Here is a 72,089-nt window from a genome sequence, read left to right as displayed (position 1 = left end):
ACAGTGGAATGGCTAGAACAAAGGCCACTGCAAGGAAGGTGGGCGAGGGACCAGGGTTAGCAGCTAAGGCAAGTAGCAGATCTGCAACCCCAAAGAAGAGACCTGGAAAACCAAATAAAATTTTGAAAGGTCCAAGGGTGAATAAGTTACAGAGCTGCATGGGACTTTTCAGAGAAATCACGAAGGCACAGAAATGTGTTGATTTGTGCATACCAAAGCTGCCCTTTCAGAGGATGGTGAGGTCCATTTGTGAAGAAGCTACCTGGGGCACTAAAAGGTGGAAAGTGGTTGCATTGATGGCTCTACAGGAAGCAGCAGAGGACTTCCTGCTTGAGTACTTCAGTGACTTGACCATTGTAGCAGCCCATGCCCACAGGGTGACTGTAATGGACAAAGACAGTGAGACACTAAAAAGGGTAAGGTGGAGGTATGACAAACTTCTGGTCCCCAATGTCTGCAGGGATAAGAAAATGAGTGCTATACCCCCCTGAGCTATTGCCACAAGTCACAGTTGTGGATGTCACACATGATGTGAATACAAGGGCAAGGGTAGAGACGATTGCTCACCAAACAGAAGACATAAGGGAAGCAGAGCTTAAGGAGAAAACAAAAGTAGCAGTGGAGTCCCAGAGGCAACGAGAATGCAATGTGACCCTATCCATAGATGCAAGCAACAAAGATACTCTACTTTCAATGAAGGATGGTTTGCTTGCAGAGATACCATTTATAGATGGAGCCAAAAATCTGGCTCTGGAAAAAGTGGACATCAATATATTGCTGGATCCAAATGCTCAGATCTCAGATACAATTATCTATGCTTGTTTTAAGTAAGTTTTAATTTTTTGCTAACTTTGAAAACTCAAATGATAGGTGTACTAACTCAGGTACACTCCCTGCAGTTTGATCAAAAGTCAACTTCCACCGCACATCCACACGGAGGTGTTTCTTCTTGATCCACAAATGTCAGTGATTATTAGATAGAAGAACAGTCCGTCTGGCACATTCGAGAGTTGGTTTCTCCACTGTGCTATGCTGGAAGTAACTGTCATCATCTTTCCATATGAGAACAACCATCACTGGAGTCTCATATGCCTTGATGTTGAGCAGCTAGCAGTGTGGGTGTTCAATTCAATAAAAGGAACCCGCCCTGAAATTAGGCTATAAGTGTTATGTATCAGAAAGTGTTTCTTATAGATATCCATGTAAATTTGAAAGCCTCAAGCTAACATCCTGATACTTCTTTGTGCAGTTGTATAAAGAGATTATTGCTTGCTTATGGAAAGCTATGTGGAAGGTATGAACTATACAAGGCCCCAATCAAAGATGTGCCTGTACCAAATCAAACCGATGCAAATTCTTGCGGCTAGAGATGTCTTCTCCATGAAAAATATGTCCTGCAAAGCTACTTTGCATTAAAACCTTTCATGACTAAGGTAACCATTTGGCAATGCATTCAGTCAGTTTTGGTTTTCTTTATACAAGACTTCTCACCATGTGGTCTTTCAATTTTGCAGAGTGTTGTGCAAAACTACACATATGATTATTTGCAAATATATCAGGCAAGTCTAATACAACACCTGCTCACTATGTCGAACCCCAGAGAAGCTGAAGATAGCGGCTTGGACGACCGCACAATTGATATGACAATACATGACGAGCCACCACGACAAGCCCCTGCATCAGATACAATGGAATCACAACGGGCCAAGGGGGTCATACCAGCCGAAGATGAAAGAGCCGAGGATGAAGAAAGGTCAAATGAGGCTATGCAAGGTGCTAGTGTACAAGCAGAGGGGCTTATGGAGGAGACAATGAAAGAGCCAAGTAGGCCAGTGGAGGAGCCAAAAGAGCCCATGGATGAAACCCTGGATGAGGCAAGGATGGATGAGGAAAGCAGGCCTACGGATGAGCAAAAGGATATGGATGATGCAAGCCGGCCAACGGAGGCAGAGGAAAAGACCTTGGAGGAAACCCTGAATGAGGCAGAAAGAGCCATGGGGGATACCCTTGATGAAGATGAGAACGATGACTACGACGATGAAGCTAAAGCAGAGGATAGCAACAACGACAACAACACTATAGAGACCCAGTATGGACCCTTGCTACCTGTAGATACGGTTGTTCCGGTAATGTCTATTCAAGTATGGCAAAATATGTTCAGCTTCTTACTACTTACATGTACTTGTCAACTTTTACAAAGGTTGATTATCTTGGACATCAATGGATTGCTGTTGATGCGCGTGCCTTTGGGTATACCAGACCCCTTCGAGGATTTGCAAACATTTCGGATGGGTACTTGTCGAGTCGTGGTTCGTCCAGGAACCAAAGAATTTATTCAATTTCTTCTTTTGTGCTTCAGAGTTGCCATATGGTCTTCAATGCAAAGGCAAAACTTGTCGCCACTAGTTACAATAGTTTTCGGTGTATGCGGTGCTCATACGTCAGATTTTGCCTTTTTGTATGATCAAAGAAAATGCATTACCGTCGAGGGCCACTACCACCCTAAAAAACCACGCTTACCTCTTTTGTACAAACCGTTTAGCCAAATCGATGTACCCTTTGATGCAAATAATACACTACTGATTGATGATACTCCTGAAAAGGGAGAACTAAATTCACCAGGAACAACTATCTTACCACCCTCTTTTGAGGGGCATACCTTTGATATTTACCTTGAAGACATTTTAATTCCATACTTACAGAAATTGTATCTCAGTCCATTGTTCACAAACGAGTTTGTACTTTCTAATGAATTAAGATGACTCTTCTATCATGTCTTTATCTTGCCTAACATTGAGAGAGAGAGAGAGAGAGAGAGAGAGAGAGAGAGAGAGAGAGAGAGATGTGGCAATGGCTAAAGAAATGTATTTCAAGAACACTTATATTCACAGACCACAATTGAAAAATGAGCTCAAAAAAACTTCATGTATTGAAAGTCATTCGTATACACTTGGGTTCACAAGAATCTCTGTTACATTGACACTATTTCAACCCGACCATTCAACTCTTTGCACAAAATATATTTTTCCCTACGCCGCATCAGCTTACGGCCCGCTAGGAAAAAGGAAAAATCTGAAAGGTCCCTGTCCATTGACTCTTCAATTATGTCGTGCCGCAACTGCAGAAGACTGCATAGCTCCCTTATTGTAACCACCAACATTAGGCCATGCTCTTTATCAAACACTTCCACATCCACAAAAGGATTTTCTTCCAAACCTGCAGAAACCTGGTCCATAGGAATGTACTTACCTCTTAGCATTCGTGATCGCATATACCAAAAAGAGACTAACAGTGATTGGCTTGCAATCATGTACTTGACAACTAGAGTGTCAAGCGCGACCTCGCACCGTATGCCAATCTCTTCCTTTACATACCATCCTCTGTCAAGAAGTTTTTCACAGGATGACTGTTGAAATGACTTGCACATGAACATAGTTTTCGTAACACGTATATTGTAGTTATGAAACAACTCTATGAACAGTGCAGCAGGACAAAAGTTTGCAATTCTAACCAGTTTGGTGGGAATAGAGCTACGTAGAGACCTCTGTATATCCTTGTAGATCTTACTTCGCATTGCCTCCACCATTGTTTCCTCAGGAACTGGCTAGTCCACAGTGTTCCAATCGGTTGGTAGAGGCACTTTCACCAACATGCCATTCTTATTCCCTGGGCAGAGTTGGTAGAAGTGGTCATAGAAAAATATTCCGTCATCAGCCAAGCTTTTGCTGGTTCTCCCTTAATGCTGTAGAGAACCAATGTGGGCATGAACGACAAGGAAGAGGCCTATTATGCACTCCACAGGCTCCCATTGCTCATAAGAAGAGGGATAAACATCTGCAAAATATATAACAAGAGTTAAACTAAAAGTATCAATAAGTAAAAATGACAAATCTAATGTAGTTGAGATGTGAAGAATGGAGCCATTGCTCATAAGAAGAGGGATAAACGTTGCAAAATATATAAGAAAAGTTAAAATGAGAGTATCAATAAGTGAAATGATAAATCAAATGCAGTTGAGATGTGAAGAATACTTACAATTGCAACGTGGTTGATGTATATCTGACACATTTCCACCGTTTGCTATCACGTCTGGATAGGTAAACACATGCTGAACAAGAACTTCCTTTACAGATCTTTTGCCGATTTCAACTTTGAAATCCAACACTCTGGCCTTCCATGCTGAGCGGTAAACATTGATAGCACTAGAACTCTTGGCTCTTCTTGGTTGCATGAGGACCCATGAACCTTTGTTTATCCTTTGTCCAACCCATTGGTTCTCTGCACTTATTGAAGTTGATATTGTAATTGAGGATATGCTACTACTTGGCCTTCTAGGCAAAGTGCAGGTGTTGCTAGTTGGTGTGAGAGACCATAAATACCTAGAGCTTCTTGGGCAGGAAGACATGGAAGCCATAGCTCTGAGAGAAAAGCTTTAGTGGAGGGAGATTCACTTTGAAAGCATCCTAATGGACGGAAAGTGAATTCCAATATCTTGTGCGGGCTTAATGGTCACCCTCTAGTACGTTAATGACCATAAGAGAATATAAGCAGTGGGACCACACATGCACCTAACAGCTCGGTAAAAGCAAAGAAGTTACGATGCCACAATCCTAGATTCGTGAAAGCTTTTAAAATATTTTCCTATTTCTTGAGTCTTTCCACGTATTTTCCTACGTAACGTAGCCCTCCTGCTCATCGGACACGCTCTATTTTCTCTCTCTTTCATATGGCCTCCAAATGACCTCCGAAATTTTCTAATGTATACCGTGTGACGTATATCCATGGAACATCACAACTAATTTCACAAAGGAGGGTGTGCCTCAGGTCAGTGTCATTGATTGAGGATTAGCAATGCAAGTGGGCATTCAGAAGCGAGCTACCAACACCGCAGACTCGGTGGAGCACACCTACACCCATGGAGGGCCCCTCAGCTTTGTAATCCCAAATCTGCATGCCCATACACTAAACTAATTGACACCTATGCAGTTGCGTTCTGCATCGAGAACCTATGTGAATGGTGTAAAGGATTTTCAAAGCATCATAACGCGCCTTGGCAAAAGCGAAAGCAAGTAGAGGGTGGCATGATCGTCAATATATAAATCACAAAAACTATTTTAAGCAACCACCCAAGCAAAGAAAGACTTTGAAGAATATGAGTGAGCATTTGGATATGTTATCTAGCTCAACTCAGAAGCGTATTTGCAGCCGCTTAGTGAGATGATGCCTAGATTCTAGTTTATTCTGTTCACTTTTGTTATTTGTAAAGACGTATACCCTATGAGATTTGTAGACGTTGTCTTGTATGTTTTGCAAATTGCAATTATCTAATCGGATTTGTAGACATCGGACTTGTAAATGAAATTTTTTGTATAGTGATGGTCCATGGATTCTATTTGTATCTTTCTCAGTTGTACACTCTTACCCATTACTTATGGACCGTGTTGCAAAGTGATTCGATAATTTATATGGTGTGTTTTGAAAATTTAAATTGATTTCTAGACACCGGATTCGCAAATGGAATTTTTGTATAGTGATGGATTCTATTTGCATCTCTCTCACTCTTCAACTCTCTCAGTACTCATGGACCATTTGGTATGGTGCGCACGTGATTTAAATTAGTGTGTGCAGTGATAAATTGAATCAAGTGATGTTTTCAAAGTCATAATTGGTCATCATTACTACTTGTGTTGTATATCCAACATGGTGGTCTTAACAGTAGTGTCATTCTTTTCCTATGATGCTTAATTACTACGCAATGGTGTGGCGTGTGCTGCACAAAACGTTTTGTTGTTGAAACTCAAGTGTAATGAATGTTTCTCGTGAAGATATTGTAAATGTGTTTCTGTTAGGCATGGATAAGCGCGAGAAATCGAAAAAAGTGTACAACTGCTTACGCTTACTTGTAGATGCAACTCGCCCAGACGACCAAGCGAGAGTTGTTGCATGGACCAATGAGTGGACACCGGCCAATGCAAAGCAATGGAAAGACATCAACAGAGGTGTCACCACAGAGATGGTTAAGGAAGCATGGCCGAATGTGTCTGAATTTTCCATCCATAAAGGGATATTGAAATTGGACAAAATTGTGCCAGATATTCACATGCACACCGAATGTACGCCAAGGCCATATACCTTGCTTGCATAGGGAGTACACTAAACCACACGGATTGTCCCATGTGGCTTGCAAAGGGTGTACACAAGGAGTACACTAAGCCACATGGATTGGCCCCCGTGGTTTGCAAAGATGCCATACATGCAATATGTTCTAAATTAGTCAGTGGACTTCAGCAGTAGGGTCACATCAAGTGCAACATCCTTGCCTCGATAAAAAAAGAGGATTTTTCTCCTGGGAAACTTCATAGTGGCAGTCATGCAATCAAACCATGGTTCCCCTAGGATAACATCTTCATGCTTGAGTGGAGAGATGATGAAGTCTTCCTTGTTGACATAGCTTTGCACATAGAGCCTTAGCTACTCAATCAGCGGAGTGATTGAGACATCTTGCCCTTTGAAAACCCCATCTGCTTGTATCACATCTCCCATCTCAAAGTCATGAATTCCTAGCTTGGTAGCTAGCTCAACAGAAATAAAAGTGTGGGTAGAGCCAGGGTCAAACAATATGAAAGTGTCATGCTCTTTTGCTTTTCCCCAAGCATAAGAGAGTGGTACTCCTTTTAAATGGCCTTCCTCTTTTAGAGCTTCCACCATGGTGGCTCTAGGAGGGTCATTACGTTCACTTCTCTTGGGACCTGCACAGGAAATATGACCTCTTCAAGAGAAAGCTTATTTTTACCGTTGTAGCCCTTTTATTTTTCCTTTCTTTTGTTGTTGTTGTTGTTGTTGTTGTTAGCCTTGGGAGAATTATGTGTCGCATTGTTCTTCCCCTTTGGCTTAGTTGATTCTTTGGCTTCAGTTGGCTTTGAGCCCTTCTTGGTCCCTTGTTAGAATTGGAATCCTCGAAGCGACCATAGTATGATGTATGACCTCTGTAATTGTTTTAAGTCTTTGTGAGTTGACATGCTTACTCATCTCCTCAAATAGGCCAGCACAAGATTGTTGTTTTTGTTCCACAAAGTCTATCCTTTTGTAGACAGAGGCTTTGAGATGTAACTATCCACATGACAGTCTCATATGGGGCCACCTTCAAGCTTCACCATTCCGTGAGGACTTTGTCTTTGGCATCACTTGGAAGGAATTGCTTCGTAATAGTAATCCTCACAGCTTTCCAAGTCTTTGAAGCTTCACCTTGGCTACGTAGAGTTACCTACCATTGACAGGTTGACTTTTGGAAATGTATAGAAACATTTTGGAGCTTTGAAGATTCTAAAAAATCTTTCTCTCCAAAAGCCGCGTCAAATTGTTGGATAAAGGCCAGTACTTTGTCACTTGCTCTGAATTTTCCATCATAGGTAAGAAAGCTAATGGTCTCTCCTTTCTTCAACTTACATGACCTCTTCCACGCCGCATAGCTCCTTCGTTTACCCTTACCATATTTTGCTTGGTTAGGACACCTCGCCAAAATTTCCATTTTATCTCTCTCAGTACCACACATGAACCACCTCATTGAGCCCTGGGGGATGTCACGGCACCGTGACAACCCCTTTGGGTTTACTTCCTCCTCAATAAAAAGGATTGCATGTATGAGCGCGGGAGCATCGCCTTCCAATTGTGCTACATCATCACTTGCACTCGCCTGTCGTTGTTGGCTACTGATAGACAGCAACACCACCCGTCGTCGCCTCTGTCCACAAAACCCACCACTGATCACGGCCATGCAGCACCAGGAGTGTGGATGGGAAGTCATTGTCCTCCGAGTCAGAAGATGGTCATGATGATGATGAATAAGAGGAGGAAGAAGGCAAAGATGGTGATCGCTTCCTATTTCTTGGATTTCTTTCTCCCTTATTTGAATTTGCATGGGAGGAGGTGCTTGATGGCTTCCTGTTCTTTTTGGGAGAAGTAGGTGACCGTGGTGCCTGCCGTCTTCTTGAGGCAGCATCACTTTTAGAGGTAGGTGGAGTGTCACTTTCATACCTCTCCCTGGAAAGTTTAGGGTGCACTTCTTCTTCTCGAACAACTTTTCTTGGAGGTCCTTCCAGTATCTCCTCTTCATTACCCAAAGAAATTCCTCTTTTGGAGTTCTCACTGGGCGCCTCTCAGGAATCCTCTCTTCTTGGGCACTTGGGGAAACTTGGGCTTGAAGAGCTTGTATTTGGCTTAGAACCACCCCTTGCAAAATAGGGTTTCCCATTACTTCTTGTAACTTGTCAACAAGGTAGGTGACAACTCTTTAACCATCATCAAAGGTTATACCATGAGCCAAATCTAAGTTGTCAATGTTAGTTACATTCTCTTGATTATGTTGGGTCATGATTAAATTTTCTTTTATATGTATGCTTTCCTTGGCACTTCCAAAGCTTTGGCTATCAGTCCTCTTATCCCTTGAAAATCAACATCGAGTAACTACACCCGTGGTTTAGAATATTGTTAATTGCACCGGTGTTGACGCTCACCAAAGCTCGTCCAAATTGGAGAAAGTGAGCAGGCGAGTGTTGTTGACACTGACGACTATGTCCGGAAGGAGGCAACATGCTCTGATACCATTTGTTGAAAATAGGGTAGAAAAACACACACAGCTTGGAGAAGATGAAGAAGCTCAAGGCACACAACAAAGAGTGTATTGCTTAGTGCACAATGAAAGATAAGTTAGCCCTAGAATGATGGGTGTATATACAATGCACGGGGAAAAAACCTTCTAGTGAGGAAAAAATGCCCCGGTGGTCCTAAGTGTGTTCACACACATCACTACCACATATGTATGGTAACAATTAGCACCACTTTGTATCGGGTTTAGGTTGTTTCCCCAAAAGGAGTCCTTATTTAGTATATGATATTTTATATAAATCTCATGCTTCTTCTTGGAACCATGCCTTTGTAAAAAACATAATTTTTTTATTTTGAGAGGATTCTTCCTTTGTTTCATCTTGTTGTATAAGGCCACTTGAGTTCAAATCTTATATAGTCGCGGGTATAATAGTTTTTTCAATTGAAAACTGTATAAACATATTAAAACAAGGAGATCATATTTACATTATACAATTCGTAAATAGGGGTTTTTCTAGATGATCTACTCACACGTGGCATTCCCTTTTTTGTATAGAGTGAATCCCGTGGATCCTAAACCCTCTAAGATTGTGAATAGAAATTATCCTTACTAATTCTTATCCCTTTCAATTGCTTCTAGAGAGACTTGGAAGGAGAAGGATATTCACCCAAAAAATACTTCATGGAGATTATAACCTCGTTAGAATTAAAGAAGAAGGTGATGAAAAGTTTGCCCTTTGCAATTTGAGCATATCGTCATTGCTTTTTTTATTCATATGATTCATTAGCATCTAAGGATGATATAGAGGAGGTAAGGGAAAGACTTTTGTTTGCACATTTCGAGTTTATAGTCATGCCCCTTTGATTCACAAATGCTCCGTTAGCATCTAATGGTGACTAATATCTTTTGTGGGAATGTAGAAGATTTCCTTGTAATTATCTAGCTACTTTTGTTAATTTTCTCAATAATTCAAGATAATTATGAGCATGACCTATCGTGTACTTGCCTCTCTTAGAAGCTAGAGTATGATCAAGCTAGACCATTTTCAGCACTATCTCTATCTCCACGAGGTCTTGAATGAAACCTTTGGCAATGGGATCTATGAAGGAGCTACTAGGAAACAGACGTCGAGGTGATCATGGCCATACATGTTGGATAAAGAATAATCTCAAGACCCTAAAAGTAAACTTTATTTTCCCATATATTCACCCACCTTGATATGTGTGCTTTCAACTCCCATTGCCCCAAGGTCTTAAAGACTCCATGAAACTTAGTGTCCAAGTTCGACCATTAAAGATAATGGGGGCGTGAAGTTGATTACTATATCAACTTGAGTCACCACAATCCACAAGATTGACCTACCAGTCATGTTTCACTCATGAAACCTTTCCACACATCATCTAGAGGTACCACAATCCATGAGATCGACCTAGCTTTCATGTTTCACTCATGGAAACATGCACCACATCAGCCTTGCATCCACCACCCCCCAACAAAATCTAAGGTCGCCCAAAATGAATTTCTCAAGGAAGACTCAAATGTTCTATGCAATTCATGTAAGAGAAAAGACGTGGAAACCTAAAGCTCATGGATTTCATCGTAAACATTTATCAAAGCATTTAGCACCTCACAGAGCTCATCACTAAAGGAGATAATGTGATGGAATGCCAAATTCTAGGAAGACCCGATGTACTCTAGGAGGAAAAGATTGAGAAGATTCCTAAATTTCTAGAACAAACAAAAGATCACCGTGTAATACTTTTTCAAGAAAAAATAATATGTACCATGTTGACCATTGTAAAGAAGATATAAGTGGATGTAAGTGGATGTGCCTACACTCCCACAAGTCTTCAGTCATAACTCGCAAGTGGCGATATTTATAACCAGTAAGTAGTCCCACTACAGAATGACACACAAAAATTTATATGATAAACTTTCGTTAAACCAGATAAATCTTAACCCATGACGCAACTATCTTCTCTCTTTTGGAGAAATGGAGACTTCAAAGTCACATTCTCATTGGATAGTAGTGGTGAGTTTATGGACTTCCAAGGGTCTAGTCTCTTACATGTCACTGAAGAGAAGGTTGATGTGTGACCATGATTAAGTAATATTTTGTTAGCATCACCAGCATTCTTAACACAAGGGATTTTTTGGAGAGAGGGAGAGAAGGTTTTTTTTTGGGGGGGGGGGGGGGGGGGGGGGGGGGCAAGTTGACTATGGGTCTGGAAGAGAATTCTTCCTACATCAACCAAAATCTCTTTTTTTGCCCCTAAACTCACAATAGTGAGTGTATATATAAATTAGGAAACCAAAAAAGTTACATTGTAAGCCATGCTCCTTCCGAGCCATAGCATCAACCAACAACCAAGACACCAGGACTAAAGAAACTGTTACATCAGCTGACAAAGTTGCCACCCTAAAATAGTACAATACCAAGGAAACTTAGATTGGCCAATCCTAACAAGGCTTTCATACAACAAGTTTGTGAACTCACCAAAATTGTTTGATGTCACATTCTCACATAACCCAAAGAAAGGTTTTGAAAAAATGGAAGCTACTATTTGAAGACTAAGGAAACACCTCAACATTGCCAAACCATACAAACTTTTGCATACTTTGTAAAACTCGTCCGTTTCTCCTTTAGTCTCTCATGCTTACTTTACTCAAGAGTGTGGATATTGAAACCTACCGTCTCGAGACGCTCTAGGTTTCCTTTTGCACAATCTGAACCAAGCCTAATGGTGAGAACCCCCTTAATTCTTGCTAAGATAATCTGCATAGTAAGAAAATCCACAAAATTCAATCACACCAAGAAGAAGAAACACATGAATGGCCAAACGAAGCTTTAATTTTTCTAGAAGGCAATTCAAAGCCTCTAGATAATAAGTTTACCCTCCAATAGAGCAAGAACAAGGATTAAAAGAAAAATTATCCTTTTTAAAACTGTGTTGTGGTGCAGACATTATAAAGTGAATAAACTCAATGAATCTTCCTTGACAGTCACAAAATTCATAAGGCTCTTCCACCTTGCTGCCGAAAAACACGGTATTATTAAATGGCTGCCCCAACAAAAAACCTCAAACTCTCATTGGAGAGCAGCTTCTTTGTGCTTGAGAGTTGCCACAAGAAGTTTTGGACAAATTCTCATAATAATTCCCACATTATGACTTACCTCAACATCAAGAGCTTCTGTGAGGGAGGCACCACATACATAGCTAGGTACGATTGGGGGCAAGGGACCGCCGGCCCGGTGGGGGGGCCGGCGGTCCCCTGCCCCCAATCGTACCTAGCTAGGTATGGGGTGCCTCTCGAGCAGAAGCTCATGATGTTATGCATTGTATGAAAATCACTGAAAAAGACTCCGTTTTCCTACATGAGAAAAATTCTAAATCTTCTTGTGTACATATTCCATGAAGGCTGTTCCAACTCAGTGATGGCCCCCAACATCTCTTCCCAGCTCCCTTGGGTATCAGGTCTTGAGTTCAAAACTCATCCAATAAGATCTTTGAGGGCTACTGGGATTGTTCCTACAACGTTAAAATCTCTCGTCTCTTATTCTTCTTCTTCACCAAAATATTTTGTACTCTCATTGAAAAGCACTCCTATTTACAAAACAATTTCACTGCATCATCTTCAGATCTGAACAAGCCCACTCCATCGAAAATGAGTAAAGCTCGATCGATACCCTTTTATTCAATTTACTGCCTGGAAACATCGCAGCATTCCCACAAACACCATTTCCATGTCAAGTCTAGAGTAAGATTCTGCCTTTGAGCTACTTCCACGTTGGAATTCATTTAGAAACAACTATTCCGGCCTTTAAGCTGACTTCACATTCGAATGTGTAACAAACTTCCAACCAACTCCCACTCCCCGATTGCCTGAAATTAGTAAGGATGTAGAACTAATCATGTAGGAAATCCCAACAATAATCGATTACCAATTTGGTTGCATTCTTAGAAGGTTAAAAGAAAATGCATCAACCCAGCACTCTTGACTGCTTAAAAGATCCTAAGCCCATTGATTTGCAGCTTGCCTTCACAGTCGACATTGCTTTGACAATAGAGGTTCCAGACCTACAAAATAAAGCTATCACCAAATGCATCAACTTATCCATACATGAAACAACCCATTCATTATCCTCTTTCTCAGTACAGTAAAAGCAAAATGATAAAAAGACTCCCCGAGCATGAAAGAACATAAAAATTTCCAATACATTTACGTAGGCAATGAGTTTTATGCATATACACCAATCAAGCATGCCCAAAGCAAACTCAAGATTGGAAAAGTCTGACCGTAAGAACTAAAAAATGGGGCTACAACACTTGCACAAAACGCATTTAAGGCACACAAAAAAAGACAATAATGAAGGAAAAAACTAATTGTAATTCCATCTTATTTGTTCAAGAACAAGTAGATAAAAACAAAATCTCAGTTACTTAAAAATGCCTAGACCAAAGAATGGGCGAAATAGAAACAGAAATAAAGCTTACTTGAATAAACACTTCAGCAAGGAATGAACTTTGAAGATATTCAACAAGGTTAAAGACTTCATGCCTACATACCAGACTCGTACAAAAACACATAGATGAGACATAAAAGCAAATCTTCAAATCCTAATACAAGCTCAAGATTGAACTCGGATCCTACATTGAACCAATCTAGAATGAAGCATATACAACTCAGTTAGAACTATGCGACCTGCAAAGTGATGTACTGAGCTGGGTTTAGGACTCACCCGCTCCTTGTTCCTACACCTTGTAAACACCATCACTCCCAGCTCCCGACCTTTCTTCATCAGCATCCCCTCGTTTGTCGCGCACATCTAACACTATGTGCATGTGGACAAGTTAACTCCTATTTCTAGGGTTTAGGACAACCTAGGAAGTGTTCAGGCACCTTTGTGAGCCTGTACACAGGACATGCATGTCCAAACACTAAAGATTAGTTGCACACCCTCTGATTGCCCATGAGCACAACAGCCAGTGTCCGCTAGATGTAGGCACTAGGGAGTGTTCCCATAGTGTAGCACTAGTACCCAGCCTAGGTAGTCCACTGCATAGGAAGCACCTCTTGTTAAAGGCTCTTTAACTTAGTAATAAGTGACTTGCATCATTTGATAAATTCACGGGGCCGACATCTGGAACTGCTCGACCCAGCCCTCAAGTGATATATTCTTAAGAGCCCCCAGGGTTCAGGCACAGAAGCATAAGTCAGTACCCCAGCACCTCACATGGGCAGTGCCTGCAGTACCCCAGCCACCTGGCATTTTTCACCTCCATCCAGCCTTAGCGTTTTTCAGCCCCCCCCCCCCCCCCCCCCCCCCCCCCCCCCCCCCAACAAATCGCCAGCAAACTACCAGATCAGCCCCAAAGCACACTAGCGTTAGCACGAACAAACTCGTCCACATCCTTTTTGAGCCTTGGCCAATAGAAATAAGTCTCCACACCTTTCAAGGTGGTGTCAATGCCATGATGCCCCGCAAAAGGTGGGACAATGGCACTCTCTCAAAACCTTGTTCCTCAACCCTGAGTAACACACAACATTGTTTTCCGCATTGAATAACCTTCCGTTAGATCATAGCCTCTGTCTGTCTCCTCACTCTGTAACCGGTCAAAGATGTCTGCAAAATTTGGGTCCCATGGCATATTGATCACCCATATCCTCGAAAATCTGATGGTGAATCATCGAAATAGCCGATACATGTGGCTTGCGAGACAACACGTCTGCCACCAAGTTCTTCTTTCCATTAACATGGATGATTTGAAAATGAAACTGCGACAAAATGTTTGCCCATCTCATTTATTTGTCTGATAGTTGTTTCTAAGACAAGAAGTATCTCAAACTTTGGTGATCGGTGAACACTTTAAAATCTGCTCCAAGTAGAAAATGACGCCGTGAGTAAGAGCATGGATGATTGTCAATAGCTCCTGTTCGTAAATCTATGCAACCCGCTCTGGTGCACGGTCATCTTGCATTAAGACCGCCCACAAACTACGTCCACAAGCATCACAATAAAACTCAAATGGTTTCTGCAAATCCGCTAGAATCGACACTGGACAGTCGTCAACTTTTCCTTCAGAGTCTTGAATGCTGCAATCTCTACTGGTCCCCAAGAAAAAGGAATCCCTTTCTAAGTTAAGTTGTGTAACGGAGAAGCAATCTCCACAAACTTTCAAATGAACCACCTGAGTACGAACATAAGCCCAAAAAGCTGACTTCATGTACATTCTTCGAATCTGGCCAATCTTGAATTGTTCAACCTTAGCCAAGTCCATCTTTACACCCTTCGAAGAGACAATGTGTCCCAAAAAGTGTACTCTGGTAAGAAAAAGTGTATCTCACTCTTTTTCCCATTAACCACCAGTCTATGTTTCCGTAGTGCCTAGAAAACATGTAATAGATGGTGTTTGGCTCTGCCTCACTCTTGGAGAATATGATGATGTCGTCAAAAAGGTGCCCACAAAAGACCGGCACTCTCTAAAAATCCTATCCATCATCCTATTAAACGTTGCAAGAGCAGTCGTGAGACCATCACCAAATACTCGTACAATCCAAAGGATGTCCTGAATGCGGTCTTGCATACATCTCGAGGAGCGATCCTCATCTAATGATAGTCACTTTTCAAGTCAATTTTGCTAAAGCATGTAGAACCCTGTATTATTTCATCGATCCTAGGTATTGGAAACCTGTTCTTGATGGTGATTTTGTTGAAAGCTCTGTAGTCGATGCACATTCTCCAAGATCCATCTTTCTTCAATACAAACAACATTGGCGAACAATAAGGTGATGTACTGGGCTGAATTAGACCCTTTTCTAGAAGCTCTTTCAATTGATTCATTATATTACTCAACGCACTACGCGGTTGACAGTCTAGGACCCGATGGTTTCTTTCTCTGTTGCTTCCCCTCCTTCTTACCATTAGACAACTCTTTTCCTGTTCCGACTGCCACAAGCCGATCTGTAGGGTAGGTGAGTGTGCTAGCATGCATACCAAAACCCTGTTTGGCATGCCCCATAAGACGCTCCATGGACTCAAACTTCTTTTACAGACAATAACTCCGTATCTCTTTGGGAAGTCCACAACAAAACCACTCAACTTGTTGCTCGAAGGTTATCTTTTTAAAGGGAAAAACAAGTAGAAAAGTATCCCAAAATCTTTAACAATAGGTATCCAATGTGTCATCCTTGGTCATCCTTAGATGATTTCAAGCGGTCATCACATCCTCTTCGTATTCCCCTGTGAGCCAAGAAGTAAAAACTTGTTTAAATTGCAATCACTTGGTTGGGGCTTTCTTGCATGACAGTAGAGTAGACCACCATGTCTGGGCATTCCCTTTCAGATATGACACCGCTCTTCATTCCTTGGAGTGCTCTGAGTAACACCCTCCCCAAAAGGCGATGTCAAACTGCTGGATAAAAGCTAGGGCTTTGTGGGTATCCCTGAAGCCTGAGAACGTATCAAGCTTTAGAGCTTGTCCACCTTCCTTAAAATCCTTGGCCTTCTTACCCTTATATTCAAGATGGTCGTACTAATTTCTTGGTACAAATATTTTCTCTCGTCTTGTACATTCACTCATCTGAATTTGAACTCTCAGAGGACGAGGAGTCCTCATCCAAACTGTCTGAATGCTTTTGAGAGTTCTTGCCGGATCTGCTCTTTTTTGCCTTCTTGCCTTGATTGATTTTTTGAGTCTTTCTCTGCTTCCTGTCTTTTTTGCTTCCGTCATTGGTGTCAGAGGAAGAGGAACTCTCTGAACTGTCAAAAGAGGATGATGATAAACTAAGTTCATCCTCAAAGTGAACATCTTCTTCGGTTTATTGGCTGCCTCAAAGGTAGATTGCGACCCAAGTTGTCGTGCACTCTTTTTCTGCGACTGCTTCTTGGTCTTCATTAGTCTGCTAACTCGTCGCTCCACAGCTTTGTCAATTTTATCCTCTGAGTACACCCTTTGTCTAGATGCCGCCGGTGTAGGTTTCTTCTCCAGAGCCGACTTGGGAGGCAAATGGATCGTGGCACGCCATCGAGAGTGCACCTCGTCAAGTCGATGCTTCACCAAAAACTTTGCACACTGGGCATCCTTGGAGTATCGTATCGTCTGTCGAGCACACTTGTCAACCTATTGTTGATGTTGTATCTCCAGTCTTACAAAGGGTGAGGGTGGGAGTAGACCGTACTCTTCTCCTGATTCCTCGGAGAGTGGTCAGCTCTCGTTGGAATCCCCGTTGGTTTCTTCTTCACTCGAGTGATCGGGTGCAGCACTTTTCTCTTGACGGGAATCATTGACAGAATACATGTGTGCTGCAAGTAAAGGGATCGGATCCTTCATAGGAGAAGAATCGTCTTAGCTCTAATACCATTGTAATAGACTTGGATACCCCAAGCCAAAGATCGAGAGCAACACACATGAGATAAACTGAAAAACAATTGAATTGAACTCAAAGAGAGAGAGAGAGAGAGAGAGAGAGAGAGAGAGAGAGAGAGAGAGAGAGAGAGAGAGAGAGAGAGACAACACGGCACGATTGAGTTCCGCGCCCAAATGCACTGGCCCCAAAGACTGGCACCCCTTCTCGGTATTTCGTTATTATTAAACTTTAATAAGTACAATGTTTGAGGGTCCTCTCTATGGCAAGCTCCCAAGCTAATCTACCAAAAGTGAGGCCTTGACAACTTATTTAGAGACCCTTGGCCATCCAAAAGCAATATACATAAAAAGTACTCATGCCCAAAAGCTCTAGGACCAAAAGTATGCACCCTCTGGGCATTCCATAAAACGCGGGCCTCTGTACATTGCCATGTCAACAGTTTCGCAAATCGCGCCGCAAAACGCGAGCGTCCATTCAGCCTGCCACATCAACACTTTTTTAACGCAAATTGGTGCCTGGTTTTATTTTCTAAGGGCTTAAGCTCCTCGACCGGGATCCATAAGTTGGGAAAGCTAGGTTTTTAAGCCTAACCACTTGGATGAGTTCTATAAGTTGGTAAAAACTTCTTTTGCCTCTTTCGCTAGGGTTTAGGCCGCCTCTTGTCCGGCCTTTGTCCATAAAGTCATGCCACGACATCACTTTGTGACAATAAGCAAGGAAAGCAATGCTTTCTAAAGTTCAATGATTGAGGGCAGCCAGCATTCAGTCCTTGTATCTCACATCGGGTGTGCAAATCAGCCCCAAATCAACCCCTCGATGGCCATCCACAACCTACATCAAGCCAAATCAAAATGGTGCATCAAATCAGCCCAGAGGTGCTTCATCTCAAAGAGTTACCATGGTGACATCAACCATTCAAATTTTATTGAAGTGCTAAAAGTCTGTTCAGTCTGCTCTTTTCTATTGGCACATGGTGCCCGCCTTGTGACAGTTTGACAACATTCTGGTGTCGTATTCTTCTCTCTCTATCTCTCAGTCTCAGCAGCTTCATTCACAGTGTTTGCCACTTTGTTTGTGATCATTTGCACTCTCTCAATAAAGGAACGGAAGGCTCTCCCTTCCGTAAGTAAAAGGAACCTTGAGCACAGTTCGGAGCACTCATCTTGAGCAAAGTTCAACATTCACATCCCCTGCACCTTACACTTCCTAAGCACAAAAGATAAGATTTTTGAAGCCGACCAATACACGAGGAGCTTGGACACTGCTTTTGCCAAGGTCGTCCGGGAGGCTTTAGCGAAATCTCAGGAGAGACACAAGAAGGCAATAGATCGACACATCACGATTTGAAATTAAAGGAAGACGATTGGGTGCCCTTACGTTTTGAGAAGGCACGCCTAAGAAAGAGAAAGGGAAAGGAGCGGCTTTTTCCAAAGCTTAGCACGAGATACTATGGACCTTTCCAGACAAAAGAAAAGATAAATGATGTCTCCTTTAGACTGAAGCTGCCCGATACTTAGAAAATTTACAATGCTTTTCATGTGAGTCTCTTGAAGCCTTTTAAAGACGATGTGCCCGATGATGGGGAGTCGGATGAGCAACCCGAAGTGGAGGAAAGCGAGAAGATACTCGTTCCAGAACAGATATTGGCACACAAGGATAGAAAGATTAAAGGTAAAGCAATTAGGCGGTTCTTGGTTAAATTCAAGAACTATCCTGCATTGGATGCGAAGTGGATGGAGGAGGAGGACTTAGCAGATACTCCTCAGATTTTGGAACTTTACCTTGAAGCTTTCGGTTTCGCATAGTCTACTCTGATAGAACCCCGATTTCAGCATGGATGAATCTAGTGAATGGGCTTGCACAAGAGGGGAGTCACTCCGCCCCTTTGTCAACGGCTTACCCCAATTTTGGAATATAGTCACTTATGTCCCTTCAGGTTTCAAGGATACTGCTGGGCTGACAGTATTCTGTTGTATGACTTTATGAACTGGAATTCCCGAAAATGATACTGATTGATTTGTACTTGATTGTTTGAGTACATGAACTGAAAGACGAAATGACTGCAGCATTTCGGTCTCATAAATCTCTGTAGACATAATTGCAATATGGATTGGTTAATCCGGCATCTGTGAGGTCTCGATTGGATCTAGATGCGATTACTAAATACGTTGCCTGTCACAAGACGGGCACCACGTGCCAATAAAAAAGAATCAACTGAACAGACTTTTAACACTCCAATAACAACTGAACTGAGAGAGAGGGAGACAGATAGACGACACGTGACACGGAGTGGCAGAATTCCACCCCAGAGAGCATTGGCCCCAAACCTTGACGCCCCTTTCGGTATTTCTTTAAATTGCATCAACACAGTACAAGCCGGTACTCCAGACTCTGCACCTTCTCCAGGAAGCATGCCAAAGAATGAGCCCATGGCCTCATATTTAAATGCCCTAGGCCCTAAGAGCAGTTTACAGTGAAAAGCCTTCAAACGCAAAAGCAGCTAGTCCAAAAGCAATACTCAAAAGCTACCAACATAAATCACGGAATTCCGTACAATTGCCACGCCAACAGTCAACGCAAAACGCGGAAATCCGTACTGCCTACCACGTAAGCACTGTCAGTGTAATTTTTTAAAATTTGCCACGTCATCACTTTGCGCAAGTCTTTTGTGTGTGTGTGGGAGTCCAGCTTTATTTGAATCCTTTATGTCACTTAGTGCCTCATCGGACGGGGTCCCCATAAGTTGGTAGGACTTCTTCTTCTGTTACTTGTTCTTCTCACGATTTAGGCCCCTCGGCCGGCATCTGTAAGTTGGCCCCATTCTTCAGGGCTTTGACACGTTAGCAAGTTGTGACATTGCCGATCAATCATCGTCTGAGATTTGGAATGTATTTGAATGTGATTTGTCATGTGATGTCAAGTGATGTCTGGTGATGTGACTGTCGATTTGTACAAGTGCTAGATGTGTGTTGTCTAGTGCGTCGGTACTAACAGTCAGTGAAACCTGCCCGTAGGGCGGTAGACGTTAGCTTTCACCCGATTCTTTAACACTTGACTATACGACACAAAACAGTGACTTAAAAGGAACATGTAATTGAGATTGGAATTACACTTCAAACAAAAGCACAGCCAGGAAGCTAGAATGCTCCCAAGCAGACAGTGACACCTGTAGGCCCCAAAGGTTGGCGCCCCTTTCGGTATTTCTTTATTATCTTTCAGGAATGAGGACTAGACTACAAAAACCAGAGTCCTTGAGACCTTTACGTGTATCCAGCAAGATGGCACCTGTACAGGCAAAATTCTGGCAACGTAACGGCCCCCAAACTTGCTTTGGACGGTCTTCCAAGCTACAACTAGATATCACTTGTGCAGGCAAAATTTCGACAGCACAACAACCCCAAAACTTGCCCTAGACAGTTTCCCAAGCTCTGACTCGTTTCCAACAGCATAGACCCCCTATTTCCTGCGCAAAAACAGTAATTACAGCACGCTTTATTTACTGGTTTTCTCGCTGTTTTCAGCCCTAAACAGCCCCCGAACTGTCGTCTAACAGTGGGGCACTGTTCCCAATGCTCCCGGCATCTAACACCTACAAAACAGTCCAAATTCAGCGTGTACGCAGCGCTGAAATCGCACCTGTTTGGTGAGGTTGTCACCCTCACCGGTGCCTGCTTTGGTGTAGCAATCAGCTACACCCGTTCCTGTTCAGAGAGGCTCTTGCCTCGGCATAGAAGCATATACCCACACAGCTGTACATCGATCAAATGAGAAGCCCACTTGAGGGGCATAACATAACTGCTCGTAGGAGAGAGAGAGAGAGAGAGAGAGAGAGAGAGAGAGCACTGCGTAGCGTGCAAGGCATCACTCCTGGCACCGCACTGTGCATAAGAGGGAAAGAAAGCACTCCATAGCTCTTGCACCTGTTGCAATCCACCTAGCTGCTGAAAAACGCGCCCCCTTTCTCTTGTAGGCTCGCCCCAGCTCTCCCAAAGTGGCAGAAATGCTCACAGAGTGACACCTCGCCCAGTTTCCGACTTTGGCCAACTTGGCTAAAAATATTTCAATTGGTGCATCAGTTGACTTGGCAACAGAGCAATAAAATGTTCCCCTGGTCATTCCAGAGCTAATGACGCGAACACATTTTCAGGTTCAAAATAGCAATTCCCTAAATTTTAGGAGATGCTTCCACGGTACTCACACCGGTTATCTGACCATCAATCACCACTGGAACCACATAGAAAAATGCAATGACGGCCAGCTATCAAGTGATTTCCACTTGTAGCCCCACCATGGCTAACCTTAATCCATTTGTCCAACTTTAGTGCTCACTAGCTGTCCGGCCTAGGCTCTCATTGTCCGCCTCACACCATGCAACTCGAGCATTGGCATTTCCAGAGGGGTGCTTTGAACAACAAATAAATTTCCCCCAAAAAGAAATCAACAAGTAAAGTTGCCACAGACTCGTGACATACCCCCTCTTGAAATCGCAAACGTCCTCGTTTGCATGAATATCATTCCATTAGTGTGTACAGCACATCATGGACACCATATCACGGCTGTCAATCTTCTCGTGTGTACACACCTGGTGACATGGTACGAGACATACATGCTCATCGTTAACACTCTTGTGTATTCAGCACTTGTTAACTCATGTATGGTCTACCTGTGAGACTATTCCATTGACATAGTGGATAGCTTTCATATTGTGGCACTGGCTTTAATAGAGTCCATAACTTTTAGTAGACTTCGAATCCTTTCAAGCATAATAAACCAACAGTTTAAAAATGCGTCAACATGTACTTATTAGAAGCAATTATTGTACTCTTGACAACTGACAAGACATACTTACTTCTATAGCACTGTACAAACTTTTGGACAAAACTTTTATTCCCCAAGGACAATTGCCAAGCAGGGTACACTGCTATTGCACTAAATCCATAGATACATGAGAAGTGCTAGCTCCTGGATCACCCCCCTCTAGCGCAGGTCTCTTTCCTTTTGACCTTTGCTCTTCTTGAGTTGGAGAGTACGTAGGTGGTAAACCAAAAGCTTCAAGGTAGAGCTGCAATACATTTGGTGACTCTAACAGTTCACTCTCTTCCATCCACTTTGCATCCATAGGTGGATAGTTCTTGAACCTCACCAAATATCGCCTTGTAACCTTTCCTTTGACTTTTCTTTCCTTGTGTGCCATGATCTGTTCTGGGACCAAAATTTCATCAAGCTCTTCAACTTCTGGCTTCTCTTCAACTGGCATATCCTCTGGCACATCACCAATAAAGGGTCTAAGAAGACTCACGTGAAAAGCATTGTGAATCTTCCAGTTCTCAGGCAATTTCAGCCTATAACTAACGTCATGATCTTCTCTGTTACTTGAAAAGGCCCATAGTAACGCATACTAAGCTTTGTAAAGAGACTTTCTTTACCTTTTCGCTTCTTTAAGCGTGCCTTTTCAAACCGCAACAGTACCCAATCACCAAGTGAAAATAACAATTCATAACGGTGGAGATCAGCAGCTTTCTTTTGCTTTGCCTGAGTCCTTTCAAGGGCATGCTTTATCTTCTAGTACATTTCATCCATATTCTGTACATATTGATCTGCCTGAAAGATCTTTTTCCTTGGTATGCAAAATGGGAGAAACTTTCACATGACCTTCGACAATTTCAAAAGGTGCTTTGCATGTTAAAGAATGCATTGTATTATTGTACGCATACTCAACCAACGGCAAATACTGCTCCCACTTCGCCTTGTGCTCTGACACATAGCACTTAAGCAGATCCAAGACATTAGAATTTGCCTCTTCTGACTGCCCATCTGTCTGTGGATAGAACGACGATGGGATCAAGCGTAGTGCCCATATTCTCAAATATGCCTCTCCAGAATAGACTTGTCATATGTGGGTCACGGTCACTGACAATCGACTATGGCATACCATGGTACTTAAAGACATTGCACATAAAAAGACGTACCATCTGATCTAGTTTTATCTTCTTCCTAAGAGGAATGAAATGAGCTTGCTTGTTGAATCTGCAAATAATGGTCCAGATTTCATTTGCTTTATCCTCGAAGCCACTAAACGTGCTGAACTTCACAGTTGCACCTCCTTTGTATGGTTTTGGCTTCTCTATTGGCCCCAAATTGTCATAGGGAAGCGTCTACAGCATGGGCACTGTAGCAGGGACCATCTGTGCCCCTTGGTCATTGAGATTCTACATCAAAGGTGCCATATCTGGCTGCTGTCCGGAAAAACTAGCCATGCCAAAATTGACCTGTGGCACCGCAAACTGCCCTGATTGCTTTGAAAGCCTTGCTTCATGCCAATATTACCATACATGGGTTCGAGAGCCAAGATCGGGTCTTCGTGATTGATCGTCTCTGCAATGAGGTTAGCTTCACTAGAGAAAGTATCAACTAACACATCATCCTTCTTGTGAACAATCACATCTTCTTCATGCAACTCATCATGCTTGTGAGAAATCACATTTTGATCATGCAAATCATCATGCTTGTCATTGTCATCCAAATCATCATGCTCATCATTATCATTCAAATCATCATACTGAGCATTGTCAGTCAAATCATCATGCAAATCATGTGTGTGTTGCTTGGGAGAAGAAGGGAGTAAGAGAGGCTCCTTTTCCTGATTCTGTGCAAAGTACGCCTGCACTTGAGAAAAAAGTCGCTACAACTCTTTCATGTGTTGGTCGCTCTTTTCTTTTATGGCTTTGTACTCGCGATAAATTCTGCTTGACTTTCTTTGTTTTCGCGATCCAATTTGGCTTGTCTTTCTTTGGCTTCCAAGTCGTACTTGCGCTCTATGGCTGCCATGCTTTCTTCGTATTCACGATCTATGTCTGCCGTCTCTTCTTCGTAGGCCTTTCTGTCTACTTCTCTTTCTGCTTTTCGTGCTTCGCGGTCTAACTGTCGTTCCATAAACAATTGCGTCAGCTCCTTCATAGGAGCTAGTGCAATCCTTGGCGTAGATGGGGAAGGGGGAGGGTCGGAAAAACCTCTTGGTGGGGAAAATTCTTCTTCGCCTCTCATGCTCATCACCTCCAAGCGAAGAAGCCATTCTGCTTCGAGTGATGACCATTCTGAAGTCGAGGGTTCTTGTGGGTTCTTGTGGTCTTGGGTTCTTAAGTTCACGAGTAGCTTGGGTTCTTGGGGTCTTGAGGGTCTTGAGGTCTTGAGGTTCTTGAGGGTCTTCTTTTGCTTGCAATCTGTGTTTGAGAAGGATCTTCTCTTCACCCAAGTTCTACTCTTTTTCGTGGGCGCACCCCTTGGCGGCCTTGCGCTCACACCGAGGTTGCTTTTTCCCACCTCACGTCGATTGGCCGGCCGCTAAGTGCACGGTCCGCTCTTAATGAGTGAAAAGAGGGACAAGGGGAGGCTGGACAAGTCCTTTCCTGAGATTCCTGTCACTCTTCAAAAACACGATTAGGAATCGACACGCCCAAGCGAACTTGGGTTCGTGTGACCGCAACAAGCAAAAAAATTATTGTGGTTCTTTCCTTGAGTGATACAGAACACTGCCAAAGCTCTGATACCAATGTAAAGTGCAGCAGAATGAATGTTTGAACTTTGCTCAAGATGAGTGCTCCGAACTGTGCTCAAGGTTCCTTTTCTTATGGAAGGGAGAGCCTTCCGTTCCTTTAGTGAGAGAGTGCAATGGACACAAACAAAGTGAATGGACACAGTGAATGGAAGGGCATGAGACGGAGAGATAGAGAAGAGAATACGACACCAGAGACATTGTAAAACCCTCCTCCGAAGGCCCCACTCTCTATGGCGAGAGCGGTCTACTTATGATTGCACAACTCTCTACAATGCTTGGACTTGCCGACGATGTCGACGACGATGAGGACGACGACGAGACGGGCTGAAATCTGCAAATCTTTATCTGCTGAATTTTGACTCTATGTCGGTGACGATGTCGATGGCGACGACGCGCTGAAAACACAGATGCTGAAATCTGCGTTTTCCGGGCTGAAACTATAAACCTTGCGGAAACTGACAGTGCTGCGAGAAATTGCTGCAGGAAGGTGAAATCTGCGAGGTTCATGACTTCTTCTGCGATGTCTAAAAGCTGAAAACTGAAAATGCTGATGCTTCTAGGTGTTCCGTCGCGGTGAATCTGCAAAACGCCGAGGCTGATCTGCAAACCAAAAACGCTAGGGCTGAAAACTGTTCTGCTGTCACCAGATGTCCTGCAAATGCAAAACACTAGGCTGATCTACTGTGTCGCGATGACGCCGAGCTGATCTGCTGTGCACAAATCACCAAGGCTAGTCTTGAAGATGAAAAACGCTAGGGTTGTCCTGCTGATGCAGAAAACACTAGGCCTCTTGGGTTCTGCAGAGAAGTTGCCTGTTGAGAGAGTGCTCCTGCTTCCTCTTCTGCCAAATAGTGGTAGCCTTGGTTTGCTTATATACAAACTTAATCAATTTGCCCTATCTACTTTCCAACAAAAGTCACTTAAAAATAATAAGTGAAAAATGTCAAAAATAGGGAAAATAGGCTAAATGCACTGGAAAATTTCCCTGAAGGATTCCGATGGATTCTGATGGGAATTCTTATGATCATGCTGTGTGCAACCAGAGGATATGCATCTATACTAAGTGATTGGTCATGCACGGTCTGCGAATAGACTCACAAAAGTGTCAGATCACTTCTAAATCTAGACTGACTGGACTGGCTGAACCCTTGTCGTGTTGTAGCTTGTCCACGAATACATAGGGTTGGATGTGTCACGTGACATCCCCTCCTTTTCAAAGTGAGGTACTAGTACCAAACTGTATGGCGTCGAGGGAGATCGCCAATAGCATCCGGAATCCTGGAAGGGACTCTTCGCCGTCCCACTCTAAAATGTGGGTCGTGCGGTACTTGAACTTCATAAAGGTCTGCAATGCTTGCTTCTTTGGGCCGTGCCGAAAGCGATACAAAGTCTTCTGTGGCTCCTTCAATGCTTCAACTTCGTTGAGAGTCATGCTTCTTTCTTCTTCAAGAATCTCCATGGCTGAAAATTCTTGAAACCACTTCCAACACAAAACCATAAACATACCTATTCCATGTAAAGTGAGTGGAAAAAATCTTGTCTTCCTCAAAGACTGTGCATACAATGTAGATGAACAAATAGACGGAGTGCCAAACCGTTCACCACATACATGCAAACAATGAGATCGAATCTTGTCTTTCTGATCTAAATCAATCAATTGTGGCAATTCACAACGGAAATCCCCATGCGTGGTGCTCATACTTGCTTGTGCTCTTTCTATGACTGTGTCGTGCCAAGGAAGAGACATGCAATGTGACTTCCTTGAATGCATACTTTTCAGCTTTTTGAATAATCCGCATACATCCGTGCTCATTCATGAGTGAAACGTGCTCAACGTACAATATGTCATGCCTAAGAAAAGGGATCACATAAAGACGCTGACTAAAATACAGGAAACGATCACGAATGAAACACTCGTACAATGCGTGCGTATGAATCATGCGAACACATAATCCTCTTTTGAGGGTTCTTTGGACCGAGGCTCGAGAGCCAAGATCGGTTCTTCCTGAGGGGGTTCTTTGGACCTAAGCTCGAGAGCCAAGATCGGGTCTTCGTGATTGATCGTCTCTGCAATGAGGTTAGCTTCACTAGAGATAGTATCAACTAACACATCATCCTTCTTGTGAACAATCACATCTTCTTCATGCAACTCATCATGATTGTGAGAAATCACATCTTGATCATGCAAATCATCATGCTTGTCATTGTCATCCAAATCATCATGCTCATCATTATCATTCAAATCATCATGCTGAGCATTTCATTCAAATCATCATGCAAATCATGTGTCTTGCTTGGGAGAAGAAGGGAGTAAGAGAGGCTCCTTTTCCTGATTCTATGCAAAGTACGCCTGCACTTGAGAAAAAAGTCGCCACAACTCTATCATGTGTTTCGCTCTTTAATTTTATGGCTTTGTACTCGCAATCAAATTCTGCTTGACTTTCTTTGTTTTCGCGATCCAATTTGGCTTGTCTTTCTTTGGCTTCCAAGTTGTACTCACGCTCTATGGCTGCCATGCTTTCTTCGTATTCACGATCTATGTCTGCCATCACTTCTTCGTAGGTCTTTCTGTCTGCTTCTCTTTCTGCTTTTCGTGCTTCGCGGTCTAACTGTCGTTCCATAAACAACTGTGTCAACTCCTTCATAGGAGTTAGTGTAATCCTTGGCGTAGATGGGGAAGGGGAGGGTCCGAAAAACCTCCTGGTGGGGAAAATTCTTCTTCGCCTCTCTCATGCTCATCACCTCCAAGCGAAGTAGCCATTCCGCTTCGAGTGATAACCATTTTGAAGTCAAGGGTTCTTGTGGGTTCTTGTGGTCTTGGTTCTTAAGTTCACGAGTAACTTGGATTCTTAGGTTCTTGAGGGTCTTGAGGTCTTCAGGTTCTTGAGGGTCTTGAGGGTCTTCTTTTGCTTGCAATCTGTGTTTGAGAAGGATCTTCTCTTCACCCGAGTTCTACTCTTTTTCGTGGGCACACCCCTTGGCGGCCTTGCGCTCACACCAAGGTTGCTTTTTCCCACCTCACATCGATTGGCCGGCTGCTAAGTGCACGGTCCGCTCTCAATGAGTGAAAAGAGGCACAAGGGGAGGTTGGACAAGCCCTTCTTTCTTGAGTTCCCTGTCCCTCTTCCAAACACGATTAGGAATCGACACGTCCAAGTGAACTTGGGTTCGTGCGACCTCAGCAAGCAAAAAAAATTATGTGGTTCTTGTGGTTCTTTCCTTGAGTGATACAGAACACTGCCAAAGCTCTGATACCAATGTAAGGTGCAGCGGAAGTGAATGTTGAACTTTGCTCAAGATGAGTGCTCCGAACTGTGCTCAAGGTTCCTTTTTCTTATGGAAGGGAGAGCCTTCCGTTCCTTTAGTGAGATAGTGCAATGGACACAAACAAAGTGAATGGACATTGTAAATGGAAATGCATGAGACTGAGAGACAGAGAAGAGAATACGACACCAGAGACGTTAAACCCTCCTCCAAGGACCCCACTCTCTATGGCGAGAGCGGTCTACTTATAATTGCACAAATCTCTACAATGCTTGGACTTGCCGACGATGTCGACGACGAGTCGGGCTGAAAACTGAAATCGCTAAGGGGTGAAATCTGCAAATCTTTATCTGCTGAATTTTGACTCTGTGTAAGTGACGATGTCAATGGCGATGAGGCGACGACGACGTGCTGAAAATGCAGATGCTGAAACCTCGGGCTGAATCTGTAAACCTTGCGGAATCTAACCGTGCGGCAAGGATCTGCTACGGGAAGGTGAGATTTGCGAGGTTCAGGGGTTCTACTGCGCTTACAGAATGCTGAAAACTGTACCGGCTGCATTACGCGACAGTGAGGCCGCCTATGGTTGTAGAGAGAAAGTCCTTGCGCCTTCACGGCAAGTAATGGTAGTAGGGTAGTAAACCACTAAGTAAAAACCTACTTGCAGGTACTAGATACGGGCCTAGTCCCATGGTCAGGAGGTGAAGTTAAAAAATAAAAGCCAGAAACTATATTTAAGTACCACAATGTGTGTGTGTGTGTGTGCGCGCGCGCGCGGGCAATAAAAGTGGGGCTTGATCCTTTGCATTACATAAAATCGACCATCGGTCCGTATACAAGAAATATGGGGAAAACCTGATGGGTGCACAATGAAATCATGGGGAAACAACCCATAACAAACCGTAGGAGACATCTAAGGATGAAGGAACCCTTTTTATCTCATCTAAAAGGAACCCTTCTTGACGCAAAGTTGCATTCACTAACGCAAGGAAAGAACAAAGAATTGTGGAAAGTGTGAATTCTCAATTCGCTGCATCTGACACGATAGGGCAGCATTGCAAATGCTCTTTGTGAGAAACCCCACATGGGTAGAAAGTCAACAAGCTGCTTTTTGGAAAGATGTTTTTTTAAGGAACTGCTTTTAACAACGTGACTTATAGGTGAAGGGCCATCTGAGAGTGGGCTCTTCGAGCAGATTGTACACTTTGCTAAGGATAAAATACCACCTGGGGGGCCTATTTGAGGCCAATCATCTTTGAGGGAAAATTTGCCTCTCATTGCAGCCGTTCGCTTGTACAGTGTTGCACAAGTTCCGATTATGTTCCAAGTTTGTATTGATTATTCCCCACCTGTCACGTTGTGTCGTCCAATTACAGGGAAAAAACTAATGACCACTTATTTGAATGGCTCAAAAATGTTGGGTAAACTTGCATTTGTGAGTGTACCTATTTAGGTGGGTATACCCATTCTCTTAGAACCAATATAATTTAAGTAACCAGCCAAGTTGCTTACCTTATTTTTGTTCATGAGGTTCGAGAGTTCAAACTGCAAACATCTCAAGGGTCTGATCCAACAAGAACTTGCAAGAATATGTCCGTGCTTTTAATTTCTACAGCTGCCAATCAATAGGAAGCAAACCTTCATCTACTAATAATTGATTTGCTTTTGAGAAATGTCTGCAAAATAATCAATAATCTCAAGCATGAGGACCAACTCAACAAACAAGTCATTGAAATAAAAAACTATCACCAGCATTACAAGAAAACAAACCTGCACATGAAAAACCCTCTGTGGGCTGAAATTCCTGAAGGGTGAAAAGCCTTTAGAATGTGATGGCTTGTTTTGTTAATAAGCCTGGCCATCAAAAAGGGGCAATTGTGATGCTGATACAGAACAAGTGCAGAAAATAGATAGGGTCATGACATCAGAGGGGCACCTTAGCTTCTCTTGGGCTTGATTACCCCAAAGAAGGAAAACAACACCGGATCTTTGTTGTACCACTGTACGAATTGCAGCATCTGTGAAAAGCTCCCATCCCTTCTTTGCATGGGAATTGGCATGACGATCTCGCACTGTTGATCAAAAACATAGGAGATCATAAAAAATGGACCATAGTCACGAGACTTTGAAAGTGGAAAAGTGTGACAAGAAGCCACGAGGGGGAAGGTCAAAAAAATTACCTGTGAGTACTGTGTTCAGCAGAAGGACCCCCTGCAACACATCATATTGTAGGCAATGAGAGAAAGATTGTGTTAGGAAGAATCAAAATGAGCAGATTCAAGAGAGGACTTCTTGAATCCAACCTGATGGGCCCATTTCTCAAGATTCCCATGTGAGGGAAAGTCAAAGTCTAGGTCACTTTGAATCTCCAAAAATATATTTGTTAGACTAGATGGGAGTTTAACGCCTTTTTCAACTGAAAAGCACAGACCCATAGCTTGAGCAGGACCGTGATAAGGGTCCTGCACATTCCACAAGCAGACAAGGTTCTTACTCAAATGGTATTTGCTCATGTTCAATATGGGGAGGGAAAAAGACACAACACTCAAAATAGATCGCGATATCTACCTGACCAATTATCACAACCTTCACTTTGTCAAGGGGACAGGAATTGAAAGCATTGAACAGCTTAGCTGGAGGTGGGTAGATGGGGATCCGCCCAGCCGCTTCCTGAGTAACAAACTGCTGAAGGCGTTCCATATACGGCTTCTGAAATTCTGAGCTTAAAGATTCCGCCCATGATTTTTCAACAAGCAAGCTTGCAAATTTTGGGAAGGGCAAACCTCTTGCTGTTGAAACCAAACATCAAACAAATGACAACCAATCGCTGGAGGGTGTGCTTTAACCTAATCAATTTGAAGTGGTAAGCACTTTGCTTCTGCTTGAAGCTCAGGAAACTACATGAATGGAACAGAATAATGAAGGAGAAGCTAAGTTACAAACCTTCAGCCTCTGCAACAGCATCTTCACAACTACGCATATGGCGTCTAGCAAGTGCAGCTGCCTTATTTAGCTCCATTCTTATCTTCTGCTCCTCACTTAAATCACCACTTCTGTCAGAGTTTGAGCTGTCCTCATTGGATTTCAGCTCTTTGTTCTGAGATTGGAAAATCTGATTCTGCTCAGCTTCTTCATCCAAGGTATCTCTATGTTGAAACTTATTCAAACTGCAGGCCCTAACAGTTTTTCTCCTTGTGAGCTTTCGTGCAGAGCCCTCGTCTTGTGAAACTGCTGCCATTTCACCATTTTCAGTAATCACACGTGTGACCTTGGGTCCATCAATGCCACTTACATTCGCAGTTCGCAATGATTGAGATACCTTTCCGGGCATCTGTAATTCTTCGTCATTGAATGATACATTTTTTGGTGATAGAGTGTCCGCTTTGCTTCCATTCGAATGGATTATGGAGTAACCCCCATCACTGCTCCATGGCACGACCCCTGACGCATCCAGATACTTGTTTTCATTAATGGGAGTCTTGAAGGCATTATCGTCCAGTGAAGCCGTATAGACAGGTGCAACATCTCCTTCAAAATCAACAACGCCAGCATCCCCTTCATAGTAAGCATTGTCCTCATTCTCATATCTGAGACAGTAACCTTCAATTGCTTCAAAATGCAGCTCCTCTGCGCTTTTCATCTTTCTAGAAGCTATTTTCTTCACTTGCAACATTGACTCATCACCGTCTTCAATCTGCTCAAGCTCTGCACTAAAAGGCACCCGTTGGCCATGTCCAGTAAAAGCAGAAACTCTAAACCTGGGGTCAAAAACGTGGTAACATCCTAAAACTGAAACCCTGCATCTGCAATTCGATGCTTCAACTGCCTTGCAAGGCCTCTTATTTGAGTCCGCCATGTCCGGAAAGCAGCAGACCGAAGGTGTCATGGAATACGGCGAAGCAAGAGAAGTACCAGGAAAGCGAACATGGCATGCACCTGAAGAACTAGGCAAAGCTTGGGCGGCGCTACATCGAGCTTCTGCGTTGAGAAATTGCCGGGTTGAAGCTGCAGAAATGTCAGAGGATACGTGAGCATCCACAACATCCGAAGACCATGGTGACGAAGCGGCGCCGGAGAGTGAGGGGGGTTGAGAAGGCGGAGGTATCATGACAAAAATGGCGGGATATCGGGTGCTTTGTCGCAAAAGTTGATGGCACGACAGATAGGTGGCTGGGTTCAGACTGCCGGGCCAAGCAGAAGAGGAGCCTAACGATTTAGCAAAAAGTGGAATTAGTTGGGATCTTTTGGGATGCCCTGGGATTCAAAGGAAAAGGCAACACTGTAGGAAGGAGGCAAGGAGTAACCCGATGTGCCAGGCATACGACAGAGAGGGGGGGGGGGGATGCACGCAGTGTTTTTTAAATTTTATCAATGGCCAAGTTGCAAGATCGTGTGAAAATAGCCGAGTGGCTTAGACCAGCATTGATATCTCGATCTCGTGGGCCTTGAGGGTTTGATTCTCAATGGAGAGCGTTGAGGATTCGTAGGGCTTAGGCTAGCATTGCTGTCTCGATCTCGTGGCCCTTGAGGGTTCAATTCTCGGTGGAGAGCGTTGCATTTTTGCTTTGTTAGGTGTATGCACTTGCGTGAGGATTCGTAGGGCACAAATCTGGTAAGAGCTACAAGTAGAAAGTGGTTAGAGGACCCAAACAAAAATGGCTTTCGGGCCTACCATGGAATGGACAGCCTCATACCCTTGGATGAACGCAAAGTCCATCACCTTCTCATCATAAGTAGCGGGTAGAATAGACACCACCCAAAAGAAGATGCTACCTCTAGCCACAAGGTCCAATCTCATTCGGTGTTATGTCAAGGTCAAAAATAAACTTTGAGCCCAATCATTTCTAGTGCCAAAACTTAATAAAAACAGGGAAGGTGTGAGACTACTTGGACTCGACTACAGTCTCAATCGGTCCTAAATGTTCACCGAGTGAGTATGTACCTATGATTTTGGAAATTGTTTTATTAGTGGGTATCTACCCGAGATGCCCTATGGAGATTAAAACCAGAAGTCGAATAGGAGAAGGAACCTTGAATGGTTGGGCAGCATGCCAGAAGGAGGGATGGGGCTATGGCACATGTTAAGTTGCTGGCAGTCGAGTAGGGGTCATTGGCCATCGTAAACACATGGAAAGAGGAGCACATTTTAGAAAACACCGATTAGACAGAATCTTTTGAAGATGCCATCTTTGATCAATTAGTGAAGGCGAGCATATGCAACAAGCAGAGAGAGGACCATGGTGGAAGAGTAGCTCAAGCGGAGGCAATTGTCCAGAGTGGAACGCAGGGGCAGCATAGTGTTGTGTACAGCTGGAGACTTTCTTTAAAAGCTGACCTGCACATTGTGAGCACAAAATGCTAGAGTGCAAGTTGGCTAGAAAGGCAAGGAATGTAAGGAATATACATAGATCTATGGGTAATAAAAGTTATAACCTGCAAGTAATCTTGCAAGTGGGACTCCTTACTTCTTTTTTATTGCCATTGTCATAAGGGAGGGCCTATGGGGAGGTATTTTATGCCCATGGCCATAATGGTTGGTCCAATTAAAGATGAGTGTCTTGTTAGGATTAATGAGTAATTAAGTAGTGATTAGAGTGATGTATTTAATGGAGAAAAATAAAAAATACACAACAGAGAGAGAGAGAGAGTATACACAAGATATGTGTGGTTCACCCAAGTGTGGGCTACGTCCACACTTGTAGCCACTCAATGGCTTTACACTTCAAATTTCAAGTAATTTACAAAGAGCTTAGAAGCCCTTAATGGAAGTCTTGCCCTAATTCTTTCTATAGCTTGCACTTCTTTTTGCTTCTTTTGCTTCACATTCTCATGTGTAGAAGAGGCCTCCTTTTATAGATGACAAAGAGCGTCTATGGATTGCCCTCTCACATGAGAGGTAGCCGCCCATGTGTAGATGTGCCATTCCATAACTGATCACCGCCCATCGACCACCAGCTATTGATTACCGACCACCCACCACCGGTCGTGTATATGTCGGTCATCGTCTGACCACAAGACCTTGTATTGATTTTTTGTTTTCCGATGATAGATTTTTTCTCATGCACAATGGCTTCTCCTCATAATAGGGGCCTTACAAATGTGCTTTTCTATAATAAAATCACAAGGGTAAATCAAGCTCCATACCTAACATGTCCAAGGTCGTCGTGCTCTTGTGGAGTGCATCCATGTATTTACTATTTTTGGTGTCTATTGGGTGGATTCTAGGCATGTAAATAGTGTGCGAGTAGCTGCAATTCATCTCTCGCTCTCTATCTTTTGCCAACGGCTAGGTGTGCAGGCTATCTTTCTCTCTTTGAATCTCTCGCAAATGTACTAGCGCCTTTGATCTCGAGGTGGAGGACTACGGTCACTAGTCTGTGTTGCACGCTTGTGTGTGTGTGTGTGTGTGTGTGTGTGTGTGTGTGTGTGTGTGAGAGAGAGAGAGAGAGAGAGAGAGAGAGAGAGAGTTTGAAAATCCCTTCATAGAAGAACCTTACAAGTATCATTTCATTTAAAAAATACATTTGGAAAAAACTATGTTGACTTAAGCTGGTACAAGGATTTTGATATGCACATGACATACAGTATACAAGTAAAGGTTTATATTACATCACTTCCATTTCTGGATATCCATCGTTACAAATGTCATCGTAGATACATCCCATTATCTAGTTGTCATTTGAGTGAGGTTCCTACTGATTCTACAGTAAGCGAGAGAGTCGAGTTGTTACCTGCCACCATCCACACAAGTAAGAAGTCAGTACTTAGCTTACTTGGATATGGGAACACAGGTGTCAAAGCAAATCCCTACTCATTTGCATTGAATTTGTGAGCTTATTAGGAGACAAAGGAGTAGAATGTCGGGGAATCATCTCCACCACCATTGAAGTAAGTTCACAAATCATCACAGCCCATTTCCATGTGATCACAGCAAAGGATATGCCAGACGACATCATAATGGGAATGCTAATGGCCCAGAAGATGTTAGAGATACAGAATGTAAATAGGATGCAGTCATCACAGACAACAAAGAATGAAGACCAAGACTGGTCAATAGCGGACAACACAAAGTCCTCAAGCATAGTTAAAATGGAGACTTATATCAAAGCAGATCTTATTGAAGATGATTCATCTCCATCAATCAGAACTTTAGAAGAGCTTAAAGAAAATCAAGCAATAGCAAGTGCAGATCAAACAGAACAAAGAACAACCACGAAAGCTATTGAGCAGAGAATGCCACCAAAGCCAAAAGTTAAGAAGAACGAGGTTGCAGACCACCAAGAAGCAATAGGGAGTCCAAAGATCAAGACATTGCTAGCCGAATCATCTGATGAGAGAGAGTTTGAAAATCCCTTCATAGAAGAACCATACAAGTATCATTGCATTTAAATAATACATTTGGAAAAAACTATGTTGAATTAAGCTGGTACATGGATTTTGACATGCACATGACGTTACATTATACAAGTAAAGGTTTATATGTACATCACTTTCATTTCTCGATATCCATCATTACAAATGTCATTGTAGATACATCCCATTATCTAGTTGTCATTTGAGTGAGGTTCCTACTGATTCTACAATAAGCGAGAGAGTCGAGTTGTTACCTGCCACCATCCACACAAGTAAGAAGTCAATACTTAGCTTACTTGGATATGGGAAGACATGTGTCAAAGGAAATCTCTGGTTGTTATTTCTGTCACACCACCGTCGAACCTAGCCGAACCCAAGGTTTTGGGACATAATGAAGATCTCTTACACTAATACCAATCTTCTTGTAGAAGCAATGCCACATCTACAAAATTATCTATTGTGTAGTGTAACATCTTCAACAAACGTATTTAATTCAAAAGGAAATACATTTTTCCCTTATTACTACAATAAAAAATTGCGTAGTGTAACATCCACAACAAACTTATTTGATTCAAAAGGCTATAACTTTTTCCACACCTACCAAGCACATGAGAGGACAACATTGAATAATGTGTGTAAATGATGGTGATTTTCATAGCGTCATGCACCCTAACAAGGGAGATGAGCTAACAAGTGCAAGATCCTATTATCACGCCCCGACACCACGGGTTGATCATAAAAATGTGTGTGTGTGTGTGTGTGTGTGTGTGTGTGTGTGTGAGAGAGAGAGAGAGAGAGAGAGATAGAGAGAGAGAGAGAACTTCCATCATACGTAACTTAGTGCCCTCATGAGTACGTGATTGAGTTACGGAGTAAATCAAGACCTAACGAGCTCATGTGTAATAGGCAAGGACTTTTGGTCCTCCTGTGTGTGTGTGTGTGTGTGTGTGTGTGTGAGAGAGAGAGAGAGAGAGAGAGAGTAGTGTGCATCATGTTGAATTTAACCACACAAGATTGAAAAAACGGATGACGACCATTACCTAGAAAGAAGAGGATTGTTTGTCATCATCAAAAACCTTTCATAATGTAATGTATCAAGCTTTCTTGCGTGTTCACACATATGGTTTGAAAACCATTGAATTATCAACATAGCATTGAAAAAAATTGTTGTTGCTATAACCTGAAACAAAGAAGAGATGCTAACAAGTACCATCGATTTTTGTTTTTATTCCATTTGTTGGTCAATATCAACATGTGTGTGTGTGTGTGAGCGAGAGAGAGAGAGAGAAGAAGAAGAAGAAGAAGACCTACTCCTTCAAACATGGCAGGATAGAGCGATATATAAATACTATGCGTAGAGTCTCCTCAATATAAATGGATTCCCAACTCGCATAGCCATGTGTCCAGGCGGTGGTTTCCAAGAGAGCTCCAGTGGGAAAGGGCTAAAGAGCTCGATTCTCGCATCTATTAGCGGAGGTAAGCTTATGAGCCTGAGGCAGGGAGTGGGGCATAATGTGCACAGTTGCCAACAAAGGTGTAAAAATATAATAAGAATATGCCATGTGCCCCATTGGGGTTAGGTAAAAAAACTTACTCGTAGTTTTTACTAGAAGAAGTCAAGCTCTCTTATGAAGGGATTTATCCCATGGTGAATAAGTGGATGCCTTAAGGGGAGAACGTTATTTTTTGTCAAAAGGGGTCCTGGACAGCTATGTATACAAAGTATTTACTGAATTTATATTATGCACCCATTCCATGGTCTTTTTTTGGTCGGAAAAATCCCCTATTCTGTCACAGTAGGCAGTGAGATTTTTGTTTGTAAGTTGATTTGGTCAGGTGTAGAGATATACGTGTATCAGCACTTAAATGTATGTGGGAGTGTTGTGTACCCTAGGCACCATACACAATGGGTTGGAAGTAGGCCCATTGTGCATGGGCCTACTGCCTAATTAAAGAGATGAGATTAGAGAGACTGTATTGCAAGCCAGGCAAGTCATTATGGGAAATAGTCTTGATGATTGTAGCAATTAGGTCATTCCTCCTATTCATTAAGACAAAATTTGTGTATAAGAAGCATGATGTCTTCCCAAGCTAAGAAGCAATTAGAGGATGAATACAAGATCAAGTAAAGGAGGTTGATGCATGTATTAAGAGCTGTTTTACGAGGTCGATTACTTTTCTTTTTTTGTGAACTCAATGGAAGAGATATTCAAAAGATCTCTTTTCCAGGTGAAACGGTAGTCATAGCCACCATTATAGGGGCTATGTAGCAAAATTGTAAAGTTAAGGAATTGAGCAAAGGTGGAAAAGAAACCAGAGGATGCAGTGAAACCTTTATCGTAAGTTGGTTCAATTTTAAGGCAGTAAGGGTAAATAAGGTTAATCTCCTCCGAAAAAGATCTATTGTCGAGGCTTAGAATGTCATCCATGTATCTGTAAGTATGCTTAAATAGGGAGAGTTTATGACAATCATCCTTATCTTTCATGGTTGTGAGAAACCACTTGTATTCAAAGAAGGCTAAATATAAATTACACATAAGGAGTGAGCATGAAAACCCCATAGGGATGCCTAGGCTTTGGTTGAAACATTGGCCACCGAAGATGATAGAACAGTTGTCAAGAATCCAAGTAATGCAATACACTAGCTTTTCCTCATTAAGGTGGAAGGGGTGAGATGAGTGGGATTTTTTAATCCATCTTGGTTTATTGGTGAGGGAGATGACAAAAATATCTTTTTCCATAGCGTGCTCAAATGCTATCCGATCATCTTTATTAGAATATTCTTCAACCCCGATTCCCCATTCAGGGGTATGTTCTCGTAGCATCGAGTGATATCTACAATAAAGAGATGAAATATTTGTCTTGGTAAGTTGAGAGTAACTTTCAGTGAAGTTTTTTACTAGCCAACATGGGTTATAGTTTATCTTGAGGAAGTTTGATGAAATTTTTTGCTTAGTTGCACACATAGATTCAAACTCAGAAAGTATAAGGTCAAGGCAAAGGGTGATATCTTTAGTGATGTCGGTGAATATTCCATTCAAAGCATCAAATATCCATCTGAATCTACGTTTATGATGTTTATATGTGGGAAATAGCAGAGGAAGCTTGATTGTCTTAAGAGAATATCCAATATTACCAAGATGCTTAGTGATCCTATGAGAAATCGTACTAGGGGAACGGCTAAGCAACGTGAATTGTCTTCTAGATATACGAGAATGTGTTGCTTTCTAAGCCAAGTTTTTGCACATAAGAGTAAGACAATTGGCACTTTTATTAAGCCCTACGACGAACCAATTATGTGTGAATTTTTGAAATTGAAGTCCAAGGTGCAGTGTGATCCAAGTACTATAGTGGACATGCATTTGTATGGTAGGAAAGAGGTTTTTTTTAAAAATTATTTTTGAACTAATTTAGTTAAGTCTAGTAGTACTGTCTTCTCCAGTCGGAGAGAACTGACAAGGTCAATTAAGTAGTTAAGTAAAGCTGGTAGGACAAGATATGGGTTTTTTTGGAAAGCTAGGGATGTGATTCAGTCCTTTAGCCAGGATTTTCCAGACTGTGGTGTCATCGATTATATTAAGATCACAAGTGCAGACATGTTTGCCCAAATCACCAAAATCTTTGCAAAAAGTGCTATATTTATCACAGCGCATTCTAGGATAGTGTTGTGATGTAAAAAATCATTATTGTATACAAGATTTATAGGTTGCTGATACCTCCAGTCAACAAGGACATTATCAAAAATCTTATGGTTGCCAAAAAGTAAGTCAAAGCACTCATATAATATTATTTGGGGGGGAAACCAATCCAAAAGCTCATTTTGGAAAAGACAATGTAAATAAATAGACTCCAAAGTAGCAGTCTTCTTTATGAGATGCATCCTTCCATAAGGGCCAAAAGCAACCTGCACAGTATAGATGATCATAAGTTAAGGAGGTGCCGAATGGGAGTATTTCTACCTCTTCCTCTAGTAAATCTATGAGATTTTCCCCTATTAAAGTTGGAGGAACTATTGGGGGTTAAAAAAGATGTGAAAGAGTTATTGGGGGTGGTTAAAGAGTTAGGTCTTTTTAGTGAGGGAGAATCATCATCCTCAATACAGGGCTTGAGTAAACTAGTGATGATCTTGACACCTTTATAGTTGGCATAAGTAGTCAGATAAGTCCCCGGTTCATCAGATTTGAGCTCTTTAAGGATATCAAGCATTAGCCCACAAAAGATGTTAAAAGCAATTTGAGCAACCACCAATTGTTTGGCATGTCCCCCCAACCAAGAGCAGATGAGGATAAATGGAAGTCCATTGCTTTCTCAGGGAAATGTTGATCAAGGAGGTTGAGGATATACCGGATAGCATGGTCAACCACATGATACTGGACTCATAAGAGGCTTTGGGGTCAAGAAATTTGCAGGCACATTTAAATAGGGTCGGAATGCATTCTAGATAGATTCAGTGTAGAAGCCAGGATTGCTTTTAGCAAACTCCATGTTACCTTTTGTACAAATGTATAGCCCTGCATTAGAAGAGCCTTAGAATGGTCAACAAAGTTAAGGTTGAAGGGGGATTTCTTGAGTTCTCCTTTGTCTAAAAGCTATCCTCCTTTCAAGATTCTGAGTTTGCAATCTTCAATCGTGGATGTTGGTAGATTAGCCAAATAAACCCAAGTTTCACTAAGGATTGGTGTCAAAAAGGCTTTGTTGGGGAGGACCCAGAGTTGATGGTCCACACCAAAGGACTCTACTTCAATTTGTCTAACTCATAAAAAAGGAAAAACTTTAGAAACTTTGGGCACTAGTTAGAGTCGCTGAGGGAGCAGAGGTTGTTTTGAAATTTCTTGACGACTTCCAGAGCAGCACTATCTCTGCAAAAGATGCCCCCCATTTGAGAGATGGCTAGAGTAGTGGGAACACAAATGAAAGTTAGATAATTCAGCCCCTAATGAAGAGAACTGAGCTAGCTCTTGTTGGTATTGTAACGAAAGTATGGGTAGTTGGGCAATGTACTGGGCAATCATAGCAACCCTGTCTTTGGTGTCCTTGTCTCAAGTTGCCAAAGATTTTGATCCAATCGTTAAAAGAAAGCATGTGTAAGATAGAAGAATTTTTATATGTAGCTAAGTAAGAATCATAGATAATTTGAGAAACATCCAAGCTACTTATACATCTGAGGACAAGGGAGGTTGCTACACAAAAGAACATAACAATTAAAAGACAGTCAGCTTTAGACAAGGGAAAAGAAGTAGCACAAAACGACTTAATCTTTGATTCATTGTTGCACATTAAAATAAGAGTGAGGTATCATTCAAGTGTTGTTGTACAAAGAATACTCATGAATAAATGATTCAAAGAGTGAAAGAGGATAGGTGTATCAATGATGGACAACAGCTAAGCCAAAAAGATCCTAAGTAAAGATAGAGTCCTCACCTACATCCATGTAAACAAGACAACAAATTTGCTAGCGTTGAATATGTATTAAAGGTGTCGACGAAACCGCTTTTTTTTCAAACTCAGAGTAGGCCATCCATATCAGAGGCCTTATGCAAAAGATGTCATAATTAATTATCAAAACCTCCAAAAGCATCACCCAATAGGTAAAGCTTCTTTGAAAATTACAAATTATCAGGCTAATCCCTTCAATGGCTAAAATATGCAGATTATCACCGATACCAACTCCATTAGCACTGTTGTGTTTCATGTCAAGCTATCCGAATGCCTTCTCTACTCTTGGCATAGATTTTTTTCAGAAGATCAGTATAGTATCCGTGAACAGATATTTGGGGTACAATCATTTTAGATAACGAACAAATGGAAAAAAGATGATGAAACTTGCAAGAGTCTATGCTAGGTATTTAGGTTTTTAAGAGTTTAAATCTTTCTTATCCTAAAGACTTGTATGCCTTAAGTGCCTTTGAAAATAATATGATAAAACTTAGTACTCTAAAAGCAGTAGTACCCAGCTTAAAAGATTTTCAATATTAAAGTAATCATGAGTAATATAATATGATATATTTCAAAACTTAAATCATTCCTAATCAGATCACCAATACAAGCTAGGTGGTAAAATAGCCCTTAGATTACTAATTGTGAGTAAAAAAGTATTACTAATTCGATATGACAAATAACCATCAGATCATAGCCTAATTATCAGCCACATTTTAAAGTACGCATAACATGAGAAAGGGTTGTTAGTAAACAAGTGAAATAGACTTAATAACACCCGAAGGGAGTGAATGATCAGATCAGATCTTAACTACACCTATCATAGGGTAGAGTATGTCAAAGCTCAGAGGAAACTTTACCCAAATAATTTTACTATAGAAAGCTTCCGAACTGCCTATATGCAAGGCCTATCATATTAGAAATTATAGCAAAAACCAAAACCAATCAACCATAGAGTTAGTGTTTTGAATAGCCACAACATAACAGTAGATATGCATCATTAGTTAGACCATGCCAATGTGATACCATCATATTTATACCAAATAATAAGCTACACTAGAGATTATTGCAGTAGAATATATGAGCTATTCATTCATTTAGATCATCAAAACCATATATGCAGCAGCGAGCATGTAAAGTTCCCCAGGGGATTATGAATACATAGTTTAAAATTACCAGGCTAATCCCTGCACATTATCATAGATATCCAAGAGAAAGGCAAAACAATTTTAATGAAACCTATAGCATTTGGATAGAAATCAACCCAAAATAGACTAAAAAGTTTCGACCTCGCCACTAATTTAACAACAATATAACAAGGCATGAAGCCTCACATGGAATGGATTTATTCTTTTCTAACCAGAAAGAGAAAACAATTTCAGCTTTAAAAAATCATATGGAATGGTTTACAAATATATTTCTTTTACCCAAAAAAAGGCAAAACAGTTCGCCCTCACTGGCATGTATGGTTACATGTCTATACAAGTTAGGTGATTTGGGGAAGAGCACCAAATCAGAGTTGCAACAGTTTTAAGATCACCAGTAAAAACTAATATTGGCACCAACCTGAGAAGCTTCACAATTCTCAATTATTCCCACATTGCAAACAATGAACCAATAAGCATACCTAAGGAGCGACAACAACGCATAAGACAAAAACGAGAGGTTAACCTTGGAGTTACACATGCATTCCACGTTGAAACCGACAAGGATTGGTTGGACTCTGAACACCTCTACGATACCCTATTGAGCTAAACAACACCTACGAAAAAGTGCTATATAATGCCTTATTGGACACGGGTGCTAAATATAATCTACTATCATATGGGGTGTGGTGTCAGTTAGGGAAGCCACCTCTATCTGAGAGTATTATCCAAGTCAAGGGTGTCAACAAGGAAAAACCTACGGTTTTTGGAATCCAACACACTTCTGTTAGTTATGACAATGGAGTTGTAGCTCAAGACTTTTTGGTCATGCCTGTTGAAACTATGGAGGGTGATATAAACCTAGGATGCACGTGGATGATAGCCACCAAATGCACTATGGATTGGGGACAGGGGGTGTCACAACACAGAAAACAACTCTTAGCCCTGCCATTGAAGCCATAGTCCCTGAGATATTGCCTCTTAAGGAAATAAAACCCAAAACATTACATGTCCAAGAGGTTGAACCATATGTCCCCATAGCCCAACTCTCTAGAGCTTCGACTGATGTAGTTGAAATAAAGCTTGAGACACACAAGACCCATCCCAATAAACAAAGAAAACATACAAGTGGGTCCCTAAAGCTTCTTTAGCGACCATAGCCAGTGCTAAAAGACAGGAGCATGGTAAGAGACGTCCCACTCGCCCCAAGAAATGTAAAGAAATGTTGCGTTGGATTCCTAAAAAACTATTGGAAGCCCAAGGCTACTATGAAGGAAATGATCAAATCTGGGTGCCAAAACATAAACTGTGCTCTTACTTGTCACCTGGCCCATGTGAGCCCAATCCTGTGGCTCTAAAACAAATTGAAGATCGCGGAAAGGAAAAAATCACGAAATGCTACACACCTGCTCCAGAGCTAGTCTGGGTACCGAAGAAAGAACCATTTGTTCCACCTAGCTCAGGAACAGGGAAATCAAATGAAGGCTTCTTGATCTTCGTGTAGTTCCTATATGGAAATAGACGCTTTGACACAACCTCCACCTACCATTGTACATATCCATACAAACAAGAAAGAGTTTGCACCTCCCGTTGTAAGTTCACCACCTCCAACAACATTTCAAATAAAATCATGGGAGAGTACCTTACCACCCTTGCAACTAGATGAAACGCATACGGCGGTCGAAAACTATTGGTTAAAGCCTTCACCCATAACAACTTGGAACAATTGGTTTCAAAAGGTGACAACATCATTCCAAAAGGTATGATCTACCCAAGGAAGGGGGGAGTGTTGCTGACATCCATCATTCACTTGCTTCCCTCTCAACCTTCCTCCTTGACCTCTCAATCTCCAATCTTCGGGAAGGAATATATAAAGCCTTATACTCACAAAAACAAGATAAAAAAGTAAAAGAGCAAGAGGCATAACACAAAATCATAAAAACACATTATGCATAAGAACACGACCCTTGTAATATTTGCACTCTAACCATCATCTATTTGCATGTACAGATATGGCTAGTACCCTAGAGTCATCCACTCCTGCCTTGGGTGAGAGGTACCCTCGTTACTTTTCACAAATGTTTCACATGGTCTTTTCGGTGCTTGCCTGTGAATGGGATTTGGTAGGTACGCTAGCATGTGAGACGAATTTCGAGGATTTAGAATGGCTGATACGTCTGTTGACCACGACTGATCCATACTTAGTAGAGAGTGTATCTCCCATTGCACAAGCCTATCCAAGATAACTATAGGCGTCTAGTGACCTTCTTAGTAAACATTGGTGCCTCTGATGATGATGAAGATTTACATGATCATATGGATGGCACATATGGTCTCACGGATGATGAATTTTTTTTTCTCGACGACGAGGATAGGGGTTTAGCCTTAGGGTTTCTCCCCAATATCTACAATATCCTATTCCCTTGACTCTCTAGGGGGAGTGCAAATAATTAGGTTAGGGTTCCTTAAGTTTTTTAATTGTGTTCAATAAGTGTTGGTATCTTATCCCAATGATGTGCCTCCTAGAGGTATTCTTTGTGTTCCTAGTGTGTACAGGAACGTGTTGCTGTTGTTAGGATTTGGACCTTCATGGAATATTTCTCTCATTCACACTTTATATCAAGCACGACCATCAACACAAACAGGTGTTTCTTGTTCATTAGCATTGCTCCTTATCTTTTTGCATCCATGTTTGTCTGCTTTAATTGTGATTGGTAGCATGATATTCAATGTAATTTTTATCCTAAGCACTTGTCTAGGTTTAAAAATCAAGCAGTCCGACTAAGCTAGTTTGACCAAGCTAGGTGTTAGAGATCTTCTCTTAATACCATGGGGAATGCCTTTCTAATAATCTATGGTTACTTAGGTTCTTAATCTGATTTAAGCAGCATTGTGTGCAATGTACTAGGGCTTTCTAGTGGGCTTAGTCCCTATTGACCTTTAGCTTAAGTATTATAAAGGGAGTTTACTAGTGTGATGAGCTTGGGGAGGGTAAGAATGTTATATGACCCCCCAAAATTACAAAATTAAAATGCTGAAAACGAACAAACAAAAAAATCAAAGTGCCACAATGTAAAATCTTAAGCTGGAAGAGAAACCTCATCTTGATTTGGTACTCCACTCACATGTATCGCCTATGGTACTAGAGCCCTAGAGATTCCCAGGAGGGCATTTTTCCTTGAAAAGCAAAACACCCAAGGCATACAAAATAAGCTCGCACATCAAAATTGAATCACTGTGAGAAGACTTTGGGGGGTCAAAGAAAAGGAAATAAGTCACGCTATGATTTCATTGTTGGGGTATAAAGCCCAATGTGGTCGCCCAGGTAAGTGGGCGGGCCGCCAGGTATGTACACATATTCTTTTGTAAAAACCTAATAAGGACTCACTATGCTCTACACATTACAGTAGAGCGAGTTCACCATATCGTCGTGCTTTTCTTCTCGCACTCTCTCTCGCGTCTCACTTTCACTCGTACTCCTTCAACTGGTATCAGAGCTGAGATCGAGGCTCGGGGCAGCATTTGCAGGTAGCCAGAGTCACCTGCTCAGATTGGAGTGAGATTCGATAGGCGAAGACACGGCCCCAAATCTTATGGGACAACCCGAAGGCCTTGGTGTGCTTAGAATTTCATTCTGAGGTCATCTCGGCTACCGTTCGGTTTCAACAAAGTTCTGCGCAAGCCATTTTCGACTACGTGGTCTCAGCGGGTGCAGATCCAACTCTGCAAATTTGGGGTTTCGGCCTACGACTGCAGGTGCTGAGGATATCTGCACTTCCAGTGGCTATCTACACAACGAAGGACGGCTTACAGTTCTTGGAGGTGTGTCACACACGACATGGGCGCATCTACACAGATTGTAGGCGACATCCACTAGTTCATCAAGTAGCTTGTGTTTGCTGCTTGATATTCCAGATTTCATCCTGACATTGTAGGTACTTCCACATGGGATGTATTGTCAAAGATGATGTATGTCTATTGAGGGTTTGCTGGCTGTGAGTCACGCAGCAAACAACCGCCGCAACGGTTACAACATATAGTGGGAAATTTGTGGATGTATGATTTTGTGGGAAGTCTATGTACTCTCAGATTTACTGCAGCCTCTGTTGAGGGTCAAGTGAGGTTTTATTGAGCTGGGGGATTCTCGAATGTTGAGATCCTTTCGGTGATACAGGTCTTGGAGCGATCCCTCGAGCACCCTTAGATAGGCAGCTAGGATGTATTGACTGTGAGTTAGACAGTTGGGATTGCATCTTTGCTTTACTACCGTTGAGGCATTGTCGCAGTCTATGCTTACAGGACAGTGACAGGACGGTGAGAGACAGTTCAGGTGCAGGATAGGTTACCCGCAGCTTACAGTGTCAGAGAGACAATGGTTTTTTGAGCCGTTTTTGGTCTTTTTTTTAATTACACCAGAGCCATTTTACAAAGGAGACTCTGTCGAAATTTATGCAGAATCTGAAGCTTCCTTGGTTCATTTGACAGGTTGATATTGGTTCAGAGGTCAGTTTACAGGGGAAACTCTGCCGAAATTTTCCCAGGAAAGTAAACTACTATGAAGCGTAGCTATGGATGGATCACAGGACACTGCTCTTTACAATATCAAGAAGCTGGATGGAACCAATTTCCCATTGTGGAAGAAGCAGATTTGGCACGTGTTGATACAAAAGAAGCAGATAAAACCTATAAAGCTCAAGGGGATAAAACCAGAAGATATGGACGAAGATGAATGGAGCAAAATGGATGAATTGGCACTTTCTACCATTATGTTGACTTAGGCAAAAAGCATTTACTTCAATGTAGCAGACGAGATGTCGGCTTATCAAGCATGGACAAAGCTGAGTGATCTTTATGAGAAGCAGAGTGCAGCTTCACATGTATACTGGCTTAAGAAGCTTGTTGACTTGAAGATAAAAGAAGGGACCCCTATGTCCAATCATCTCAATGAATTCAACACCATCTACAATCAATTGTCAGCTCAAGGTGTCAAGTTTGATGAACCTGTTAGAGCTATGTTCCTGTTGATCACATTGCTGGAAAGTTGGGACACTTTTCGCATAGCTTTGAGTAATTATGCACCTCCATATGGTTTGAACATAGCAGGTGTAGAAGGAAGTCTGCTTACTGAAGAAACCAATAGAAAGACAATGGACAAAGGCAAAGGAACAACCTTAGTTGTCAGGGGAAGGACCAAAGAAAAGTACAAAGGTGGAAAGAGGAATCAGTCTCGTAGCAAGTCCCGCAGTGCTAAAGGCAAGTGTGACATAGAATGCTACCATTGTGGCAAGAAGGGTCACATGAAAAGAGACTGCAGAGAATGGAAAGCAGAAAAAGGCAAAGAGAAAGCTGAAGACCATGGTGAGAAGAACAAGTCCTCAGTGAAGATTCAAGAAATAAATGTGACAAACACTGTTGCAGAGGATGACAGTCTAGTGTCGGGAGACATCTACTTCTTGAAGAATACAATGGACTCAGCTCTTCTTACAGCATCTGATGGAAATGCACTGAGTGACTGGATTATAGACTCAGGGGCATCACTTCATGTGTCTCCAAACAAGGAGTGGTTTACCTCTTATGTGACCACTAAAGATCATGTTCGGCTAGGCAATGGGCAGACATGTGAGATCTTAGGCGTTGGAGATGTTCAATTGAAGTTTCAGAATGGCTCTTCTTTCACGCTGAATAATGTGAGACATGTTCCCGCAATTACAAAGAGCTTGATCAGCAGAGGTTTACTTGATGATGCTGGCTACGTCACCACTTTTGGACAGAACATGTGGAAGATATCCAAGGGTTCTATGACAGTAACACATGGAGTAAAGTCTAGACGACTTTACATGATTTATGTATCAAATGTCTCTAAAAATGTAATCAATGTAACCGAGCAGTCGAACGTTTCTTTGTGGCATAGCCGGTTAGGACATATGTCCAAGAAGGGAATGGAAATCTTGTCTCGTTCTGGTTATTTGCCTGGCTTTTCATTTAATGATTTTGAATTCTGTGAACATTGTCTGTATGGTAAGCAAACACAGCATCCACATAAGCATAGAAGCAGTAGAAGAGATACACAATTGGCACTTGTTCATAGTGATTTGTGTGGACCTATGCCTAACCTATCTGTAGGGGGAGCTTCTTACTTTATGACATTTATAGATGATTACTCGAGGAAAGTATGGGTTTACTTTCTCAAGCACAAGGATGAAGCGTTTAGTGTTTTCAAAACGTTTGTGACACTTGTGGAGAATCAGAGTGGCAAGAATCTTAAATGCTTACGCACTGACAATGGTGGAGAGTATGTTTCAAAGGCCTTTCAGGACTTTTGTGAGTCAAAAGGTATAAAACATGAACTTATTGCTCCTTACAATCCTCCTCAAAATGGTGTTGCTGAGAGGATGAATAGGACCATACAAGAGAAGGTCAGAAGTATGTTGTCTAATGCACAACTGCCAAATGGGTTTTGGGCTGAAGCTGTATCAACAGTTGTTCATCTTGTAAATAGATCTCCTAGCAAGGTTTTGCAGAAGGATTCAGTGCCAGAGATGGTATGGTCAGGCAAAATGCCCTCATACAAGCATCTCAGAGTCTTTGGCTGTGAGGCATATACTCACGTTCCAAAGGAATTTAGGAACAAACTTGAGCCAAAGAGTAGAAAGTGCATCTTTCTAGGCTATGGTAATTCTGGTGAGATGGGGTACAGACTTTGGGATCCCGAATCCAGAAAGGTTATGCGCAACAATGATGTTCACTTTAATGAATCCAAATATCATTCTAAACCAGAGAGGGTTGAGGAGATTAGAAGAGTTGTCTTCCAAGAAGATGGACCTGCACGTGCAAGACAAAATTTCAGGGCTCAAGAGGAGCAAGGACAGGATAGATTGGAACCACAGGTTGTGGCTGAGCCTGAGCCACCTATTTTGCGTAGATCTGGACGTATCATGCGACCTCCTGATCTATTTGTTCCATCTATGAACTATGTCATGTTGACTGATTGCAATGAGCCTTCATGTTACAAGGAAGCAATGCAAATGAAGGACTCCAGGAATTGGCCATTGTGCATGCAGTCAGAGATGACAGCTCTGCATAAAAACTAGACATGGAAGCTAGGCTCTACCTTGTAAATGGGTTTACAGGTATAAGATCACCGCTCATGATAGTCAGCCAAAGTACAAAGCAAGGCTTGTTGCCAAGGGCTTTGAGCAAGAACAAGGCATTGACTTTGATGAAGTCTTCTCTCCGGTGGTCAAGATGACTACATTGAGATGCTTTCTTGCATTGGTTGCCATATTATATTTGGTGTTGCACCAAATGGATGTCAAGACAACGTTCTTGCATGGTGATTTAGATGTGGAAATTTACATGTAGCAGCCAGTAGGGTTTGTTGAGAAAAGCAAGGAAGATTTGGTATGCCAGTTGTTAAAGAGTCTTTATGGCTTAAAACAATCACCGAGGGCATGGTACCATAAATTCCACAAGTTTATGCTTTCTCAAGGCTATAAACGTAGTGAGTTCGAGCACTGTCTATATACAAAGAAGTCTAAGGATGGCAGTTGGCTGATCCTTATTTTGTATGTGGATGACATGTTGATTGCTGGCAAACACTTGGAAGAAATTTCAGCTTTGAAGTCAAAGATGGCAAAATCGTTTGACATGAAAGACATGGGTGAGGCAAGTCATATACTTGGTATGCGCATTGAGAGAGACAGATCAAAGAAGTTGATTTGGTTATCTCAAACAGAGTATATTGACAAGGTTTTGCAACGTTTCAATATGGAGAAGGGAAAGGCATTGAGTGTTCCATTGCCACCATATGTGAAACTTAGCAAACAAGATTGTCCTGTGTCTGAGGAAGAACAGGCTGAAATGGATAAGATTCCATATGCGTCTGCAGTGGGTAGTTTAATGTATGCAATGATTGCTACTCGCCCAGACATTGCATTTGCAGTGGGAGTAGTAAGTCGATACATGTCAAACCCAGGCAAGAAACATTGGGAGGCAGTGAAAGGAATATTGAGATACCTGAAAGCTACAAAGAGTATGCGTATATGCTATGGGAGTCAGGAGCTAAGTGTAAAGGGTTTTACAGACTCAGATTATGCAGGTGACTTAGACAACAGAAGGTCTACGTCAGGGTATGTCTTTACATTGGTTGGTGGAGCAGTATCATGGCGTTCTAGATTACAAGATTGTGTTACTCAGTCTACTACAGAGGCTGAATATGTTGCAACATCAGAGGCATGCAAAGAATCAATTTGGCTTAATCGACTAGTAACAGATTTGGGAATCAAAGAAGAGATGCCTGTGTTATATTGTGATAGTCAAAGTGCTATACAATTGGCTCGCAATCCAGTTTATCATTCAAAGACAAAGCATGTGGATGTGAAGTATCATTTCATTAGGGAAATGCTGGAGGATAAGCAACTTCAGCTTGTCAAAGTTCACACTACAGAAAATCCTGGTGATCTACTTACAAAAGGACTTCCCTCAGAGAGCTTTGCGCATTTTCGCAAGCAGTTAGGTGTAGGGTAGTACATCACTTCTCTACATCTTTTGTATATTAGCTTGTATAGTAGCTTCTCTCACACTTAAAGTACCACATTGGACTTTAAGTGGGAGGTTGTTGGGTATAAAGCCCAATGTGGTCGCCCAGGTAAGTGGGCGGGCTGCCAGGTATATACACATATTCTTTTGTAAAAACCTAATAAGAACTCACTATGCTCTACACATTACAGTAGAGCGAGTTCACCATATCGTCGTGCTCTTCTTCTCGCACTCTCTCTCGCGTCGCACTTCCGCTCGTACTCCTTCATTCATGAGCAATTCCTTGTATTGTAGCTTAACTATAAGGTCTTCTAGGTATAGCCTCTAGTCAATCCTCGCACATGAAATACTTGGCTCTCACGAGCAAACAACTTAATTGACCAGAGAAAATTGAGAAGCTTGCCCATGGTATTAATAGTCGATCTTTAATGCCTTTCAACCGTTAATTTAGCGACCCCAGACTTGCTTAATTTTTTACCTCTACAATTGTTTATGTGTTTGATTATATTGCAATTTAATGTTTATTGTTGACAAATGGTTTAAAATTCTGTTACCAATCAAATTGTCTGCCTACAACTGCATATGCTTTTTAATTGTATATGAGAATGCAATTCTATGCCAATGTTGTTTGATTTTGCAATGGCTGAAGAAGGCTAAGGACATTCATCTCAAATGCTCTTCCACCTCGACGAACGAGCTTCAACTCAATAGCTTCCGAGGACGGAATCTACATCAGGAAGGGGGGCATGTTAACCCTCACGCACATTCCTATCACCTAAGACGGACGCCATATTATTTATTTGGTAGAGTCAGGTACCGGGCTTGTCGGTCCAATACGAAAAGGATAACAGTGATCACCAATGAAAGGCGCACTCTAACTGGAACATCCAAGGGATTAGTTGGCTAAGCATGGGCGCCCAAGTGTGAATGGGACGAGCTCATATAAAAGTCAACTAAACCTAAAATTCATTCATTCTCTCATTTGTGCAATTGAAGAGTGCTCTTGCTCTATCTCCATCTCTTCTTCTTCATCTCCTTGTGTGTGTGTATGCGTGAGTGTGTGTGTGTGTGTGTGTGTGTGTGTGTGTGTGTGTGTGTGTGTGTGTGTGTGAGAGAGAGAGAGAGAGAGAGAGAGAGAGAGAGAGAGAGAGAGGGAGGCTGTGCGATTGAACATTGCGACGACGACACGGCGGCGGCGAAGCGGTTGAGCGTAGCGCAACAACCGCTCCTTCTTCTTCGCGGCGAGAAATCCTCCACGACAGCAAGCGTAGAGCAGTGAGTGACACACCATTGCCATCTTGAGCTTACTAGTTTAGACTAGTTGCGTGCTTGGAGCCATTTGTGGCTCGCACACAGTGTATCGGCAAGTTCCTTGTATTGACACGTGCAACAGACGCGCACAGTCACTCCTTAGCCTCATCTTGAGCTTGTATCTTTTTCAATTCTGCTTGTGCCTTGGTTGCCTTTTTTTTATGGATGACATGTAGCTCCTCTTGGCTTAAAGAATCGTAGTATCTTTTAAATTTGCTCCCATTGAGGAATCCAATGGTTTCAACTCCATCAACAGTTTCCACACGAATGGTACCTTGTGGGGTGATTTCGCATACTCTATATGATCATTTTCCCGCATATTTCAACTTTTTCTTCTCGTTACGCACTCCATACATAAGGACTTTATCCCCAACCTTGATATACTTGTTCTTCAAATGACGGTCAAACCATTTCTTTCTTCTATCTTTCTCTACAAGTGCATTTTGCACAGCTAATTGTCTTTCTTCATCTAGCCTCTCAAGGATATATAAATGCTCAACTAAAGAGTTGCCATCCCAATCTTCTTGTGTAGCTACCCGCAGACTAGAAATTACAAACTCCCATGGCATAACTGCTTCTTGGCCATATACCATTTTGAATCATATATAGTTATTAGCCACTTTGTAAGCAGTACGATAAGCCCATAGAGCTGACGTCAGCTTCAAATCTCAATCTGTGCGATGAGCTTCCACTATTTTGGTCAAGATAGAAATTAAAGTCTTGTTAGTTCTCTCAGCTTGGTCATTTTCTTGTGGATAATAAGGTGTAGACTTATGGTGGGCTATAATGAAGTTTGTCGTGAGTTCCTTTATCCATCTATAAAATGAGTACCATTGTCACTCACAATCTCAAGGGGACAACCAAATCGTGTAATAATATGTAATGGAAATTGCCTATGAACTTTGAGAATAGAGGAACTAAAAGAATTATAGTGAGCATTTTTGTGAGAACATAGAGGGTGAACTTAATTGATGGTAGCAACATGAACATAGTACTTAATTAACTTGGCATGAACAATACTTTTGCAAGAGAGAGAGAGTATTAGAGAACATGAAAATTGTTGAGGATCGGATTTATTTGAAGCTGGTCCCCCCTCCAAAAGGCATTTGTATTATAGATCCTCCTATCAAGAGAGACTTGGTACAATACAATCTTTGTGTTCCTTGTGACCTCAGCGATGCTATGAAGATGGAAAGCTTCATGCATCACGAGCATAACATAAACTTTGCAAAAAGCATTAACTATCCCAAGCCTCAGTCCCAAGGCCTCAAACACCTTTGAAGGTGGAGAGAGCTAGCGGGGAATGAGGGTAGGGAAGAGGAAGAAGTATCATATATATGAGAAAGAAATAGCTCCTCACCTATCATCACTCTTCTTGCTTAGCATAGCATAATAGCATAGTAATGGAGATGAAGAAGATGGCAAGCTTAAGCATTGAAGTATGGCTCTTGGTTGGATTTGCATTCCATAGCCAAGATTGTTGGTGTAGGCTCTCAACTTCTCAACAAGCTTGGAGAAGCAGATGGAGCTCTTGCACTTTGTACTCCACACAATGAGAGAATGTGTGTGTGTGTGGGAGAGTATACCCCCTCTCAAGCTTGGTCCACACACCCCTCTCTCTCTCTCTCTCTCTAGTATTATTTAATTATATCATTTGGACATGTGTCCTCTTTTTCCTCTTCGAGAGAAAGAACTTAATTATTTATTTTTATGCATCTATATTTTCATTGGACCCCTTTAAAGCCTATCCAATAGGATTAGAGTCTTACAAGATGGTGAGTGAGTTTTTCCGAGCAACAAAAAAAATTAGCAAGTCCCTCAATAAATTTATTTGTAAACTAATGAGATTTACAAAAATGATAGGGGAAAAGAGACATAGTGTGATAACATTGTGAAAAGTGGTTGTAGAGTATGATAAAGACTTTCATCTATCTACCCATGCTAAATATGTACTAACATCCAAGCATGAAATTTTGTACTCTTGACAATAGGTACATCATTAACCACATGCTCTAGATCTATGGCTATCTACTTGATCTCGTCCAAAGAGCTCGTTGCTTCAAAAACAAGCCATTGTTAAAAAAACTTAAGGCAATCAATCGACTACTTGTCCTCTTAAGGCTGAACAAAATTTATAAGCTTGCACGGGTCTACTAGATGCAAGAGGGCGAGATGGTGGATGATCAACTTCCACAGGAAAGGATGGATGTATGTTTGTTGTGAACAAGGCTCCTGTAAATTATGCATCATGTAACTCGTTCTCTCTAGCAAGAGCATGACCTTTGTCCATATGGATCCACCAATGAGCTTCCCTCTCTCTCTCTCTCTCTCTCTCTCTCTCTCTCTCTCTCTCTCTCTCTCTCTCTCTCTCTCTCTCTCTCTCTCTCTCTCTCTCTCTCTCTCCCCCCCATCGAGTAGATTTTTTAAGGTCTCTTGGTATAGTTTCCTAGGATGTTAAAATTATTTTCTTCTTCTTCTCTCTCTCTCTCTCTCTCATCACCCCATGATCCTTGTAGCAGGTAGTTGTTTGCTAGCAGTTGTAGCCCCTTATCACCATCGTACAACACGTACTGCTGTTGTACCATATTATGTGGCTAGTGCTGCCATTGCCTTACAGGTAAAATACATCAAGCTACACTCTAGACGCTTCACTCTCTAATTGGCTTCCGAGAGCCCCATAACTTCAGAGCCTGCACACGTGCGCATTCGAGAGAAAGAGAGAGAGAGAGGGGATCCTTACAGTAGGTATCCACTTGCAAGTAGTCGTAGACCACCCCTCATCACCATCCTGTAGTATGTCCCATCCTCGTTTACGGCTTTCCCCTCCCACCTTTCCAAAATTTCTTGCGTGGTGAGCCTGGCTGCGTCCATCCTCTCTACCCCCGTTGCCCTTGCTTAAGAGACAAACACCGGATTGGCCATTGCTAGAAGTAAAGCGTGACTGATATGGAGGTTTGGATGGGTAAGGATCTGTCAAAAAGTTCTACTGCTGCTGAACAGATAGTGATCAACCCCTTGAAACACATTGGAAAACATGCTTCTCAGAAGAAGATGCACCACCACTTACTGAGCGCATGAGAAGGCAGACATCACAAGCATGGCTCTGTTTTGAAAAGTAGTCTCAAAAAATAATGGCAACAGTCAGTCCCAAATGATGGGTGATTAAGATCTTCTACCCTCTCTCTCTCTCTCTGTCTCTCTCTCTCTCTAAGGGCGCCCACTTTGTGATCTAAGAATCTATAGGAGAGAGATCCCATGTGCATGCCGAGATGAACTTCACAAATGGAAGAAGAAAGAATCTCCAACAGGGATTGAAGCAATACATACTAACGCCCTTATTTTTTGAGTGCGATTTCGAGTGAGGGCCGGTGTTCATCTCGTAAGCGCACTCACATTATCAAACTCGATGCAAGGGGTAAAGTTCTGTCGCACCATGTAGTACACCTGCTTTGCTATCTGCTCGCTACTCAGCTGCAGCAATATGACAGAGTCTTGAGCTTCTTGTTGTCGTACGCCTTCAACACCTGCATCATGATCGGTACCATTCCCTTTTGTCCCACAATACACACACACCGTACGGGAGAGAGAGAGAGAGAGAGAGAGAGAGAGAGAGAGAGAGAGAGAGAGAGAGAGAGAGAGAGAGAGAGAGAGAGAGAGAGAGAGAGAGAGAGAGAGAGAGAGAGAGAGAGAGAGAGAGAGAGAGAGAGAGAGAGAGAGAGTATTGACCAGCATGGCGCTGACACGACTGCCTTTGGAAACGGCGATGGGTAGAGAGGATGGATGCTACCTGGTGGTGAAGGATAGACTGGATGAAGCTGACTTTGATGCGACGCTCTTCTGTGGCAGTGCTCGCAGCAATGGAGATGGAGTTGATGAGGATCGTGGAGCTGGTACACTCTAGCTGCTTCACTTGCTAATTGGCTTCCGAGAGCCTTGCTGAGTCTACACACCCAGCCACAAGAGAGATTTGGCATGCTGGTGCAGCCTATGAGGAGTAAGGGATGCATGTTGGAACCAGTCCGCGCCGGCGCAGAATGGTTTCAACATGTTTCACAAGGGGCACGCTGCGGATTTTTTTAATATAAAACTCCATTAAATTTACTTCATTAGAACTTTGCAAGGCACAAGTCCCACACACTTTGAAAAAGGTGGGGTTACTTTAGAAATTTGCCTCAGCACCGGTTCACACATTGACTTGACCCTAGCACCAAATCTCATGGAGTTATTATAAGCCATCATTGGAAAGTTTATGTTGATTATTATCAAAGCCCATAGTAAGGCCATATATAAGCACACAATTCTTACCTCATAGCATCCTCGCTATATTTTGGCACCAAGGAAGCAGATTCGAGCATTCATGTATATCAAGCTTCAGAGCATTTCAAAGCATTCTGGAATGAAACCAAGAAAGGTAGAAACAAAAGGGGAAGGGGCAAATAACCTAATTTTCTAAAATTTCCTCTTTGCAAATTCAAGGATTTTTGTAACTTTGGAAAAATGATTTTTCTCGAACAGACACACAGCTATCAGAAAAAACCTCACTTTTGGGGCTCACACTTTGGGTAATAATTGGTATTGGCGATTGAGTGTTCATTGCTCATCCTTTTCTTTTTGTCAATAGGGCTCAATTCGAGAAGCAAATCCAAGAAAATTAGAGAAAATTCCATTTGTCTCGTGATTCCCGTTGTGTCCAAGGAGATTAATGTATACCAAGTGCGGAATACAAGCCTGTCTGAAGGCGACCTCAACCATCCCTTCAATGGTGCACCAGTTCATGCTGACAATTTTGACACAGAGAAAGCAGTGGTTCATGCTAGTCAGAATATTGAAAAGGATGTGGAAGATAGGATACTAGAGTAAATCATGCAATTAGTTGGGCTTCATAGTCACCTTTCTTTGTTACCTTGTAAGTAGAAAGGCAACAAGACTGTTGGGATGGCTTATCTATGCGATCCATAGAAAAATCTAGCGAGAAAGTATGAGAGCTCATACACACCATGCTTGTTCAATGTTCAGCTGGTCTCTCCCAATGTCTCACGTTTGCAAAGAAGACAAAAACACATACAATTTCAGTTCTCTCTCTCTCTCTCTCTCTCTCTCTCTCTCTCTCGGCACACTTGTGTGTACAATAGGTACTTTGTTGTTGCAATTTGCAAGCCCAAAAAGAGTTTAAGAAAGTTGTCTACTCGGCAAGGCTCCCTTGACATGTACTTTTGTCCCCAACCCATTTTAAAATGCACTTTGCCTACATGTTGTAACAAAAAAGAACATGCCCATTAGCTTTAAAAGAAGGTCCAACATGTAAACCCTTAAATCCTTTGCACTTTTGACACTTGTAAGGTTCTAACATGCAATGCTTTCTCTTGCACATCCATTTAATGCAAGGAAAGAATTTCAAGAGTAGGCAAGCTTTGGTTGATGATGAGGAAAGGGATTTTAGATGAGAGGGCGGAAGACCTTAGCTATCTATGATCACACATCCATAATTAACCACTTTTTATATGTACTCTTGTGACTTGAGATTTTGTTAGGACCTCAACATGTAAGGAGATTTAATATTTTGAAGCCTTCGATGCTTTGTGGTAATTTCAAATGTACGACCATTTTGCATTGAGATGCTAAGAGGTTGAATTCATCGTGACATAATTATTTTCTTCAATATAGCTTGCGCTTGCAACACTTTTTCAAGGGTGTTACTCATATTTGCTCAAAAATTGGCTTTGCTCGGTTTCCTTTGCTCGTTGGTTGGAAACCCCCTAGGATTCAAGCACATCATGAGGGTAACATGTGGAGGATTTTGACATGTGTCTTTTATGATTCTTAAGTCATTTGTTTTGAATTGAACACTTCAAGCACTTAGTCAATTAAGCATGGAAACTGTTTATGCCTCTTGAGAGTTTATCTTTGAATTGAACACTTCAAGAACCTTAGTCATTTAAGCATGAGAATCACCTCAAGCTTGGGCAAGGTTCCCACAAACACTTTAAGCACTTTAGTTAGCAAGCCGACAAGCACCTCATGCTTCGGTAGGATTCCCATCTTAAGGTCAGTCCTAGCATGCCTAAGGTCAAAGGAATTTTTAACACTAACTTTTGGAGGTCTTTAATGAAGCTAACCCTAAGGTCTTTTAAGCTCCATTAGATGCACGTTTCTCTTTGATAGACTACCTCCTTTTGGACCCTATTGAGATGTAACCATCTCTCCTCTTGGTCCCTGACTGAGGTAAATCTAGAAGTACTTATTGCACATTGCTCTCTGGTAGACCGTCTCCTGTTGGATCCCTATTAAGATGCAACCATTTTGGACCCCTATTAAGATGCAACCATTTTTCTTTTGGTCCCTTGTTGAGATAGGTCTAGAAGAACATATCTATATCCTAACTCTTGTTCCCCTTTTATCTTCCCATATTAAATGATCAGTTTAATATGAGAAAATCATTTGGTAAAGTTAGATATTATAATTTATGACAAATAATATTCTCAAAGAGAAACTTAGCAGTTGACCTTGCATTAACCTTGCATGTTGCCTTGGCTTCTGCCCACTTTGTCACATAGTCAGTGGCAACAATAATATATCGAGATTGAGTGTTACGAGTTGCCGGACTAATTGGGCTTACAAAGTCTAAACCCCGTTTTTCAAATGGTTGAGTCACTTTAATAGGATGTAAGGACATCTTATCCTTTTGTCGTGTGATCTTGTAACGTTGGCATTCATCGCATCCTTTTGCAAAAAAGTGATGCATCTTTGAATAATATAGGCCACCAATAGCCTAATTGCAACACCTTTCTAGCAGTTAATTTCCCCGAAAAATGTCCTCCGGCTATATCCATGTGTGCTTCTTGCAGTATGCATAAATACTCATCCTCACAAGCACAACGTCTAAGAATATCGTCCTTCCCTAGCCTGTAGAGAGTTCTTGCAATTAGAGAATAAGGTTTACATTCCTTTAATACTTTTTAATCTATATCCTTACGAAGCTCTTTGGGTGGAAAACCATTAGCTAAAAATTTTACAATCTTCTCACTTCATTCAGGCATGGTCTCGACTAGGAATAGGAAGTATTGGGCAATTCATCTCATCAATTCCAGTAGGGGCTTCACCATTGGGTATGTGAGACAAATGATCCGTCATGACATGTCTTTTATCGGGTCTTACCACAACGATAAAATCAAACTCAAGAAGAATTAACAACCATCATGTACTTCCCGTGGAACAAGGTTTATTTACTAGATACAACAATGCTTGATGATCCACATAAAAAACAAACTTGTTGGCAAGAAGGTAGTAGCAAAATTTCTTTACTGTGTAAATCATAGCTAAACCTTCCCGCTATGTAGTGGTGTAGTTCCTCTCAACATCATTTAATTGACGACTTGCAAAGCTAATGGGGTAGTCCAATTTAGGTTCTCCTAGTTGAGCTAGAACACACCCAATAGCAAAGTTTGATGCATCAATATGCACATAGAAAATTACATTCCAATTAGGCACTCATATGACGGGAGCACTTATCAAGGCATTTTTCAATAACTCATAGGCATGGTTACACTCCGCAGCCCAGTGGAACTCAATAAGAAGCTTGTACAATGGGTGAGCTATCGTGGCAAAGTTTAAAATAAACCACCGGTAATAACCAACATGGCCCATGAAACTTTGACTCGAAGTAGTCATCGAAGAAAGCAGATTCTTTTGGAAATACATCCGGTATGTCCCATCCAACTGAGCTGTGTATATTTGCACAATCTACAAGGCACTGAGGTCTGTTGTAGGCATTGTATAAAAATTTTACATTGCAAAGATTGTAGATTAGTGACTTTCCAAACAAATCAAAGAACGACTTCCAAAGTACCGGAGTAAGGAATGTTGAACCTTGTTTTCGCATTGCTGGCCCCATACAATAATCATAACAATGTCAAAGCATCGCGTAGCCATTACTAAAAGTCTATGTTCTGGCCATCCATGTTTTCTTTGTCGGTCTTACGGTAAGTTCATAAGCATTTACGTACAATATTTGATTAGTGATCCGCATTTGACAAGCTTTTCAATATCTTCTTGAACAGTCTTTGCATACTTAGGATTCATTGGGTAGGGTCGTTGTTGGATTGGTTTAGCCAAGCTATTCATGGGAATTGTGTGTTGCACCATGGAAGGTGGAACACCTTTCATATAATTATATGTCCAAGAAAATATATCCTTAAATTCCTTGAGAAGCTCCTTAAGTACATATTCCTCAGTCTCTGTCAGATCTTGGGCAATGAAAATAGGTATCGACTCCTCACCTGGGTATGCTAACTCTATTTCCTTAACTATCATTGGACCATCGTAGAGTCCATTACTTCCATTGATAGGTGGTCTCTGGGCCCTTGTATACACAACCTTACGCTCCTCCGTGGTGTAAGATTTGAAATGCTCAGATGCAAGATGTAAGTTTATGGGGTCTTGTTGTACTGCGAACTGTGATTTCTCTTCCGCTTCCTTTTGTTATTGAGCCAGCTCTCGATTTTGTCGTCTCCTTATACGACTCAACTTTGGATTCTCTGTAGCTTCTAGCTGTGCGATGTCAATGGGTTGCGGATTGCACCATGAAGCTTTGAAGGTATTCACCCCAATTATCTACCAACTTCCGATGGGCATCACATGCCCCACATAATTAAGCCATTCTGCGGTAGATTTATTTTTATTTATCCTAGCACACACATTTTCTCGATATCGTCACCTCTTATATCTCTTATTCCTCTTGTCTAATTTTTGATTATGGCCGATCTCTAGTGAAGAGTCACTAGATGAATCGATTCTCGTGTTTTCTCCTCTCCTGGATAGATTGTCAGCTAGGGTACCACTGGCCCTGAATGATTTGTCCCCACATTTGCATCAAGATTTAACTCAGATGCTTTGTCCTCAGAGTCAATTTCAATTAATGATTCTGACTCTGAATCGTGTGGGCTTTAGTCTTTTGAGACGCTACTGGTTCCAAGCCTTCATCTGGTAGGTCATCACAGAAGCTATATGCATTGCCCCTATCATATTTAAAGGTACAAGTTGTGGCATTTCATCCCCCTGAGGTGTTACCAAGTCGTCCCCCTATTCCCCCAAGTGTCTATGATTGCTGCTAGGTGGGCCCAATCCACATTGTCAGACTCGGTCATCCCAGGTAGAACATCCATATAAGGGGTATCTTCTCCAACATCAGTGTCCTTTTTACACGTGTAACAATATTACAATGGGGCCGAGTGCATTGTGGTGTCAAATCTATGATCAGTTATAAATCTATTTCCTAGAGGATGTGCTCGACCAGTTACAAGATCAACTCGAATGACAGAGTCTTGGAACTGCAAGTAGACATGGTTTTTAGACCAGTTATGCACCACTTTTGCTTCCCTCATGAAAGAACATCCTAAGAGAATCTCATATGACATAGTGTGCTATTGGAATTAGGGTTGCAGGAAAACACACACAGCTTGGAGAAGACGAAGGAAGCTCAAGGGACACAACAGAGAGTGTATTACTTAGTGTGCAATAAAAACATGGATAGCCCTAGAGTGATGGGTGTATATACAATGCACGGGAAAAAACCTTCTAAAGAGGGGAAAATGCCTCGGTGGTCCTAAGTGTGTTCACACACATCACTACCACATGTATATGGTAACATGTGCTTGGAAAAATCCATAGCAATGAAGGTATGCCTTATTTTGTGTCCAAAGACCTTGATCTTGAGATCTTCTAGCATCCCAATAGGTTTGTAGTCCCAAGGTGAGGTCTTCCCATAGATTCTCAGAAATTTTTAGTTACAATGCTAACCCCAATGCCACCATTAAGGATTCCCTTCACAGTTAATTCCTTGGTAGTGATTGGTATGGTTGCATTGGATTCATCACCTTCAAAGTATTGTCCCAACTTGTTAATAGGTATTTCAACAACAGAGTTCTCATCTAGGTTGGGTGGTGGATCTAAGTGTTCCTCCTCTATTGGCACCTCCCTAGCTCCATCCATCTGTGCAAATTATGGTAGCCCAACTTTCAGTTCTCCACTGAGGAAAGCTCAAAGAGCTACGAATAGCTCGGGGTCTCTATATAGTTTAGACATAACAATGGTTCTAACTTCTGAAGCCATGAAATCCATCAATTTGGCATGGGAAAGATGGGATCTCTATTTCTTCGATAGGGTCAGGTAATCCATCTGTAAACATTCTCTCCAACAAGAAGGGAGTACGCCCACTTCCCAATGACTTGAAGTCACTTTCTTCATGGATGACACTAGGTATGGCTAGTGGTCTATGGTCTTTGTGAGGTTGATTTCTTTGTAATCTGGATCTGCCTTGGTGCTGGCTCTAGATTCCTTTGGGTCTCTTCTACCAAAGCCATTAATTGCTTGACTTGCCCGATCTCCTCTGTAGGGTTTGGATAAGTTCCTATCTTCTTCTTCGGTCCTAGCCATTGTGGCTCATGAGGATCTTCCTTGTTTCTTTCTTTTCTAATGGTCGCTTTAGTTTCCATGTTCTCATTCAAATCAGAATCCTCTTTAGTGTTGTTCATATATATGGGGTTGTCACCATTCCCTATGTTGGTCTTTGAACTGGGGTTAGACTTTGTTGCTTTTTGCGATCTCTTTCTTCGTGTTTTCTTCTTCTTATGAGATTGGACAATTGATGTTGTGTCTCTTTCTTCTTAGGACAGTGGGCAATTAAATGATCTATGCCACGTCGATTACACATGAGTATCGGCATTGTAGTTGTACTCGCTTGATTGGTTTGCGTTAATGTGGAATTCTTTTGTAGTTTAATGGGACACTTGGCTACACGATATGGACCCCCGCACTCGTAGCATTAAAGAGGTGGTATCTTGGCAGTGAAATCCATATTTTGGCCTCTTTTGCAAGAGTAGCTACTTGATAGACATGTTTGAATTTTCCCCAATAGTCCTCCATGTAGTATTGTGGACTTTCTTCAAGTGCATCAATTCCATAGGCAATATTAGGGTCTATATCTTCCTCATAGCCTTCCAAACAAGCATAGATCACTCACAACCCACTTGATTCACTGAAGTGATTCTCGGATGTGGGGGTTGCAGTCCTAACACAGGAGGTGGTAATGGTGTTGTTTGGACAACATTTTGGACCCTAGGGACCATGTGTTGTGAAATTTGTTCAAGAGGTGGGGCCGGCATCAATGCATGCACTTGAGGTGTGGCCGTCCATGCTAAGGTTGGTCTATTGGCCATCGCGCATTTAAATATTATGCAATCCTTGGCTTGATGACCATACCTCCCACATGCATTGCAATTGCCATTAAATTTTTACTCTAAACATAGGGCTTTCACTGGTACTAGGTGGACCATAGCAAACTGAGCACCAATGTTGCTTCCTTCTTGGATACATATGATTGTTTTGTGGAGCACGATTGTCTCTAAGACTTTCTTGAATGGCCTTGGTGAGATCTGCTAAAGTCATCTCAGATATCTTTGGCTCTTTAGCAATAGACTTTATGGTCGTTGGCTCGTGCCCCAATGCTTGCGAGCTAGTAGATTTAGGCTCAACAGACACTCTTTCTCCTCAAATCATTAAATTGTCCTCCAATTGGATCGCATTCGTGGTGACTGCTTCTCAAGTGGTGATACCTCTAATGACTAGGCCATTGTATATCCTCATGTCATAGTCTAGTCATGAATCTATCAAGAAATTGGTTATCATTGAAGCGCTCATTTGAATTACAACGAGAATTCAAATGCTTTAAGCAACTAATAAAGTCTCTCACGGACTCTCCTTCCTCTTGTTGGGCTTTTTGGAGCTGAGAGGCTACATCCCAAAGCACTCCCTCTCGTATGTACTCTTTCAAGAACAGTCTCCTAAGAGTAAGGTAAATCGTTTTCTCTTCCACCCTTAGGGTTCTATACCAATCCCCAGTCTTCCCACTCAAGGTCAAGCTTAATGCATTACTCTTATGCAGGTCATTGTGTTCTCCTAGAGAATCGCATATTTGTTCAAATACTTCGATATGCTTTCTCACATCCCCGTCTCCACTAAATTTTTGTGTGAGCTTGGCTATTTGTATATCCTTACTTCTAGGCTCTCTATCATGCGTGTTACGCATATTTCAGCAATAGATCGACCAATAGCTTGAGAAAATGTTGACAAGTCACCCAAGTGAGCATGTATAGTGGGGACATGCGCTCTCAGAACTGCATGTAGAATGGGGGTTAGCATGGGGTTTGGTGTATAGGAAGCCCTTTGGTTCCAAGTTGGGTACAACGTTGTGCCATGTGGTGGCCCAAAGTTCATACGTAAGGCCCTAGGCATAACAGACCTGGGATGTGACATGCTAATGCTGGTATGGTCTTGTTGAAATAAGGGCTTGGATGTTGTGGTCGTGGAGCATAAGTTGTTGAAACAATGGGAGGAGTAGGAGCTACATGAGCACAAAGGCCCATAGGTGCATATGATTGATACACACTTGTAGGTACAGTTGTAGGCATTGGGCCACCATGTAGCAGTGCCTTACTAATAAATGAGGTCCATGGCATGTTTTTTGCTATGCCTGTCATTGGGGTAGGCATGGTAGCCATGGTGTCATCAAGATAACATGAGCTAAAGTTGGAAAGGTAAAGCTATCGCTCATGGGCTCAGATTGTACTGAGACCCCTGGCAAAACAACATATTAAGGATTCATCGGGCTTACCGAGGGAGTCTCCATTTGTGATAAAGGTGGTTGCTTAGCCTTCCCTATCTCCAAGAATCTCATGAGACCCGTTGAAGGCATGTGGATCCCTTTGTTCTACCTCTCCAACTCAATAACCCTATGTATGACATCACAAACCCTTTGTTGTTGCTCCTCTACGCTAGTAGCACCCATTTGTGGAGTGTAGGACATCTAACCAACCCACGTAATAGGTGTGACCTATGTATAGATCGGTTAAATTCTCCATTTGTAGTTCATACCCCAGTTTTCATTTAGAAATGCTCCATCTAGGATTGAGGTGCTAGGGGTGCCCTTTGAACTAGATACAATGTGGCTCTCTATGGGTTGACTATTAGTGGTTGCTAATTTAGGAGCACTTGATTGCTCGACTACCATGGATGTTGACATAGGGGCCTTCGCCTTTAGCTCTCTCCATTGCTCTACCTTGCGTAAGCTCTCAATTTCCTTTTTCCTAGCGGCAATGATATATCGCTCAACCTCTTGCACTTTGGTAAGGCTTGTACTATCAGGTAATATAACCTCGGAGGGGAATAGCTCTGAAGAGTCAAGGAGTGCAGTGAATGGAGTATTCACGTACACACTCTCTAGGAGCATGGGGTCTATATTGGTCATGAATGGTGAATTTACTTTCCCACCCCCTTCCTTTACATCGCTAGTCCCATGTTCGGAGCAAGTGGCTCTACTCAAAGTCTCTTTCAAGCGGCTAAACACGCTCGGCCCAGATCGTGGGCCCATGGCATGCATGTCTTGTCTTGAACTATTGGGATTGGGCATCGCGTAACCTTCTATGACGTTGTAGTCAAAGGAGAGTCACTAGATGCAATATGTGGGTCTTGAGTGGTACTACCTTGGATTCCCGCGGACGGCCTAGAGCCTAATGTGGAGGAATAATGGGTGCCCGCATAAACAGAGACACTAGCACACGACCAGAGCGTAGGTGCATGTGACCTCAACACCCTAGAAGTGTTGGTGAGTGCTCGAAAAGGCCGCTCACGTAGTTTTCTGGGTGTTTGCAACTCAAATTTACCCTCAATTTTTTGTTTTTTTTGGTCTTTTTTTTAACCAAGCCACGAAATATGGTGTGTGATAGCTCAAAACGAGCGTCTTGGTTAGAGGGAGGTTCCGTATTTTATAGACCGCAATTCAATTACTTAAAACCCTCGAAATCCTAAAAACAATCTTTTTCTAGTTGAGAAGAAGATTAAAATTAGTAAGTTCAAGGGGTGAGTGTGAAGGGAAGGGTGGAGAACTTGAAGGACTTGTCCCACATACCTCCCTTCACTTGAGGGGCTAGTCTTTATATATATAGTAGTATCTATACTATATCATAAGATTGAGGACTGAGGCATGGGCTTGGGCTTGGGCTTGGGGGAAGATCCCGATCCCTTCCTTTTAATCCAAGATTTTTATTAAAAAAAATTCTTTTTTTATCTCAGATTTTCCAAGTGTTTTTTAAAAATTATTTTTATTTGTATTTTTATTTTAAACGCAAAAAACTTTTATGTGGATAATGTTGTGCTGCGTGGGCACCGAGCTCACATGCACAGAGCCTACCTCACGCGTGTGCAACTACACCTGGAAGCTTTGTCTAAGCTGTCTACAACTAACAGAACTAATTAACACTAATTAGCACTGCACACTGCTAACATAACAAACTACACACTGATAGAATAGTCAACCTGCTCAGTGTCTACTGCACATTACACAACAACACTAACTAACAGAACTACTAAAACCTACACCTTATAGAGCTTACCAGATCTAACAAATCTTGCATATTGCAACACTTAACAGAGCTAACAAATCCTGCTAAAATCTGCACATTGCAGCCACTAACGGATCAAATTCATAAAAAACCAGAAATGACAGAAGTGAATGACTTCATGAGGTAGCATTGAGTGCTCCTCAAGCTTAGTGCAAGGCAATCCTCGACAGCGATGCCAAAAATGTGCTCCTATATCGCACGTATTGGAGACTGGGAACTTGCCAAACACTGTGTGTGAGCCACGAATGGCTTCAAGCACACAACTAGACTAACCTAGCAATCTCAAAGGGGCACTGGTGTGTCACTCACCGCTCAATGCTTTCCATTGTGAAGGATCATGTGCCGCGAAGAAGAAGGAGCCGTCACCGCCACCGTACTCAATCGCCTCACCATCGCAATGCTCGATCACTCTCTCTCTCTCTCTCTCTCTCTCTCTCTCTCTCTCTCTCTCTCTCTCAAGCATACACACAACCGTGAGCACACGATGGAGAAGAAGGTAGAGGTAGAGAAAGAGCACTTCTTTAGCATGCACCTCAAATAATGAGAATTTTGGGTCAAAATGGACCTTTTATATGAATCTGACTATTAGCAGCAAGCTAACTCGGATATCATTTTTGGAGCTCTCATTGTAAAAACAATGAATATTTTGATAAATCAAGAATATTGTAACTCTTATTTTATGGATAAACCTTGTAATTGATGAGTCGAGGCTACAAGCTTCCAGATTGTATCAACCTGTCATTACCCATCTTTAGTTAGAGCTCCCAGATTATTAGTTTTGACCATCAAAAACCTTGGCTAAGGTATAAAAGCCAATTTTTGTAAGTTAATTGGAAGTTTTGGATAATGATATACACAATGTGAGCTAACGGCGCTCACTTCTCTCCTTCTCACGCTTCCTACGTTTCCTACTCCCTCTCCGGTTGTCATATTGTAGTCGCGGTCTGTTGCATTGCAACCGCAGGTAAGAGCTATACGCGTTGACGTAAGCATTTTCACAATATTTCGTAGCTTTTATCGTCGTTGACCCACTGTCTAATTTCATCATAAGTAGGAATTTACACTTCAAAATAAAAAACTAAGCATAGGCGGGATATTGGGACATCATTGCTAAGCATTTAGATGCATTCTGGGTCGAAAACAACTAGGTAAAAAATCCATTGTTGTTAATAATCGTGATTTTTGCACTTGACCTAAAGTGGGATTTGAGACCATAAGCATGTGTGCTTAGGTCTTATAAACATCTCCTAAAAGTTTCGTTACATTTGAATGTCATTTGATGCTGTAACGGATGTGATTTGTTTGTCGATGAGTGATTGGCTTTTGGTGATTTCAATCACGAGTGTAGCTTGAGTTAGATGCGAGTTGTTTGTTGTTTTTCAAGAGATTGACAACCTTTTGTAGCCTCTATGCACTAGTCGAGTCAGCTTCGCCCCATGGATTGACAATTTAATCGTGATTCTCGCTAAATATGCAATAAGATAGGAGTGAGGTTAGACACCCGTCCCACATTTGGCACCGCTGTCGGGGATCGAAGAGACGTAAACTAGAGAAAAACACGAGCATCTTGTGAAGTTATCCTTTAATTTTCTCTAGGATCACCTAGAGTAGAAACTTTATTTTTAAAACCGCATAGCTTAAGATTTTCGTTTTTTGTTGTGTAGAGGTAGCTTGGAAGTAATCGTACTTGCTGAGTGCCTTTAGGATGGTAGGATTGTAGAATTAGATTAGAATTTTGAAAATGATTGATAGACGAGACAAGTCTTAAGATCAATGCTCAAAAAATCATAAAAAACAAGAAAATGAGTGTTGTGGACACTTTCCACGACCCCATTGCATTAGAACCTAGGAGTAGGGTAAGTAGAATCTGAGGTGGATTTTAGAACATTGCTCTCTTTGAAAGAATCAATTGTGAGTTGTTATTTGAGGTTGCAAAATTTCAGGTTTACGACCAAAACTAGTATGAAAAGACTCCAAACCACTCAATTCGACTGGAGAATATGCTTAAAAGTTGTATGAACCAGTGGGTAAGCTCAAGGACACATAGAGGTAAAAATTTCAAGAGTTTGCAAAAACTCAGATTATTTATTTTTCCTGACATTTTTAGGCCAAATTAAGTTTTGACTTGATTCATAGGCTTAAAATAGCTCATTAAAAGACTGTCCATTGAAAAAGTGCAAAAAAGTGTTCATTTTGGACCTAAAGTAAATAATCGCGATTATTTACTTTCAGCTCAAAACTGACCAAGCTTGATACCAGTGAGTCATTGCATGTGTACAAACAACTTTTGTAAAGGCACATAGGATTTGGATCACCAAACTGGGAAAAAACTAAAGTTTGTACCGACTTTCAAAAACTTGAGTGTAAATTGGGAAAAATTTTGTTCAAACTCAATGAAACTTGATTCATATGCTTTATATTGATGTGATAGACATGTGTACATGCTCAGTTGATCAAAAAGATGTAAAAATCTATCAAAAGTAAATAATCACGATTATTTATATCATCTGCCCCATTTTTTTTTACTTTTTTGGCCAAGTTAGCATACCACTAGTTTTATCATGTTGTAATAAGCACACAAACCAAATTTGGTAAGATTTGGATCTTTGGATTGAAAATTGTGACCAAATTTGCAAAGTCAGTCTGCGGATAGAAAACTGATGACCATTTTACCAAAAATTATCCAAACTTGATGAAACTTGGCTAGAGACCTTACGTTGAAGTGCTTAACAGATCTGTGTCAAGATTGGGACAAAAACTTAGAAAATAAGCTAGAGTAAATAATCGCGATTATTACTTCTGCTACAAAAGTTGATAATCATGCACATTTGAGTATACCACAAGGTCAAGCATATCAAGTAGATCACACAAATCAATTTTGGTGAAATTCGGATCACAAAGTGAGACTTAAGCCAGATTCTTGAAATCAGAGCCTGCGGACACGAAATAGTTGCTAAACTTGAATAAATTTTATCCAAACTTAATGAAACTTGTCCAAGGACCTTAACATGTTGTATACTTGGCAAACCAAGCCAAAAAGTGTAAAAATTTGACAAAAGTAAATAATTGTAATTATTTACTACTACTACACAGAGACACCAATTTTAACTTTTGAACTTGTACAGTGGTAGGTCAACATAATACAAGGCCATCGGAAAATTTTGGATTCAATTGGATCCAATTTGGCACATGTTCACTCAGTTTCCACGTTACAGATTAATCCTTTGATTTTTTGACAGAGTCGAATTTGAAAGTCTCAACTGTTGACTCAATTAGCTCGATTTGAAGTGATACACATCGACCAATCACAATAGTTAGCAAAAACTATAAAGTCTTTGTGAAAGTATATCTAACTTGATCAAAATTGATACAGGAATCAGGTTACAGACAAGGAATCAGCAGCTTGATAGAAGTTGCAATCAAGTCAAGTGAAAAAAGTTGATAACAAGCCAATCCGACGGTAAGTACTCTATCCAAGCCTTCACAAGTCTTTATGAACCTTAGATCTGATCGTATACTAGGAAATAAGGCATATTTGGAGAAACCTCCAGTAGAGTATCATCTGAAGAAAGCGTGAATCAAGGCAATTCCTTGCACACTATCCTTGAAGAAGTCTTACACACTTTTTCAGATTCAACATCTGAAATGTCTTCCTATTCAACTCACTTAGAAACCGGAATGACAATGCGCTACAAGCATATACTCTCTTTTTATAAGACTAATCGCCATGGAGCTCAGGTTTACCTGGATCCCAACAAAGAGTATGCTATTCGCATTGATGACCACGGTATTGAGTTTGAAGAGGAAGTTAGGGCAAACAAATAAGGAAAAATGTACATGGATAGAAACGAAACTCAGTATTTACAAGTCGAAAACCCCGATGATAGACAAATGGGGGTTAGAAGTAAATACCATAATTCCAGATATGGCAGCTAAAGAAGGACCACCAACTTTAGAATTCGAGGGATACGATCAAGTTGATTTGAAGCCTTTGAAACGGCTTAGTACGGATAATCCTAGGATCAGAGTCTATTGTTAGGAGGATAGAAGCATCAAAGATCTTTTATGGACTTCGCATGCCAAATCAGGACAATTAACACCATCATGACAATTAACACCAATGAAGATCATCTATATCTTCAAGATCAAAGATAAGGGATCAGCAAATCTGCCCACCTACCTGTTTAGAGATTGTTATGATAATAACTTTGTTATGATGACTCCTAAGGAGGTAGAACAAACCAATATCAAGGGTATTCCATAAGGGATTGGATATTGGGCCAAGGACCAGAAACTATTCCAAGAGAAGAACACTATGAGAGATCTTCTAAGAGTAATGTTAAGAAACCAAAAACCACCTCATCACGAAGAAAATCGGGTGACACAAAAGCCAGTCTAGGGCTATATGAGTCATTATTTCCAACAAATTGGTTTGAAGGACTCGAACGGGACCAACTGCCAGGAGACCTGGAGTTGAACCAAATAGACATGTCAGACCAGCTGATTTTCAAAAATGGGTTAGAAAATATAGTGGATCGTGGGATCCATATGACCACTTAGCAAGCTTTAAGGAAGTGCTAAGAGCGGAACACATATTCGATCTCCATACTCAATTCAAGGGGTTTGGAATGACATTAGAAGGAAAAGCATTGACATGGTTCCAAAACATTCCACCAAGGTCAATCATGGACTTGAACACATTAGCTCAAGGATTTGTAGCTGCTTGTTTCAAAATGGGGATCAAACACAATACGGTAGCTCAAATATACAGCTTAAACGGAAACAAGGTGAGTCTGTTAGGGATTGTGTAACTCGAATGAAACAATACATTGCCAGATGCCCAGAGCTAGAGATACCTGCAGAAGAACGACTAGTATCATTGTTTCTAGAGGGACTGCTAAACAAAGAACTTCATGCTATACTGTATAGCAAGAAGCATACGACCCTCTAAGAGTGTGTGTTAGATGCTATTGATTTAGGAGACAATTGTGATATTTCCAATGAAGAAGATGTCCCTAAAGATAACCAAAGCGAGAAAACAACATCCACCAAACCAGCTCAAGTGAGAACAGCTGCTGTAGCATCACTTTCAGCCATAGAAGACATGCTCAAAAGGATGAATGACATGATGAATAACATGCAAAAAGCACCTATGAGGGGACCAGGACAAGGAATACCTCAACAGAGACAACCAATTAGGCCACATAAATGGTGTGGAATCGAGGGTAAATGGACCAACCATGAGACCAATGAGTGCTATTACCGACCAAAGTATGATGGGAATGTTCAGTACGTGCCTATGAGGCCACAAGGACAACCCATGTACAGATATCAGCCTAACATGGCCCCAACTCAAAGACCACCAATGGGTATGGAAAGACCTCAACCCATGTTGGGTCAACAACCTCCATATCCGCGACATAATGCAGTGCCTGCAAAGTACATGCATCCAGAGGGAGTCATAAATGAACCAACACTAGTGCCTGCTATACCCTATGCTGAGCCTAGTCCATCTACAATAATGGTAGAGGGAGATTGGCATAATTCATATCCACCACCAATGGAATAACCTATGACTTATGCCACACCAGAGCTTGCACCAATGTACTATGTAGCTAATCAAGGTGTCAGACCTCCTATGGTAAGACCCATGATTAATCCAAGAACTGGAAAATGCCATAACTGTGGTGCAGATGATCATTGGAAAAATAAATGCCCAGAGCCTGACAAGAACCTCAAGCCAGTTGAAGCTTATTGTATAGAATGTTGTAAAAAGGGAGGACACTTCCCGGAAGATTGCCCAAAAAATCCTTTAAACACGGGTAAAACAGTAGTGAATGTAGTCCAAGTGATACCTAGTAGCTCATCTGAGAGTGAACCGATTATTCCAATCAAGGTAATCACCAGAGCCCAAGCTAAAAAAAATAAACGTAAGTCCTCTGATGATTCGAAGAATACAAAAATTTCCTCTCAAAAGACCAAAAGAAGCAGAAGCAAAAGGTATGAGATGAGAAAACAGAAACAACTGGTGGAAATTGAGGAAAAAACAAAAAAACTAT

The 72,089-nt window shown here is 41.7% G+C and overlaps 1 protein-coding gene across 4 annotated transcripts; it reads right to left on the bottom strand.

Moving 5' to 3' along the window:
• Positions 1–12,240: 12,240 nt before the first annotated feature.
• Positions 12,241–31,984, bottom strand: LOC147426857 (uncharacterized). Of its 4 annotated transcripts, none has more exons than XM_086498644.1 (9): positions 30,738–31,984; positions 30,363–30,583; positions 30,098–30,256; positions 29,975–30,005; positions 29,731–29,866; positions 29,565–29,648; positions 29,307–29,470; positions 12,593–12,697; positions 12,241–12,489 (listed from the first exon to the last, which is right to left on the bottom strand). In XM_086498644.1, exons 1-7 carry the CDS (start codon positions 31,900–31,902, stop codon positions 29,404–29,406), a joined length of 1,863 nt encoding a protein of 620 aa, XP_086354770.1. In that variant the 5' UTR covers positions 31,903–31,984; the 3' UTR covers positions 12,241–12,489; positions 12,593–12,697; positions 29,307–29,403. The 4 variants fall into 4 exon arrangements, with proteins under 4 accessions (XP_086354770.1, XP_086354769.1, XP_086354768.1 ...); XM_086498643.1 differs by having other exon boundaries at positions 12,593–12,684; XM_086498642.1 differs by having other exon boundaries at positions 12,241–12,697.
• Positions 31,985–72,089: the final 40,105 nt, after the last annotated feature.

This window comes from Adiantum capillus-veneris, chromosome 24, assembly GCF_014529385.1.
Source record: "Adiantum capillus-veneris isolate H3 chromosome 24, ASM1452938v2, whole genome shotgun sequence".
NCBI lineage: Eukaryota > Viridiplantae > Streptophyta > Polypodiopsida > Polypodiales > Pteridaceae > Adiantum > Adiantum capillus-veneris.
Note: the sequence above shows the minus strand (reverse complement) of the source record. Positions and strands in the feature narration are given on the sequence as shown.

Coding starts and splice junctions, on each gene's coding strand:
- LOC147426857 (XM_086498642.1), bottom strand. CDS start 31,902: ATGATACCTCCGCCTTCTCAACCCCCCTCACTCTCCGGCGCCGCTTCG. Junction 30,006..30,097: donor TTGAGAAATGGGCCCATCAG/GTTGGATTCAAG, acceptor GATGTGTTGCAG/GGGGTCCTTCTGCTGAACAC. Junction 29,471..29,564: donor AGAGGGTTTTTCATGTGCAG/GTTTGTTTTCTT, acceptor ATTATTTTGCAG/ACATTTCTCAAAAGCAAATC.